Here is a 60948-nt window from a genome sequence, read left to right on the forward strand (position 1 = left end):
CTTTAAAAAAAAATAGGTATTGTGGACCTCCCTGGTGGCACAAGGGGTTAAGACACAACCTTTGAAGCTATCCGCAGCTTCTGCAGCACAAGTTCAATCCCCACTGGCCAGGGAGCTACCCACATGGCGCAGCAGACCACTCCTGTCTCACCCGCTGCTTGCCTTACCAGTGTATTTCAGTAGAGCGTCCTGTTTTTTAAAATTATTTTTTTAAGGTTTATTTATTTATACAGAGCAGGGAGCAGAACAGGCAGACTGACTGAAGACAATGCTGAGGGGAGCAGCGGGTGAGGCAGGAGAGGTCTGCTGCACCATGTGGGTATCTCCCTGGCTGGCCGGGAATCGAACACATGCTGCAGAGGCTATGGACAGCTTCACAGTACAGCACTCAACCTGCTGCGCCACCGGTGAGGCCCTGATCCACCTGTTTTGCTCCCTACTTTGTCTCTGGTGAATCCACTCACCCCCGTACTTCTGGCCTATACCCCAGTTCTTCTTCACAAAAATAAATAAATAATTTTTTAAAAATAAATAAATAAAAAGTTGAGTAATGGCCCATACTTGGCAGGTTACTCTGTTGACAGTGTTGACAATCGGTAAGCACAGTTTGGAAAGCAGTATAATCACATGTTTCAATGGACATGACCTTGTATCCTAGGAATTCAATCTGACCAAAATGTTATTCAAGAAAATATTTCTGTTACTTTCCTATTACTATTGTAACAAATTACCACAAAATCTGTGGCTTAAAACAATACAAATTTGTTATAGACTTCTGGGGGATATGCAGTCTTAGAATCAAGACTGTGCTTCTGGAGACTCTGTGAGAGAATCTGTTTCCTTGCCATTAACAGTCTCTGGAGCCTGCCTGCATCCTTGACTCTCCCTTTCCTCCATTTCCAAAATTTCCAAAGAGTTTCATGGCATCTCCTGGTTCCATGGTTGCACCTCCTTTTTCTGACTGACTGCTTCATCCCTCTGTCTTTTTTAGATTGATTTATTTATGCATAGAAGAGCTGGGGTCCAGGCCAGACGTCGAGAGCGTGAATCCACCAGAGACAGAGTGGGGAGCAGAACAGGCAGATCTACTGAAATACACTGCTGAGGGGAGCAGTGGGCAAGGCAGGAGAGGTCTGCTGCACCATGTGGGTTAGCTGCCTGGACTGGGATGGAACCCATGCTGCAGTGGGTGGTGATAGTTTGATAGTGCTGAGACTTAAACCCTTGCACCACCAGGGAGGCCCTTCTGCATCACTCTTATAAAGACACTGTGATTAGGCCCACTGAGATAATACAGGATATTTCCCCATATCAAGAACCTTAATTTAATCACATCAACAATAACCCTTTTGGGCCTCCCTGGTGGCACAAGGGGTTAAGACGCAATCTATGAAGCTGTCCACAGCCTCTGCAGCACAAGTTCGATCCCCGGCCCGCCAGGAAGCAACCCAAATGGTGCAGCAGACCTCTCCTGACTAGCCTGCTGCTCCCCTCAGCAGTGTACTTTGGTCAATCTGCCTGTTCTGTTCCCCTGTCTGTCTCTGGTGAATCCTCTCATCCCCCACACCTCTGGCCTGTACCCCAGCTCTTGTATACATAAATAAATAAATCTTTAAAAAAAAAAAAAAAACAGGGCCTCCCTGGTGGCGCAAGGGGTTAAGCACTGCACTGTGAAGCAATCCACTGCCTCTGCAGCACGAGTTCAATCCCCAGCTGGCCAGGGAGACTCCCACATGGCCCTGCAGACCTCTCCTGTCTCACCCGCTGCTCCCCTCAGTGGTGTATTTCAGTCAATCTGCCTGTTCTGTTCCCCACTCTCTCTCCGGTGGATTCTCTCACCCCCCGCTCTTGTATGCATAAATAAATAAATCTTTAAAAAAAACAAAAACAATAACCCTTTTGCCATATAAGGTAACAAATTCATAGATATCCAGATATGGACATCTTTGAGTTATTATTAATTTGTCTATCACAGTATCAGTAACAGATTATGTCAATGTAACTATAGTATCATTGTTGTTTTTTTTTAATTAAAGATTTATTTATTTATGCATACAAGAACTAGGATACAGACCAGAGATGCAGGGGTGAGAGGATTCACCAGAGACAGAGTTGTGGAGCAGAACAGGCAGATTGACCGAAATACACTGCTGAGGGGAGCAGCAGGCAAGACAGGAGAGGTCTGCAGCGCCACATGGTTAGTTCCCTGGCTGGGAATCTAACTCATGCTGCAGAGGCAGCTGATAGTTTCACATTGCCGTGCTGAACCCTTTGCACCACCAGGAAGGCCCTACAATATCATTGTTATACCCCAAAAAATTAACATTTAGGTCTTCCCTGCTGGCGCAAGGGGTTAAGACTCAGCACTATGAAGCAATCTGCAGGCTCTACAGCATGAATTCGATCCCCAGCCAGGGTGCAGACCCACACAGCAGAGCAGACCTCGCATGTCTTGCCCGCTGTTCCCCTCAGCAGTGTATTCAATCAATCTGCCTGTTCCTCTTCCCAGCTGTGTCTAGTGAATCCTCTCATGCCCCACATCTCTGGCCTGCACCCCAATTCTTGTATGCATATTTTTTAATTAACATTTCTTTTTTTTTAAGATTTATTTATTATACAAGAGCTGGGGTATAGGTCAGAGGTGTGAGAGGATAAGAAGATTCATCAGAGACAGAACGGGGAGCAGTACAGGCAGACAGACCTAAAGCACTGCTGAGGGGAGCAGCGGGTGAGACAGGAGAGGTCTGCTGCACCATGTGGGTATCTCCCAGGGCAGCCGGGAATCAAACCTGCACTGCAGAGGCTGGGGACAGCTTCACAGCGCTGCATTCAACCCGCTGGGCAACAGGGGAGCCCCGACATTTCTTTTTTTCTTTCTTTTATTTTTCAAAGATTTATTTATCTATTTATACAAGAACTGGGGTACAGGCCAGATGCGCGGGAGAGTGAAAGGATTCACCAGAGGCAGAGTGGGGAACAGAACAGGCAGACAGATGAAATACACTGCTGAGGGTAGCTGCAAGTGAGGTAGGAGAGGTCTGCCTCGCCATGTGTGACCCTCGCCTATGGGCCTGGATCAAACTGGCACTACAGAGGCTGTGGACAGCTTCACAGTGCCGCGCTCAACCGCCTGCGCCACTAGGGGAGGCCCCCAACATTTATTTCTTAATAACATCTAATATCTAGTCCATGTCCAGTTCCTATAATTATCCAATTGGGAGCCTCCCTGGTGGCTCAAGGGGTTAAACACAGCACTGTGAGGCTAGCTACAGCATCTGCAGCACAAGTTCGAACCCAGGCCCAAGTGCTATCTCAGTTCTTGTATGTATAAATAAATAAGGGAAGCAACCGGCAATACAGGACAGGTCTCTGCCATGTGGATTAGCTCCATGGCAGGGGATCAAACTCAGGTCATATTGCTGGCGATAGCTTCATAGTGATGAGATTTAATGCCTTGGGCCACCAGGAAGGCCCTGTTAAACAGCTTTATTTATTTTTTTTAAGACTTATTTATGTGGGCCTCCCCGGTGGCGCAGTGGTTGAGCGCTGGGTTGCGAAGCTGCCCGTGGCCTCTGCGGCGCCGGTTCGATCCCCGGCTGCTCCCTGGCCACCGGCGGAGGATCCCACATGGCGCGCAGACCTCTCCTGCCGCCCGCTGCTCCCCTCAGCAGTGTACTTCGGTCCTTCTGCCTGCTCTGGTCCCTGCTCTGGCTCTGGTGAATTCTCTCACCCTCCCGCGCTTCTGACTGTACCCAGTGCATGTATAAACAAAAACAAACAAACAAACAAAATAAATAAATAAAAAAAAAAAATGCCTCTATTAAAAAAAAAAAAAAAAAAAAATAAAAAAAAATAAAAATAAAAAAAAAAAAAAAAGACTTATTTATGTATACAAGAACTGGGGTACAGGACAGAGGTGTGGGGTGTGAGAGGAGTCACCAGAGACAGAGTGGGGAACAGAACAGGCACTACTGAAATACACTGCTGAGGGGAGCAGTGGGTGAGTCAGGAGAGGTCTGTTATGCCATTTGGGTATCTCCCTGGCGGGGGATCAAACTTGTGCTGCAGTGGCTGCAGATAGCTTCACAGGCTGCTTCTTAATCCCTTGTGCCACCAGGGAAACCCTGATTTCTCACATTAAATCAACATTTTATAATTTTCTGCATGTCAATGTCTAATCATGTTTTGATATCTGTCACATTCACATATTTATATGCACATATATGTACATGCATATATACATCTACATACAATATGAATATTTAGATAAATGTTTGCATTTCTAATTGGAATTTACCTCATTCTGCTCATCCTGATTTCATAGAATTCCACTTTATTACTTTGCCAAATACAAATTTCAAAAGAGAAAGTACCACAGAAGACATTATGGCACTTCATAAACATTGATATAGTCATTGTAAAATTATAAAAAAGCATAGGTCACCAGCAAACTTTTTCCAGCTACCTTGATGTTTGCTATTTTCTGTATGCTAATTTAAATCGTTGTTTTGTTTTCATGTTAACTTACCAGTGATTAATTATGTAATTATGTAATAAAAATATTTTCAAGCATAACTTTAATAATCATATTAAATGTTTTAACTTACACTTGAAATACTTGAGCTTTTCCGCATATAAATTAGTTTTTTGTTAACTTTATTTCTATTTTTATTTTAAGATTTATTTATTTATACAAGCGCTGGGTACAGTCAGAAGGGCGGGAGGGTGAGAGAATTCACCAGAGCCAGAGCGGGGAGCAGAACAGGCAGAAGGACCGAAGTACACTGCTGAGGGGAGCAGCGGGCGGCAGGAGAAGTCTGCGCGCCATGTGGGACCCTCCTCCGGTGGTCGGGGAGCAGCCGGGGATCGAACCGGCGCTGCAGAGGCTGTGGGCAGCTTCACAACCCAGCGCTCAACCGCTGCGCCACCGGGGAGGCCCCCGAGGGTGAGAGGATTCACCAGAGACAGAGCGGGGAACAGAACAGGCAGAAGACGGAATACACTGCTGAGGGGAGCAGCGGGCACGACAGGAGAGGTCTGCAGCGCCATGTGGGACCCTCGCTGGCCAGCCGGGATCAAACCCGCGCTACAGAGGCTACGGATAGCTTCACAGCGTGGTGCTCAACCGCCTGCGCCACCAGGGGAAGCCCATGTTAACTTTAAATTCAAATCGTGGCTTCCATTCAAAACCCTTTATTCTCAAGATTTTTCTCCCAAATAGAAGCATCTTAACATGTTATTACTTTTTCCCTTGCGTCACCAGGGAGGCCCTAAACAGCTTTATTAAGATATAACTTAAAAAAAAGATATGACTCAATATACCATAAAATCCACCCATTTAAGGGCCTCCCCAGTGGCGCAGCGGTTGAGCGCTGGGCTGGGAAGCTGCCCAGCTGCCCGCAGCCTCTGCAGCGCCAGTTCGATCCACGGCCGCCAGCGAGGGTCCCACATGGCGCTCAGACCTCTCCCGCCGCCCGCTGCTCCCCTCAGCAGTGTCCTCCATCCTTCTGCCTGTTCTGCTTCCCGCTCTGGCTCTGGTGAATTCTCTCACCCTCCTGTGCTTCTGACTACCCAGCGCTTGTAAGAATAAATAAATATTTTTTTTTTTAAATAGAGGCATGTTTTATTTATTTATTTGTTTGTTTGTTTGTTTATACATGCACTGGGTACAGTCAGAAGCGCGGGAGGGTGAGAGAATTCACCAGAGGCAGAGCGGGGAGCAGAGCAGGCAGAAGGACCGAAGTACACCGCTGAGGGGAGAAGCGGGCGGCAGGAGAGGTCTGCGCGCCATGTGGGACCCTCCCCTGGTGGCCGGGGAGCAGCCGGGGATCGAACCTGCGTCGCAGAGGGCGCGGGCAGCTTCGCAACCAAGCGCTCAACCGCTGCGCCACCGGGGAGGCCCTAAATAAATACTTTTTAAAATATCCACCCATTGGGGGCCTCCCCGGTGGCGCAGTGGTTGAGCGCTGGGTTGCGAAGCTGCCCGCAGCCTCTGCAACGCCGGTTCGATCCCCGGCTGCTCCCCGGCCACTGGGTGAGGGTCCCGCATGGCGCGCAGACCTCTCCTGCTGCCCGCTGCTCCCCTCAGCAGTGTCCCCCGGCCACTGGGTGAGGGTCCCGCATGGCGCGCAGACCTCTCCTGCTGCCCGCTGCTCCCCTCAGCAGTGTGCCTCGGTCCTCCTGCCTGCTCTGCTCCCCGCTCTGGCTCTGGTGAATTCTCTCACCCTCCCTCGCTTCTGACTGTACCCAGCACTTGTATAAATAAATAAATAAATCTTTAAAATAAAATAAATAAATTTAAAAAAAAATCCACCCATTTACAGCATACAATTCAGTGAATTTTAGTATGCTTGTCATTATACAACTATAGGTACAATTTTTTTGATATTTTGCTTTATTAATTAGTTTACAATACTGTACATGATTTAGAGATATAGGGTCACACCCTTTAAATGTATGTTACCACACTACACCTACCATTGAAGAGATAGAATTTAACTTTAGAACATTACCATCATATTAAAATGAAACCTTTGAGTCTGTTTACAGTCAATTCCTATTCCTACTATGGGTCTTAGGCAACCATTACTCTATTTTCTATCTCTATAGATTTACCTTTTATAGAAACAAATCGTATTTTGTGTGCTTCACTGTTCTGGTCCTTTTGTTAATTCTCAGATAGTCTTTGATTTCAATTCAGACATGTTAACCTAACTGCCTTTGTTTTTTCCTCCCTCTTATTTCTTTCAATCCATCAGTCATTTATCTAGATTCACATATAAGAAGTGTCTCTAGTCTTGTGCTTAATTTTGTTCCTTTGCACATTTTGTACCATGTCGTATTTCTCAGTAACCAGTTTTCTGCTACCTAAGATCCTGTCATTCCATAGAGAACTTTTGTAAGATATAAGCTAAGTGCCCTGGGATTCCTGGTGGCACAAGGAGTTAAGTCTCAGCACCAGAAACTATCTGCAGCCACTGTAACACTAGTTCGATCCCTAGCCAGGGAGCTAACACACATGGCGCAGCAGACCTCTTGCGTCTGGCCCTCTGCTCCCCTTAGCAGTGTATTTCTCTTTTTTTTTTTTTTTTAAAGATTTATTTATTTTTGTACAAGAGCTGGGGTACAGGCCAGAGGCACGGGAGGGTGAGAGGATTCACCAGAAACAGAGCGGAGAGCAGAACAGGCAGAAGCACCAAAGACACTGCAGAGGGCTGCTGTGCCATGTGGGAATCTCCCTGGCCCGCTGGGAATCAAACCTGCGCTGCAAAGGCTGCGGACAGTCCCACAGCTCGGCACTCAACCTGCTGCGCCACCGGGGAGGCCCAGCAATGTATTTCAGTAGAACCACCTGTTCTGCTCCCAACTCTGTCTCTGGTGAATTCTCTCACCCCCCACACTCTGGCCTGTACCCCAGCTCTTGCATGCAAAAATAAATAAGTCTCTTAAAAAATAATAATAAGGTGGGCCTCCCCAGTGGCGCAGCGGTTGAGCGCTGGGTTGCGAAGCTGCCCACGGCCTCTGCAGCGCTGGTTCGATCCCCGGCTGCTCCCCGGCCACCAGAGGAGGGTCCCACATGGCGCGCAGACCTCTCCTGCCGCCCGCTGCTCCCCTCAGCAGTGTACTTCGGTCCTTCTGCCTGCTCTGCTCCCCGCTCTGGCTCTGGTGAATTCTCTCACCCTCCCGCGCTTCTGACTGTACCCAGTGCTTGTATAAACAAAACAAACAAACAAATAAATAAATAAAACATGCCTCTATTAAAAAAAAAAAGTAGTCTTTAAAAAAATGCCGCAGACCAGCACAGCAGTAGACGATGAGGCCGTCTCAGGGTTGAGAGACTGCGCAGGGTGGTCAGGGATTCGGCTAAAGAAATGACAAACAGACACACTTCAAGAGAGAGTGTAAATCTGAGTGCGCTTTATTTTTGTTAGTGGTCAGTATATATATGTTTTTTCTAAAGGCTTAGGATCGGTGAACATCAAAGAAATCAGCTTGCTCATAGGTTTAGCTTATCATTGACAGGGCAGTGATTTATGTCCAAAATACATCTGGACCTAGCTGCATTCCTAAGTAGACAGGCTATTAACTCTTTCTTATATTTTTGTTGTACTAACTACTACTACTAGTACTTACTCATGTTTATTCATAATTAATTGTCATGGGTGAATTTATATTATAATGCAGTTAACATCAAAGGTACTAAAGTCAAGCACATAACAGAAAGATTATTAAACCAACAATTCTATTATAACACAGTGTTTAGTAATGTTTCATTTGCATTAGCCTAATTATTAAATTACGTATGTTTTTTAATTAGCAATCAATGACCAGAAAAAGGAAAGATTTTAGAAAGACAGTTGTAGCAGAATAAAGTTTGTGGGCCTTGAGAAAGCGAGATAAGGTTCCAGGTGGTCAGCATTTCTTTTAATCATCTTTGTGGCGGCGGTCGTTATCTCTTGGCAGGCATTCGGCTTCTCTGCATCTTAGGGAGTTTGCTGTTCTCCCCCTGGGCGCATGGTTCCTTGCCCACTCCGGACCTCAGGGACCATGGCAACAGCCATTAGCCCTGAGGGTCACTGCAGGGGGAGGTGCAGCAAAAAAAAAAATAATAATAATAAGGTAAGTCCCCTTTCACATAGCTATAGCCCTAGGGGCTTGCCGCTTAGGAAACACAAGCAAAATGTGCCTTTATTTGAATTTAGAGCCTTGTCCCCTGCAGACAGGCAGAGCCAGGGACCAGGATTTCAACTCAGCCAAGAGTAGAAGTTGAATTTCAGCTCCACTCTCCAGTGCCCCACTTGTCCTTGGGTCGGGATTAACATGCAAATCCACATGCAGCAGCACTGCTAGTAAAACTAAGCTGTCAATTCTCCTTTATAAACAGTAAAGATTTGTGACTATTCATTCCACAAATGTTGTCTGAGTGTTTTCACCACCTGGGAGGCCCCTGAGATCAACTTCTGGTTGGCCAGGAGTTCGATGGCCCTCAAATGACAGTTTATCTCTGCTTTCATGTGATCACCCATCCTTGAGCAGGGTAGCTTGGACTGGTTCTCATGAGGGAACACGGTCTCTTAAAGGCTTGGCTTACAACTAACACAATGTCAATTTCACTGCATTCTCTTCACCAAAGCAAGTCATAAATTCAGCTAAGATTCCAGGAGTGAGGAAATAAACTCTCTTGATTGAAAAAGCTGTAAAGTCATATTACAAAAGGAGTGTGAATTTAGGGCCTCCCTGGTGGTGCAATTTAGGGCCTCCCTGACTTAACCCTCAGCACTTTGAAGCTATCTGCAGCCACTGTGGTCTGAGTTCGATCCCTGGCCAGGGAGGTGATAGACATGACGCAGCAGACCGCTCTTGTCTCACCAGATGCTCCCTTCAGCAGTGTATTTCAGTGGATCTGCCTGTTCTGCTCCCCACGATCTCTGGTGAATCATCTCATCCCCCCTGCACTTCTGTCCTGAACCCCAGCTTTTGCATACAAATAAATAAAATAATTTTTTTTAAAGAAAAGGAGTGTGAGGGCCTCCCCTGGTGGTGCAGAGGTTGAGCACTGGGCTGCGAAGCTGCCCGCAGCCTCTGCAGTGCCGGTTCGATCCCCGGCCGCCGGCTAAGGTCCCACATGGCACGACAGACCTCTCCTGCCGCCCCCGCTGCTCCCCTCAGCAGTGTATTTCGTCAGTCTTCCTGTTCTGTTCCCCGCTCTGGCTCTGGTGAATTCTCTCACCCTCCTGCGCTTCTGACTGTATTCTGTATGAATAAATAAATCTTTAAAAAAAAAAAAAAGGAGTGTAAATCTAGAAAGAGTGAAAGATTGTGGCTATTTTTCAGATCTATACAGCTACGTCATAATAACCAAAGAAACTATTTGTCTAAAATATGTGAAAAGCACACATTATGAGGCAGCTTCATCACTGGATGAGACAATACCCAAATGTTCATAGTTTTTTTACTTTATTTTGTAGCTTGAAAATTATGCATGTTCAAGCATGATTTTTAGTACCTCCGAATGCAGGTGTTTGGAACTGGGCCATTGGGACTGTTTGAGTAGAAAGGCACATGAGAAAAGGTCACTGAGAATGAAAACTCTCACAGGTTCATAACGGCAGGGGTTGTGTACACTTTATTTATTTATTTTTAATTATTTATTTATTTATTTATTTGTGGGACCTTTGCTGGCGGCTGGGGAACAAACTGGCGCTGCAGAGGCTGCGGGCAGCCTCACAGCCCAGCACTCAACCGCTGCGCCACCAGGGGAGGCCCGGTTGTACACACTTTATTAACATTGATCTGTAGCATCTCACATGATTAACATAAATCTTTTTTTCTTTTTTTTTTTTAAAGGTTTATTTATTTATGCATACAAGAACTGGAGTACAGGCTAGAGGTGTGGGTGGGTGAAAGGATTCACCAGAGACAGAGTGGGGAACAGAACAGGCAGATTGACTGAAATACACTGTTGAGGGGAGCAGTGGGCAAAACAGGAGAGGTCTGCTGTGTCATGTGGGTTAACTCCCTGGCTGGCTAGGGAACTATTGCTGCATCAGCTGCAGATAGTTGCTGTGCTTAACCTGTTGCACCACCAGGAAGGCCCCAATATAGTAACTTTCTTTTTTTTTTTTTTTTTGAGGGCATGTTTTTTTTTTTTTTTTTTTTTTTTTTTTTTTTTTTTAAAGACTTTTTTTTTTTTTTTAATAGAGGCATGTTTTATTTATTTGTTTATACAAGCACTGGGTACAGTCAGAAGCGCGGGAGGGTGAGAGAATTCACCAGAGCCAGAGCGGGGAGCAGAGCAGGCAGAAGGACCGAAGTACACTGCTGAGGGGAGCAGCGGGCGGCAGGAGAGGTCTGCGCGCCATGTGGGACCCTCCTCAGGTGGCCGGGGAGAAGCCGGGGATCGAACCGGTGCCGCAGAGGTTACCGACAGCTTCGCAACCCAGCGCTCAACCGCTGCGCCACCGGGGAGGCCCTGTTTGTTTGTTTTGTTTATACATGCACTGGGTACAGTCAGAAGCACGGGAGGGTGAGAGAATTCACCAGAGCCAGAACGGGGAGCAGAGCAGGCAGAAGGACCGAAGTACACTGCTGAGGGGAGCAGCGGGCAGCAGGAGAGGTCTGCGTGCATGTGGGACCCTCCTCCGGTGGCCGGGGAGCAGCGGGGGATCGAACCTGCGCCGCGGAGGCTGCAGGCAGCTTCGCAACCCAGCGCTCAACCGCTGCACCGCCAGGGAGGCCCAATATAGTTAACTTTGTTAAGCCCCACTTGGCTTTTGGTGACCTCTATACATCTATACTATGTTTTTATTCTATTGTTAAAAATACATACCCCTGGGGCTCCCTGATGGCACAAAGGGTTAAGATGCAACCAATGAAGCTATCTGCAGCCACTGAAGCATGAGTTCAATCCCCGGCCAGGGAGCAACCACATGGTGCAGCAGACCTCTCCTGTTTGGCCCGCTGCTTCCCTTAGCAACGTATTTCAGTCAATCTGCCTGTTCTGTTATCCACTCTGTCTCTGGTGAATACTCTCACCACCCCCACACACACCTCTGGCCTGGACCCCAGTTTTTGTGTGCATAAATAAATAAATCTTTTTAAAAAATACATAACCTGGGTATATGCAGTGGCAAGCAGGGCTGGGTGTTACAAATACAACAATATGTATCTTGGTCTTCTGATGGATGACAGGTAATTTCAGTTTAGTATGTTACAACTGTCCATAAGCACACGTTGCTTAGAGAACATGGGACAGACAGATAACCCAAATTAGGGTCAGATAAACATAGGATTTGAAGATGAGGGAGAAGGTGTTAGCTAGAGGTAAGGTTATACAAAAGCCTGGAGAGGAAAGCAGCCTTAAAAAGGGCAAGAAATGTATGGCTGCTAGTGGGCCTCCCCTGGTGGCACAGGCGGTTGAACACAGCGCTGTGAAGCTGTCCGCAGCCTCTGCAGTGCTGGTTCGATCCCGGCGGGCCCAGGAGGGTCCCACATGGTGCAGCAGACTCCTACTGTCACGCCTGCTGCTCCCCTCAGCAGTGTATTTCAGTTAGTCCACCTGTTCTGTTCCCCACTCTGTCTCTGGTGAATCCTCCCCCAGCACCTCTGGCCTCTACCTCAGTTCTTGTATGCCTAAATAAATAAATCTTAAAAAAAAAAAAAATGGCATCCCTGGTGGTGCAGTGAGTTGAGCATCGCACTGTGAAGCTGTCCGCAGCCTCTGCAGCGCAGATTCGATCCCGGCTGAGAATCCCATGCAGTGCAGCAGACCTCTCCTGTCGCGCCCACTGCTCCCCTCAGCAGTGTAATTTGGTCCTTCTGCCTGCTCTGCTCCCCGCTCTGTCTCTGATGAATCCTCTCACCCTCCCGCAACTCTGACCTGTACCTCAGTTCTTGTATAAAAATAAACCTAAAAATAAAAAAAGGAAGGTGATGAAGGTGAGGCTGGAAAGAAAGAGATGCGAACTAGAACATGAAGATTTGTTTCCGGGCTTCCCCGGTGGCGCAGAGGTTGAGCGCTGGGTTGCGAGGCTGCCCGCAGCCTCGGCAGCGCCGGCTCGATCCCTGGCTGCTCCCCAGCCACGGGAGGAGGATCCCGCATGGCGCGCAGACCTCTCCTGGCGTCCGCTGCTCCCCTCAGCAGTGTTCTTTGGTTCTTCTGCCTGCTCTGTTCCCTGCTCTGGCTCTGGTGAATTCTCTCACCCTCCCGCGCTTCTGACTGTACCCAGTGCTTGTATAAATAAATAAATAAATAAATAAATCTTAAAAAAAAAAAAAAAGATTTGTTTCCTTTTGCAGGGAATTTATTGAGAGATATCTGTCAAAGGAGAATCTAATATAAAAGAAAATGAATTCTAGAGAGCTCACTAGAGCTGAAATGTGACAGAGAAATTGTAGGCAGTTAGGTGCATGTTGAGGTTATCCAGATAAGAGATGTGATTTGAAGTAAGGTAGTAGCAGAGGGATGGAGATAAATGGATTAATTTTAGATGTGCAAGAGTCAGGATTTGGTAAATAGAAATGGGATGGAAGAGGAAATGAGAGAAAGGAATACTGATAGTCCCCAGAATTTTGGCTTGGCTAAAGAATGACAGACACAGTGTTAGTGAGTTGGGATGAAGACCAGAGGGGAATGGGATGATGAGTTCAATTTTTTTTAAAAAAAGATTTATTTTATTTATGCATACAAAGCTGGGGTACAGGCCAGAGATGTGGGGGGTGGTGGTGAGAGGATTCACCAGAGACAGAGTGGGGAGCAGAACAGGCAGACTGACTGAAATACATTGCTGAGGGGAGCAGCGGGCCAATCAGAAGAGGTCTGCTGTGCCATGTGGGTAGCTCCCTGGTTGGCCGGAGAGCGAACTTGTGCTGCAGGGGCTGGGGATTGCTTCACAGTGCTGTGCTTAACCCCTTGCGCCACCAGGGAGGCCCCCTTTTTTTTAAGATTTATTTTTTATTTATACAAGAACTGGGGTACAGGCCAGAATCGCAGGAGAGTGAGAGGATTCACCAGAGACAGAGCTAGGAACAGAACAGGCAGACTGATGAAACACACTGCTGAGGGGAGCAGCAGGAGAGACAGGAGAAGTCTGCTCGCCATGTGGGTTGCTCCAAGACCGGCGGGGATCGAACTGGCACTGCAGAGCCTGTGGACAGCATCACAGTGCTGTGCTCAACTGCTGCGCCACAGGGGAGGCCCTGATTTCAATTTTTTTTAAAGATTTATTTATGCATAGAAGAACTGAGGTACAGGCCAGAGGTGCGGGGTGTGAGAGGATTCAACAGAGACAGAGTGGGGAGTAGAATTGGCAGATCAAGTGAAATACACTGCTGAGGGGAGCAGCAGGAGAGATAAGGAGGTCTGCTGAGCCATGTGGGGGTCACCTCCCTGGCTAGGGATCAAACTCCTGCTGCTGTAGCCGACAGCTTCATAGTGCTGATGCTTAATCCCTTATGCCACGAGGGAGGCCAGATGAATTCAATTTAGAGTATAGACTTTGAGACGCCTCCATGACATTCAAATGGCGGTGTCTAGATATACCTAACACCTGTCGACACTTTATATAATCTGCTTATAACTTGAAAAAAGGAAGGCTAGGTAGGAAGTGACTGATAGTTGAGGAGTTGCAACAGGGTGGTCCCCTGTTGGACCAGGAAAGGGGGAGGTTCCAGGTCTGCTGCCCCACACAAAGGAGGGTGGAGCTGAGCAGGAAGAGAAGAAGCTGCAGAGGAAATGAAGGAAGGAAGGATAATGGAGAGCCAGAAGGAGACATGGAGGAGGCACATGGAGCCAAGAGACACATGAAGAAACTGCACTTGCCTTTTGGTCGTGAACTGGTTGACACAGATGTGGGTGAGAGACCCGTGGGGAAGTAACAATGGCAGTTTTTGTCGATTTTGATTTTGCTCTTTTCCTTCCAGACTTGTCTGGTTGTTTCTGATCCCTTTCTGTGGGTCCCCACTGGAGGATGTTTTAGACTTGTGGCAGGCTTTGAGGCCTAACTCTGGGCCAATCCCATTTGGATGGACATTTACCAACTAGGGGACTGGTTACTTGGGGTGCTTGATTTAGACACTATATTCTTTGCCTTTCCTGTATTGTTCACTAATTATATTAAAGTTCCTTCTCATTAAAGTCTCATGTTTTGTGTTGATGTGGCGGATGGCAGAACCTATTTAGAGCAGGCAGGTTTGTGGGTTCTGGGGTGCCCCTCTCCCTGCCCTGTAACAGATTCTAAGGACTAGAAGGCGTCTCAAGATGGAAGAATAAGGGCTTTGGGGAAAAGTGAGACAACTGGAATGCTTGAAGAAGTGGGAAGAAAATAAGATGTTTAGGATTCCAGGGATGTAACAAATTTAAGATGGTCAAAAAAGTGAGAGGCCAAAGTGATAGGTATGTCACTCTTAATGATAACAGATTTTGCTGTAAAGATACACTGGGGCCTCCCAGGTGGCACAGTGGGTTAAGCGCAGCGCATTGAAGCTGTCCCCAGCCTCTGCAGTGCCAGTTCAATTCCCGGCCAGCCAGGGAGATACCCACATGGCGTGGCAGACCTCTCCTGTCTTGCCCGCTGCTCCCCTCAGTAGTGTATTTCGTCAGTCTGCCTGTTCTGTACATTCCAGGGATGTAACAAATTTAAGATGATCAAAAAAGTGAGAGGCCAAAGTGATAGGTATGTCACTCTTAATGATAACAGATTTTGCTGTAAAGATACACTGGGGCCTCCCAGGTGGCACAGCGGGTTAAGCGCAGCGCATTGAAGCTGTCCCCAGCCTCTGCAGTGCCAGTTCAATTCCCGGCCAGCCAGGGAGATACCCACATGGCGTGGCAGACCTCTCCTGTCTTGCCCGCTGCTCCCCTCAGTAGTGTATTTCGTCAGTCTGCCTGTTCTGTTCTCCGTTCTGTCTCTGGTGAGTCCTCTCACATTCCTGCGCCTCTGGCCTGTACCCCAGTTCTTGTATAAAAATAAATAAATCTTAAAAAAAAAAAACCCACAAAACACTAAGCAGGACCGCCCTGGTGGCGCAGGGATTAAGTTAAAGTCTCAAAGCTAAATTACTAAAATTTTAGTCTAAGGGTTTATTGTTGTGAAGTGGAGAGGATAAGGTGCAGTGGAGGGGGTAAGGTAACTGAATTTGTTAAATTCAGTTACAAAGATGGAATAAAATGGAGGTATGTATAGTCAGAGAAAGCCCAGAACTACTTGAGAATGCCAGTAACAAAATGAGATGCAATTAGCAAAGATGAAAGGAATGTGAGGTATGGAATGAACTGGTTGGGTCCAGCTGTTGTGGTAAGAAGGAATTCACTTCCCCTGGAGGAAAAAGCAACAATCATGTAGCAGTGTTTTTCTAAAGGGCAAGCCAGCAATAAAGTTGCCAGATTTAGCAAATAAAAATACAGGATGCAGCCAGTGGTTGTGCAGGGGTTAAAGTCTCAGCACTATCAAGCTATCAACAGCTACTGCCCAAGTTTTTGACTCCTGGCCAGGAAGCTAACTCACATGGCGAAGCAGACCTCTCCTGTCTCCAAGACTGTTTTCCTCAGCAGCGTATCTCAATCTGCCTGTTCTGCCTCCCCCTCTGTCTCTGGTGAATCCTTTCACCACCACCCCCCCCCACCCCGCACCTCTGGGCTATACCCCAGTTCTTGTATGCATAAAATAAAAATAAATCTTAAACAGGGCCTCCCCTGGTGGTGCAGGCGGTTGAGCACTGTGCTGTGAAGCTGTCCGCGGCCTCTGCAGTGCTGGCTCGATCCCGGCCGGCCGGCGAGGGTCCCACATGGCGCAGCAGACCTCTCATGTTGCGCCCGCTGCTTCTCTCAGCAGTATATTTCATCAGTCTGACTGTTCTGTTCCCTGCTCTGTCTCTGGTGAATCCTCTCACCCTCCTGCGCATCTGGCCTGTACCCTGGTTCTTGTATAAATAAATAAATAAAATCTTTAGAAAACAAAAACAAACAGAAACATAGGGCCTCCCTGGTGGCACAAGGGGTTAAGTTGCAGTACTATGAAGCTATCTGCAGCCCCTGCAACACAAGTTTGATCCCCGGCCAGGGAGGTAGCCCGTAAGGCACAGCCCCCCCTCAGTAGTGTATGTTCACTGCCCCCTTCAGCAGTGTATGTCAGATCTGTCTGTTCTGCTCCCCGCTGTTTCTAGTGAATCCTCACACCTCCCCACACCTCTGGCCTATATGCCAGTTCTTGTATGCATAAATAAATTTTTTTAAAAAACTAGGATGCTAGGGCCTCCCTGGTGGCACAAGGGGTTAAGCACCGCACTATGAAGCAATCCGCAGCCTCAGCAGCATTAGTTCTATCCCCCATCGGCCAGGGAGGGAGCATCCCACATGGTGCAGCAGACCTCTCCTGATTAGCCCGCTGCTCCCCTCAGCAGTGTATTTCAGTCAGTCTGCCTGTTCTGTTCCCCACTCTGTCTCTGGTGAATCTTCTCACCTCCCCGTATCTCTGTACCCCAGCTTTTGTATGAATAAATAAATCTTTAAAAACAAAAAAACTAGGATGCTGAGTTAAATTTCAGGTATTACAGGGGCATACTTATGTTTTTTTGTTTTTTTAAAGATTTTTATTTATTTATTTATACAAGCACTGGGTACAGTCAGAAGCACGGGAAGGTGAGGGAATTCACCAGAGCCAGAGTGGGGAGCAGAACAGGCAGACTAATGAAGTACACTGCTGAGGGGAGCAGAGGCTTGCGCGCCATGTGGGACCCTCGCCCAGCGGCTGGGGATCAAACCGGCACTGCAGAGGCTGCGGGCAGGTTTGCAGCCCAGTGCTCAACCACTGCGCCACGGGGGAGGCCCAGGGGCATACTTACGTTACAAGGCAACCCCAATGTGAAATGGGTTGGCCTGACTGTGGGTCCTCACCGGTGGGCCTAAAATGGACATATGAAACTCAACTGCAGGCACACACAAAAAGATTAATAACGGGTTTATTTACAAAAAGGGAAAATGAGTAACTCAGGGAGAAAGCCAATGAAAAACCAAGCACCCCCAAGGGTACTTACATCCCAAGCCTGGCTGCTTAACTCCACCCTCAGTTCCTAGCAGTCCTTCCTTCGGTGGTGATGACATTATGGGATTTGTCTTCCTTGGTGTCTTGGATCTCTTTGGTCTGGGGTAAGGGTGGGGTACATAAAATTTATTTGTGGAGTTTGTTCAGGACATCCTTTCTTCCCAACAATTATACCAAAAAATTATTTATCTGAGATGCCTGAAGCATCTTATTGAATTTTACTATTCATTCAATTCTATTGAAGAATTGTTATCATGTGGGCATAACTTGCCAGTTGATTAATCTTTCACCTATCCAATTAAACACCTTGTATTAATCAGAGTAGGTGAACTGCTATAACTACTAGACATTAAAACATAATAGGCATAAGTAAAATTTTTTTAAAGGTTTATTTATGCATACAAGAACTGGGGTGCAGGCCAGAGGTGCAGGGGGCTGAGAGGATTCACCAGAGACAGACACAGGTAGATTGACTGAAATACACTGCTGAGGAGAGCAACGGGCAAGACAGGAGAGGTCTGCAGCACCATGTGCATCAGTTCCCTGGCTGGGGATAGCTTCATAGCTGATGCCTAACCCCTTGTGCCACCAGGGAAGCCCCAAATATATTTCAGGCCACAGTGGCAATAACTTGACAATGCTGTGACTTATTCCCTGTGCCACCAGGGAGACACTTTTATTTCTGTAACATTTTATTTTATTTTATTTTATTTTTTTAATAGGGGCATGTATTATTTATTTGTTTGTTTGTTTATACATACAAGCACTGGGTACAGTCAGAAGCGCGGGAGGGTGAGAGAATTCACCAGAGCCAGAGCGGGGAGCAGAGCAGGCAGAAGGACCGAAGTACACTGCTGAGGGGAGCAGCGGGCAGGACAGGAGAGGTCTGTGCGCCATGTGGGACCCTCCTCCGGTGGCCAGGGAGCAGCTGGGGATCGAACTGGCGCCGCAGAGGCCGCGGGCAGCTTCGCAACCCAGCGCTCAACCCAGCGCTCAACCGCTGCGCCACCGGGGAGGCCCTATTTCTGTAACATTTTAAAAGAACAGGCTTAGGGTCGATCTGGTGGCACAAGGGGTTAAGTCTCAGCATTATCAAGCAATCACCAGCTACTGCAACATGAATTCCATCCCCTGCCAGGAAGGTGACCCACATGGCACAGCAGACCTCTCCTGTCTCACCAGCTACTCCCCTCAGCAGTGCATTTCAGTAATCTGCCTGTTCTCCTCCCCACTTTGTCGCTGGTGAACCCTCTCACCCACCACCACCTCTGGCCTGTACCCCAGTTCTTGTATGTATAAAAAGGACAGGCTTATTGGGAAAAGAAGACAGGAAGCTGTATAGTCACAGGTGGACAGAAGAGCTGCCTGATTTTTCAAATTCTATCCAGTAGTCCATCAAGTTGTTGCTTTGTCTTTCCATTACAATGAAATTTATCACAAATCATTCCAAGTAATAAGTATTTTCCCCCAGTTCTTGCTTATGTAAATGTCAGTTGCCATGACAGCAAAATACTGCCCTTGATTATATGGCAGAGCTTGCTAAGGAACAAGAAACAACTAGCTGGTTCAGACATAAGCCTAATCCCACAGGCATGTCTATCTAACAAGGGAAAGGAGAAACTGGGGCAATTTTTTATTCAAAAGAAAAAGTGAAAGTAGAGACTGATTCTAGTGGAGAAAAGATGTAGCTGAAGAATTTAAATAAACCACTTCCTCTTGTTAAATTCTTTTTTTGCCGATGATGTGGTTGTTTTTCATTATATCACAAGGTTCTTAAAGGGTATGGGGCACAATTTCAGGTCAATTTTTTCTTTACTTCCAACCCTCCTTGACATTAAAATGGGGTCATGCCCTTTACCTTAATACACAGAATTCACAAGGATCCTGCCCCTACTATTTGCTTGCTCCAGTTGCTGCCTCTGAGGTGTACACTACTGAAAAATCTAAGTAACAGGCTAAGAATTACTTTGAATTGTGTTTAGGATACATTATACCATTCCCATTATAGTTGGCTTTTTTGTCCTTCCCTCCTTTCCTACACAGTGGCATTTTATTTTTTAAAGATAGATTTATGCATACAAGAACTGTGGCGTAGGCCAGAGATGCAGAGAGAAAGAGGACTCACCAGAGACAGAGTGGGGAGCAGAACAGGCAGATCCACTGAAATACACTTCTTGGAGGAGCAGTGGGTGAGACAGGAGCGGTCTGCTGCACCATGTCGGTTAGCTCCCTGGGTGGGATAAAACTCATGCTGCAGTGGCTGGTGATACCTTGATAGCGTTGAGATTTACTTTAACCTCTGTGCCACCAGGGAGGCCCTACAGTGGCTTTTTAATCATTATTATTTTTTAAAGATTCATTTATTTATGCATACAAGAGCTGGGGTATAGGCCAGAGGTGCAGGGGGATGGTGAGAGGATTCAACAGAAAGAGAGTGAGGATTGGAACAGGTGGATTGACTGAAATACACTGCTAAGTGGAGTAGCTGGTGAGAAAGGAGAGGTCTGCTGAGCCATGTGGATCACCTCCATGGCTGGGGATGAAACTCATGCTGCAGTGGCTGCAGACTGCTTCATAGTGCTGCCACTTAACCCCTTTTGCCACCAGGGAGGCCCTACAATGGCATTTGTTTTATTATGCATATAATAACTGGGGTACAGGCCAGAGGTGCGGGGGTGAGGGGATTCACCAGAGACAGAATGGGAAACAGAAAAGGCAGATGTACTGAAATACACTGCTGAAGGGAGCAGTGGGCAAGGCAGGAGAGATTTGATGCACCACATGGGTCAGCAATCTGGCCAGGGATCAAACGCGCTGCAGTGGCTGCGGATAGCTTTCATAGTGCTGAGTTGTAACCCCTTGTGCCATCAGGGAGGCCCGACAGTAGCATTTTAAACAAAACAATTTGGACATAATCTTGACATTTCAGATAAGTATGGCTCACTAGAAATTAAAAATAAGATATAACCAGGGCCTCCCCTGGTGGCGCAGTGGTTGAGCGCTGGGTTGAGAGGCTGCCTGCAGCCTTTGCAGCACCAGTTCAATCCCAGCCACTGGCGAGGGTCCCACACACACACAAAAAAGATATAACCAGCAAAGAATCTTCATTGTATTCCCTCTAAGTGATGAAGTTACCTCCCCTTCTAGGGAGTCTTGGTGACAAGCAGCATCCAAACCGGAGACAGGACTTTGAATGCATTTCATGTTTCTGAGACAGAACTTTCCTAAATGGATTTTACTCTGACCTTTATCAAAATGAACCTGCAGTTTTTCCATATACACAGGACCAAATATGGTGGGGACAGCATCTCAGAGGCAAACAACTAGGTCCCTGTTCCCCAGCACCCAAACCCTGCTGAAGAAAATGTTTTTCTTTCAACAAATATGTATTTGTCTGCTTTAAGGCAGGCTCTATGCTGGGCTCTGGGGATATGATGAACAAATCTGATGTGGTTCCAGCTCTGCTGGGGTTGATTTGGATATGGAATTAAAGCATTTCAGAAATATGTAATTACAATCTGAGAGGAGTGCTGTGAAAGCTAAGGATGTGATAATCAACATGATTTGGGGGTTCAGGGACGGCATTTCTGAGAAAGTGGTATTTAAACTGAAACTAAGAGAGAAAGTCAGAGGTGGGGGAGCGAGCTTCAGAATGAAAAGAGCTTGCCCATTTAAAAAGCTGAAAGTCAAGTCTGCTAAAAGCTTAGAAAGAGATCTAAGTGGAAGGAAAGGTCACACAACTATGTAGGTTACTTTATGGAATATGAAGGTTATATTTTCTAATCAAGAGGAAGTGATTAGGGGCTTCCCAGGTGGCGCAGCGAGTTGAACACAGTGCTGAGCTGTCTGTAGCCTATCGGGTTCTATCCCCACCGGCTAGCAAGAATCCCACATGGCACAGCAGACCTCTCCTGATTGGCCCGCTGCTCCCCTCAGCAGTGTATTTCAGTCAGTCCACCTGCTCTGTTCCCCACTCTGTCTCTGGTGGGTCCTCTCACCCTCCTGCGCCTCTGGCCTGTACCCCAGCTCTTGTATTTAAAAAAAAAAAAAAAGAGATCTCAGCAAAATAAGCCAGAAAGAAAAAGAAAAATACCACGTGATCTCACTCATAACAGAAATATATAAAACCTAAATAAGGGACCAGGAAAAAGAATAACTATACAAAAGGAAAAAAATCGAAATCAACAAACAACTATGAACCAGAGACACACTTTGGGGGGGGGGCAGGGAAAGGAGGGATGGGGGTCAAAATCAGGGGGTTGCAATTGTATGGGGAATATAAAAATTAAAAAAAAAAAGAGGAAGTCATTTAAGTTTTAAACAAGGGAATGTCATAATCAAGTTTGCCTTGTGAGATCATTCTCGTTGCTTTATACTGAACAGATTGGGTAAAGTGCACTAGTTAGGATGTGGTCTCTATAGTTCAGAAGATGGCTGTTGGGAGTGGTGAAAACACACATGAGTGCTAGTGGAAGTACTTTGGGGGTAGAACTAATGGGAGTTGGCGCTAAGCTGGATGTGAGAAGAGGAATACCTATCAGTGGGCAGCCAATGGTACAATAAACAGAATAAACACAGCTAGTTTACTGAGTGACATGTTTAGTTGTGCCCCAAACAAGGGCACTCAGTTGAGACAAGAGGGGCTGAATACAAACCATTTAGCTTTAACAACTAGCCAACAAAATATAGTCACATACTCTTTTGGTGATGATCGATGAGTTTGGGACAGAAAAGGCACCCTTGGGTCAATGTGATACTCTAGCAAAATAATTAGAAAACGGGTGAGGTTAAGGTTACTATTATCCCATTGCAATAACTTCTAGACTCTGGCAACAGATGCCAAGACTTTGTTAGTTCCCTGCGCCATGTAGAGTTCATGAGAACCCATGGAGTCAGGCTGGAGGCCTGGGAAGGCAAGGCAACACTGAGTCAATGTACGAACCTACAAAAATGGCAGACACTCCAGGAAGCTCACTCCTGCATCACACCAAATGGAAGGGAAGCCTAAAGGTACTGAACAAGCAGTATTACTATACTCACATAGTACCAAACTCATTTTACTCCCAGCATAAAGGAGAAAGGAGGAGCCCATTTTAGTGCTACAGAGCTCCATTTTCTCATGTTTCCTTGCTGATACTCAAAACCTTGGGAAAGTCCCCCTGCTCTACCAGGTTGAAGTCAAGGCCAGAAACTCCATGAAGTTCTCCCAAAATGAACAGATGGGGCTTTGATCAAGTCTATTTGCACATACCTGATCATTTTCCTTCCTATTCCCGGAAGGCTACATTATCAAAAAACTTCTCTATCTTAAGTGGGAGGGTAAAAAAGTCTGTCCAAACTGGTTTACCTTTGACCATTTGGTTAAAACTTGAGTGCCCAATCTGCTAGAATTCAAAGTGCGTCGAAAAATCTAAGTATCATGCTGGGCATAAAACACTGTAAGCATGCCCTGGAGCAAAAGTCAGCATTGGTATACATTTACTTCTGCTTGCCTTCATCCTATCCTTAACAGGATTTTCAAGCACTGCTCTCTTCTTGATGGATAGTTTTCCCTCAACCCTCTCTCTCCACTTCTATCTCTTCAGGATATGTATGGCAGCAGAGCTCAAAATTCTTTGCCTCCTCCTGCCAAACTTAGCACTGTTTTCACATTTTCTTCTATGGTGGGGGCTTCTTCTCTCTTCTTATCTGAAAGAGGAATAGAATTTCATCTGAAGATAAGGGTCACAAAATTAAGAGTTGGTATGAGCACACTATATAAAGGAACCCAACACTAAACATATTAAACAAGGTTTTGGCAGTTTATTTTTTTATTGATATAAAGTAGAAACATATGTAAATCATCTTGCTGTTAAGTTTTTGCATGCCAAAGTTGGCATCCTTCGGAATAATTTCCTTTATTACTCTGGATGGACACACTGCTATGTCTATAGCAGTAACTAGATATATTTTGGGTGTAAGGCAAAACGCTGTATAGTTGCTGAAGACTTTTTTATTTTAAAACTTCATCACCCATAGAACACAAAACTATAATAGAGTATAATATCAATCTTTTAGGTATATATATCCACACACTGTTTGTATGTGTCTACATATACATGTGCTCCGAGGTGGGAAGAACATGCTTATTAGCTTTTCTTCTTTTTGTATTTCTTAAATTATCTACCTTGAAACATGCTAATTACCTAAAAAGGGCTTATCCATACTAACATTCCAAAAACATACTGTATTACATCCAAACTTCTCATTTGCTTTACAAAGACCCCTATTGCACATAACCATTTCTGGACAAGTTTGAAGCTGTCTGTCTATATCATTCAAGCCTTCCAACTATATCATTCTTGTGTTCCCTCAAATAATTCATGAATTCCCAAGACTCTTCAAAATATTACCAATTAATTCTATTTTTAATGAATACTCAGAGGGTGTATAATTTTTTCTTTATCTGATTATGATTGTAGGCTATTGACATCACACACCTCTTACTACCTACACATAAAAGATCTATCTCATGTGAAAAATATTCAAAGATTACTTTCTTCAAAAGATCACCAAGCCAAACATTTGGCCATATTTTTATTTACTACATATACTATAAACATATACAATACATGCTACAAAAAAACCCATTTTTTAAAATTTAACTGTCAAGAAACAGAATAGTGTTATAATACAATGGCACATGTTCATACTTTATTTCAAATTGGTTTGCTTATCACCCATTTCAAACCATTAAGTGAAATGTTATTAAGGATAATTAAAAATTATGTATTTGCATTATTAACAATAAACAATTCCAACAAATTAATAATTAACCATGTCAAATATTAGTATCCAAAAAATGGGCTTTTGCAGAAATGATTATATAAAATATAGCAGCCAATTTCAGTTTACTTTGCTCTGTGACATATGCACATACACACTTGAATAGGATTCTAGAATTTGCTTTTGGAAGATACTGGTAAGTCCTTTCTTAAGGTCCAACAACTGTCACATCAGCAAACTCCAATCCAACAGTCTTGTAATGGCTTCAGACAATAGATCACTGAGAAATTCTTATGATTTACATAGAGCCGCATGTCCCATTGATATTACATTATGATTAAAAGAGACATTACAAGCCAAAAGTCAAAGGCAAAAGAAAATACAGTCAAATCAGTTGTGACAAAGTTTCTCTACACATATTTTAGATGTCATATTTTCAGGAAAACAATAATAGCACACATTTGGATTTTACAGTATTTATGCTCTAACTGAAAATTTAAGAGTAGTCAGATGGAATTAGGTCTAGTATTACAAATTTGTTCATTCAACATGTCTAAGCACCCACAGCACTGTGCTAACATTTTAAAAGTAGAGTATTAATATCTTTATCAAGCATTACTTTAGTGTGAGGTAAAAATACATTAAATTAGCATCAACTCATTAGTTTGCTTGTGATAATATCCTGTGCCAGCTGGCCTCCCTGTGCCATATGAGCTTCTGCCATGTCACCACTCACTGACAGAAACACCCGCATACAATTATGCCAGGCATTCTGCTAATCACTGGGATACCATGATCTGGGATATTGCAAATCATTAACCTATGCAAAAAAATTAGGAAGATACATTACTTTTCTAAAATGAGGCCTAAAGCAAAATAAAATGTGTTTCTATTGGTCATACCACACCATGGACCAGTAGTGCCTTTCTAGACTGGGAACTAACTGAACATTTCATGTGAAGTCTAAATAGCCTAGATCATTTTTGGTCTCAGAAGACTATTCTTTGGAGGACCTGACCCTATTAAAACCATTCCACGCTTAAAAGGGTTTGTAAACTAAACCTGAACATAAAGAGCCAAAAATGAAGGCAGTTTATAATGTAATGTACTTTAAACACTATTCTGGTCATGTATAATGAATAATACGTAATTCATGATTGGTTCAAACATTTTTCAAAGCACTAACTCCAAACTGATGTAATTTTAACTTGACTCTTATGCTGTACATAAAGCAAAGGACAGACTTTGGCCCTACAACCTTTTATGGAATATTCTAAGCGATTGGTCCTTCCACTCCAAAGAGAGTGCCCTAATAGGATACTGGCATTCAGGACAAAAGGCCCTGCTGGATTCCATGAGCCAGGAGTCTCTGTAGCTGTTGTAGCAGTGTGAACCTACTATGACTCCTTGGGGGAAGGCAGAGAGCTGGGAGTTTGTTTGGCTGTCTACTCAGTGAATCCAATACTGGCTTAAAGCTATGCACTGAATAAAGTGCTTTGCATATCCTGCTCATCAGCTGAACAAAAACATTTATTTTAAGAATTACACCTATTTGTAGATTATGGGAAAATAATAGGGTTGAAAGACTTCTAAGAAATAAAGTATGAAGCACTGACTAGGAAGGAAGACAAATGCCTTAGTGTTTTCAGAATTCTCAGGATTTGAACTGTTCTATAAATGAAAAAGCAGTCCCACTGGGTACTATTCACATGGTGCATGATTATTTCACGGGGTTGGAAGCAAACAGTCTACTTGCCATTTGGTAGTATGATTTCAGAATGAAACAAAGCCAATAAGTAAATCAGGGCAAGCAGTATGATGTCCTGTCCATCAGTTCTTCACAGGTTGCTTCACATTGCCCCAGAGGAAGGAGGAGACCTTACCTGTCCCTTCTGACATCAAGGCATGGCTGCTATTACCTACACTTGACAATTGAGTTAACACACAAGCCCTCCAGTTTCGTACCCTGAATACTTTAAATGAGACTAGGGATGGAATAGTTGAGTCTGAAAAAGATCACAGGTAACAGTATGCTTATATAAACTAGACTGCTTTGACTTCTGTAAGAAAACTTCTGTATAGATGGCATTCGGGAGGGGGGGGGGAGATTGTTCCCATCTGTCATCAAAACTGTTGAGCTATACTCAGCTGAAGTCCTCATCAGGATTCTGTTGATCCAGCAGACGGACATGTGTGAATGGGAAGTGACCTCGTTTGCCATTACACTCCCCTTCCCACTGACCACTCACATTAATCTTCGTAACCTTTACCAGCTCACCGACCTGCAGGAGGAGAATAAGGACAGCACTTTATTTCCAGTTTTGAATGCAAGCTGAAAAACTCCATTCTCTCCTTAGGCATACCCTGCTCACCTGATTGCTCTAGGGCTGTTACAGAAATAAATATTTGATGGCCCCCGAGCCCAAGCCCCCAGGCTGATTACTTGTGGTTAATGCAGGCAGAAGGAAGAAGTGATTTAAGCAGTGCAGAAAAGAGAGTACAAAACATAGAAAGGGTCCTGGAAAATGGTACTTTTTTATTTTTTTAAAGAAATTTCAGTGTCTAATTGAGATGAGCAATCCCAACAACAGAAAGCTAGTGTTCCTTTTTTTCCACCCCCCTTTGGTAGCTATTAAACTTAACTTCCTGCCTCAAAGGCCCTGGCCTATGGGAAAAAGCAAGCACATGTTCTCCTCACTGAAATAAAGCAGCAGCACAATCCCCCAGTCCACTCTCCTTCCTATTAGGAGAAGGCTTCTACTTAGGCAGATAAAGGCCAAAACTCCTAATTTCATCATATCCCTATTAAGTCTACCTTCCTCAGCAAGGTCTATTGGGCAGGTCACTTTCTGTCAGCTCACAATCCTCTTCAAGTACTGACAGCCATTGTTCCCTCAATGCTACTGGTACCTATTCATTAATAATAAGGAGGCATCATATTTTTTTTTTTTTAAAGATTTATTTATTTATTTATTTATACAAGCACTGGGTACAGTCAGAAGCTCGGGGTGAGAGAATTCACCAGAGCCAGAGCGGGAGCAGAGCAGGCAGAAGGACCGAAGTACACTGCTGAGGGGAGCAGCGGGCGGCAGGAGAGGTCTGCGCGCCATGTGGAACTCTCCTCCGGTGGCCGGGAGCAGCCGGGGATTGAACCAGCGCTGCAGAGGCTGCGGGCAGCTTCATAACTGCTGTGCCACCAGGGAGGCCCAGGAGGCATCATATTTTTACTTCTGTTCTAAAAAGCTTACTGTTGCAATGTAAAGTATATATAGTTTTGACAATGTAGATAGATCTCTATCCTGCCATGAAACTTAAGACAAGGTCAATCTAATCAATGCATTCATCCTGTACCCAAACAGTGAACTATGGTGAGATAAGGTTCCAAATACCAATGAACTTAAAAACTTTGACTATCTTAATTATTAACATCTGAATTCTAAACATATAGAGGTTTCTAAGCATAACTGTTTATTAACTATTTATTAAATTTCCATCAATATTGTAGAGGGTATTTGATATTATTTTCTAATTATAGTAACCTTATAAGGGCCTCCTGATGGCGTAAGGGGTTAAGATGCAACCTCTGCAGTTAGCCACTGCAGCACAAGTTTGATCGTCAGCCAGGGAGCTTACCCATATGGTGCAGCGGACCTCTCCTGACTTGCCCCGTTGCTCCCCTCAGCACAGTATTTCAGTCAACCTGCCTGTTGTTTCCCACTCTGTCTCTGGTGAATCCTTTCACCCCCGCACCTCTGGCCTGTACCCCAGTTCTTTTACGCATAATTTTTTTTTAAATAACCTTGTAAGACTAATTATTTCATTTTACAGATGAGAAAACTGAGGTTCAGAACAAATACACGATATGCCTAAGAACACAGCCAGGGACAGGGCTAGGATTTGAACCCAGGACTATCTGGTTCCAAAGCCCATTTACAACCTTTCTACTATTCCAGGAACATTCTGATTTTGCTCCTAGGGCCCTAGGAGATGACTAAGAGTCTATAGGACAACTACTGGCTAAAGACAACTCAAGTAGACCCAGAGCTTTCTAAAAACTAGCTTGATTTCACTCATAGAGGACACACCTTGGCTACTCAACTATTTGCAATTTCCTAAAGACCTACCTGAAAGTCACAGAGGCCTAAAGCAGTTGTGTGAAGTCATAGAAAGGCTGAGAAAAGCAGGATAGAAACCAGAAAATATTAGCAAGACAAGGGATTAAGATTCAAGGGTAAGAAAAAGCAGCAGCTCAGTCTGCCAATATTTATTGATTAAGGTCAACAGTGTAAAGAAGAAGAGAGGAAAGGATAATATTGCATGCCCTTCCTTGCAAACAGTTACAGTACCTAGGCTACTAGCACCAGGGTTCTGTTTCTTCCCAAAAACCTTCCAAATCAAAGTTCTTGATATCTGAGCAGGCCAACCATGACAAGATTTCCATAGTCTATGGGGTAAGGAAGACCAGGTCATGAAGTGAAAAAGTCCTCACTAGTACTGACAGTCTAAAAGAGTTCTTCCTATATTCCCAATTCTAGTTCTCAGACTATCTCAATTGTTTTATACACTTTTCAATGTTGCAAGAAGTTAGCTCATTAACTCCGAAACATTTGACTATTCCTTAGTCAGTGTTCCTATTTCTCACCTGTGCAGCACTTTTTCCCCTCTATTTTTAGCATTTATTTCTACTATCTGTTACAACATTCAGTCATACTAAGTGTTATTCTCGTGGATCAGAGTTAAATGTCCAACCGTAAAAAAGGAAAACGTTTGAGGGCCTCCCTGGTGGTGCAAGGGGTTAAGACGCAACCTATGAAGCTATCTGCAGCCACCGAAGCATGAGTTTGATCCCCGGCCAGGGAGCAACCCACATAGCAAAGCAGACCTGTCCTGACTCATCTGCTGCTCCCCTCAGCAGTGTATTTTGGTCAATCTGCCTGTTCTGTTCCCCACTCTGTCTCTGGTGAATCCTCTCAGCCCCCCATACCTCTGGCCTGTACCCCAGCTCTTGTATGCATAAATATATCTTTAAAAAAAAATGTCTTAGAGCCTGTATATGCTCATGTCAAAATTCTAAATTGCCACTCATGTTTAGGTCTCCTTCAAAGGAGAAAGCTTCTTTTCTGAAGTTGGTCTACAATATCCCAGCTAACATACCCAGTAGCCATCACATTTAAACCCATCATTTAGGGCCTCCCCGGTGGCGCAGCGGTTGAGCGCTGGGTTGTGAGGCTGCCCGCAGCCTCTGCAGCTCCAGTTCGATCCCCGGCTGCTCCCCGGACACCAGAGGAGGGTCCCACATGGCGCGCGGACCTCTCCTGCCGCCCGCTGCTCCCCTCAGCAGTGTACTTCGGTCCTTCTGCCTGCTCTGCTCCCCGCTCTGGCTCTGGTGAATTCTCTCACCCTCCCGCGCTTCTGACTGTACCCAGTGCTTGCATAAATAAATAAATAAATCTTAAAAAAAAAAAAAAATAAAAAATAAACCCATCATTTAACTGATGTTAAAAATAGACACAGGAGGGCCTCCCCGGTGGCACAGCGGTTGAGCGCTGGGCTGCGAAGCTGCCCGCGGCCTCTGTGGCGCCGGTTTGATCCCCGGCTGCTCCCCGGCCACCGGAGGAGGGTCCCACATGGCGCGCAGACCTCTCCTGCCGCCCGCTGCTCCCCTCAGCAGTGTACTTCGGTCCTTCTGCCTGCTCTGCTCCCCGCTCTGGCTCTGGTGAATTCTCTCACCCTCCCATGCTTCTGACTGTACCCAGTGCATGTATAAACAAACAAACAAACAAACAAGTAAATAAATTACATGCCTCTTTAAAAAAAAAAAAAGACACAGGAGCCATGCAGACCTCTCCTGCCGCACCCGCTGCTCCCCTCAGCAGTGTATTTTGTCAATCTGCCTGTTCTGTTCCCCGCTCTGGCACTGATGAATTCTCTCACCCTCCCACACTTCTGACTATACCCGGTGCTTGCATAAATAAATAAATCTTAAAAAAAAAAAAAAAAGACACAGGAGCCTCCCTGGTGGCGCAAGGGGTTAAGAACCTATGAAGCTATCTGAGGCCACTGCAGCATGAGTTCAATCTCCAGCCAAGTAGCTACCCACATGGTGCAGCAGACCTCTCCTGACTCGCCCCCCTCGGCAGTATACTTCAGTGAATTTGCCTGTTTTGTTCCCCACTCTGCCTCTGGTGAATCCTCTCAACCCCCCACACCTCCGGCCTGTACCCCAGTTCTTGTATGCATAAATAAATAAAAAAATCTTAAAAAAAAAAACATAGGAGCCCCCCTGGTGGCGCAAGGGGTTAAGCACAGCACTGTGAGGCTATCTATAGCCTCTGCAGCATAGTTCGAGCCCTGGCCAGCCAGGGAGCTACTCACATGGTGCACCAGACCTCTCCTGTCTCGCCCGCTGCTCCCCTCAATAGTGTATTTCAGTCAGTGTGCCTGTTCTGCTCCCCACTCTGTCCCTGGTGAATCCTCTAACACCCCCCACATCGCTGGCCTGCACCCCAGTTTTTGTATGCATAAATATTTAAAAAATTTTTAAAAATGGACGCAAGGGGGCCTCCCTGGTGGCAGAGGGGTTAAAGTTGGCACTATCAAGCTATTGGCAGCCACTGCAGCATGAGTACAATCCCCAGCCAGGAAGCTAACTGACAGAGCACAGCAGACCTCTCCTATCTCTCCCGCTACTCCCCTCAGCAGTATATTTCAGTAGATCCACCAATTCTGCTCCCCACTCAGTCTCTGGTAAATCCTCTCACCCCCCGCCCCTCACCTCTGGCCTACACCCCAGTTCTTGTATGCGTAAATAAAAATAAATTTTTGCAAAAAATTGCACACAAGGGACAGAGAGAGCATTCTGGAAGGCAAAAATGTTCCATACTTTCCTCTGGGTGACATAGTAAACTCTTCAAACTATTCCTAGAATTAGTACATTTTAGCAAATGATTTGATATCTAGATAAAAAGGTAAAAAGAAAAGAATGTTGGTGTTTTATATATATATATATATATATATTTTTTTTAAAGATTTATTTATTTGTTTGTTTGTTTGTTTATACATACAAGCACTGGGTACAGTCAGAAGCGCAGGAGGGTGAGAGAATTCACCAGAGCCAGAGCAGGGAGCAGAGCAGGCAGAAGGACCGAAGTACACTGCTGAGGGGAGCAGCGGGCGGCAGGAGAGGTCTGCGCACCATGCAGGACCCTCCTCCGGTGGCTGGGGAGCAGCTGGGGATTGAACCGGCGCTGAAGAGGCTGCGGGCAGCTTCGCAACCCAGCGCTCAACCGCTGTGCCACCGGGGAGGCCCAATGTTGGTTATATTTTATCCAACTACATGTTTTGTAGAATATGGTTCTTCAAGATATAGTAACCATTCTACTTGATACTAAAATCTAGGTTAAAATACCTCTCTTGGGACCTCCCTGGTGGCACAAGAGATAATCTCAGCACTATCAAGCTATCAGCAGCCACTGCAACACTAATTCGAGTTCAATCCCCTGACAGGGAGCTAACCCACAAGGCGCAGTAGACCTCCTGTCTCGCCCGCTACTCCTCTCAGCAGTGTATTTCAGTAGATCTGCCTGTTCTGCTCCCCACTCTGTCTCTGGTGAATCTTCTCATCCCCCATACCGCTGGCCTACACCCCAGCTCTTATATGCATAAATAAAATAAATCTTAAAAGAAAAATCTCTCATTTCTCTTAAAAAGCATTCCAAAAAGCATTTCTCTTAAGCGGTCAAAGTATATTTTCAAATCACATCCAAAAGGGCTCTAACTGAAAGTTGAAATGTGGATGAATTCAGTCCCTCGCTATTATCAGTACCACAGAACTAGCTTCTCCTTGAGAAGGGCAAAACCTGATCTGCCTTCAGACATTTCTTTTTTTAGAGCTTGAAGGGAGACATGAAGTTCCAATAAGGCAAGATGTCACTGGGAGGAGGAATTATGTGCAAATTAGACCTTTGTACAACATCAGAGGAATCACTAATGTACAAACTCTCTTGGGTCTACCCTACAGAGAAAAGCTCAGGAAAACCATACCGTATTCTGGAACCCAAAATCTTTTTTTACAGTTGATTAGATTTTGGCAGAAAGGTTCAAACATCAGAGGGTGAAAGAAAGGTTATGCCATGACTCAGAAACAACTCTGATTTTTATTTTTTAATTTTTTTTAAATTTTTTATTTATTTATTATTCATGCAAGCACTGGGTACAGTCAGAAGCACTGGAAGGTGAACGAATTCACCAGAGCCAGAGCGGGGAGCAGAGCAGACAGAAGGACCGAAGTACACTGCTGAGGGGAGCAGCGGGTGGCAGGAGAGGTCTGCGCACCATGTGGGACCCTCCTCCTGTGGCCGGGGAGCAGCCGGGGATTGAACTGGCGCTGCAGAGACGGCGGGCAGCTTCGCAACCCAGCACTCAACCGCTGCGCCACCGGGGAGGCCCACAACTCTGATTTTTAAATGGATAAATGAGAACAGCTGTAAGCAGTCAATTGGGCTTATTAATCTGTCCAAAATGGCCTTGAAATACAAATATTTCAAGGAAGACTTTATTAAAATTAAATAACCCTTTGTACACTATTGAATCTGTCTCCTGAAATACTCACAGCACATGGGGAATCCTAATAAAAAGCAGTCTGGGGCCTCTCTGGTGGCACAGGTGTTAAAGTCTCTGCGCTATCAACCTATCACCAGCCACTGAGGCATGAATTTGATCCCCAGTCAGGAAGCTGACCTACATGGTGGTGCTGCAGACCTCTTCCGTCTCACCTGCTGCTCCCCTCAGCAGTATATTTCAGTAGATCCACCTGTTCTGCTCAATCCTCTTACACCCCTCCCCAACCTCTGGCCTAGACCCCAGTTTTTGTATGCATAAATAAAAATAAATCTTAAAAAAAAAAAAAAAAAAAAGAGAGAAGACAAGTCCCAAAGGCAGTATGACTATCCTTGGAAACCACAACAGTTCCTAGACCTTTAACAACTTCGTGGAAAGGGCAACTGTCAAATCTGGGGCCTGTGGGGGTAAGAGGAATGCAAGAGGGGATAGGGCAGTATAGGAACATGGTGCTCCAATAAGCATAGTTCTTTCTCGAAGTCAGAAACACCACCAGCATTCATACTCCTTTCTTCCTGTCATGCAACAGCTCACTAAAGCTTAGTTTCCCAAAGGACCAGGAGGGTGAGGGGGATGTATATGGTTGAAGCATACTACTTCAAAGACAAAGAAAGCAAAACCTATACCTGCCCCCAGAAATGTTACAACTTTAAGATACAAAGGAATGTACCAATCAGTGAGCAGAGTAGTAACAACAGCTCTTATACCTCGGATTTCAAAATTCAAGCTGAGGGGGAAATCTTAACTTGCGATGCAATGAATGAGAAAAACATAAAGAACTTGAAGCATTGTAAGGCAGTTAACCATTCTTTTTATGAAGTAGAGGTCATTAACACCTTGTATGGTGAAATGATGATGATTCTTTCACTACAGAGGTATTGTTTTAGTGTCAGTTCCACACCTTCGATCCTATACCCATGCTTAGGAGCAAGCCTGCAAGTAAATCAAGGTGTCATCTGGAAAGGGGAATGAATGTGGCTACTTTAGTTTCTTCACTCAAGGAACTCAATGAACACTGGTTTCTTCCCTAGTTCTGTGTAATGCTCAAGGTCAATCACAATCCTCAGAGATGTAATCAAATCTTTTTTTTTTTTTAAGATTTATTTATGCATACAAGAACTGGGGTACAGGCCAGAGGTGTGGAAGGTGAGAGGATTCACCAGAGACAGAGTGGGGAACAGAACAGGCAGATGGACTGAAACACACTGCAGAGGGGAGCAGTAGGTGAGACAGGAGAGGTCTGGTGTGCCATGTGGTTGCTCCCTGGCCGGGGATTGAAATCGTGCTACAGTGGCTTCCAACAGCTTCATAGGTTGCTTCTTAACTCCTTGCGCCACCGGGGGGCCAAAATCAAATCTTTATTCATCAGTCCCAGATTATCTAGTTGACTTTTACCAATGAGTTCCAGTGATGAGAAAAATATTGGAACTCAAATGGGATTAATTTTTGTTATTCCCTAAACAGGAGACATAGGGGCTTTAGGGGGTTTAAACTCCTTTGCTGGTCTAACCCAGGTCACTGCTTTTCTAGTTTCTGCTATTGAACAGGAAAGGCATCAGCATGCCAGTGTTCCTTTGATCCAGACTTGCTAGAGGATTCCAGTGAGCTCAAGGCAAAGAACATAGGCAAATTCATACTAATAAAGACACAGAAAAGCAAATAAGGAGATGAGAGTACAGAAACCTTGTCTTCAAACTTTTTCAAACACCCCAACAACACATTTAGGAAATATTTCAATTTGGCTGAAAGAGAAAAAAATTAAAATACAGTAATCTAAGATATGGGTCAGCAAACTATAGCCTATGAACTGAATCTAGCTTGCTGCCTGCTTTTGTAAATATTTTACTGGAAAACAGCAAGTTCAATTGTTGTTCTGTCTATAATTGCTTTCTTGCTACATATGGCTCATAAAGCCCTTTAAAGTAAAAGAGGGAGGGCCTCCCTGGTGGCACAGCGGTTAAGCGCTGGGTTGCGAAGCTGCCCGCAGCCTCTGCGGCGCCAGTTCGATCCCGGCTGCTCCCCGGCCACCGGAGGAGGGTCCCACATGGCGTGCAGACCTCTCCTGCCGCCCGCTGCTCCCCTCAGCAGTGTGCTTCGGTCCTTCTGCCTGCTCTGCTCCCCGCTCCGGCTCTGGTAAATTCTCTTACCCTCCCGCGCTTCTGACTGTGCCCAGTGCTTGTATGGCTAAATAAATAAACCTTAAAATAAATAAATAAATAAATAAAGTAAAAGAGGGAATAAGTAATATCTAGGAGCCATCTATACCATTTCAACTCAAGTGAAACAGTGAGTATAATTACCCTCAACAATTCACTTAACTCAGGGATGGACTGTACTGGAAAGGGTCGTTATTAGTGGATTGAGATTTAACTGTAGGCTTCCAGGTGAAAAGAAAAAGCATCCTGGTTGAGGTGAGAAAAGATCTTCTAGAAAGATATATATTGTATGAGTTCATTCATTTGTGGAATATAAAGAAAAGAATGAAATGAAACAAAACTCTAGACTCTGAAAACAGACTCTTACAAGAGAAGAAGAGGGTACGGGAAAGAACAGATAGAGACGATTGGTTGGTGGTAGATGTGGAGTGATAGAAACAGCTGTTGAGGTAATGAGCTATACATGTGAAAACTAGGGTTGTAAACAAATTACCTCAATTAAAAAAAGTTCTTCTCCAGCTCAACAACTGCTAATTCCTGAAATTTAGCTCCCAATCCTCTTGTTGAGAGGTGGAGAGGTGACCCCATATAGTAGGTACATTTTAGCTCAACAAAGATTTCCAAAGACTTATAGACTAAACTAGTTCTGAGTGTCAGAGGTATAGCAGCAAACTCAGTTGTGTGATAAAATATTTTAAAATCTGAGGGGGAACACAGCAATACATCACATCTGTTATGTCATGCAAACTACTCGCTCACGGCAGCTGAGAATTTTTTTTTTTTTAAAGATTTCTTTATTTATGAATACAAGAGCTGGGGTACAGGCCAGAGGTGTGGGGTAGTGAAAGGATTCACCAGAGACAGAGTGGGGAACAGAACAGGCAGATTGACCGAAGTACACTGCTGAGGGGAGCAGCAGGAGAGACAGGAGAGGTCTGCTGTGCCATGTGGGTTGCTCCCTGGCTAGCTGGGGATTGAACTCATGCTGCAGTGGCTATGGATTGCTTCATAGCGCTGTTAACCCCTTGCACCACTAGGGAGGCCCCAGCTGAAAATTTCAACATTAGATCACACCACATTCCCTTTAAAGATAGACATCTTGGGCCTCCCTGGTGGTGCAGTGATTGAGCACTGGGCTGCGAAGCTGCCAGCAGCCTCTGCAGCGCTGGTTCGATCCCCGGCCATCAGCGAGGGTCCCACATGGCGCACAGACCTCTCCTGCCGCCCGCTGCTCCCCTCAGCAGTGTACTTTGGTCCTTCTGCCTGCTCTGCTCCCCGTTCTGGCTCTGGTGAATCCTCTCACCCTCCCGCGCGTCTGACTGTACCCAGTGCTTGTATAAATAAATAAATAGACCTTTAAAAAAAAACAAAGACATTTTATCTTCGCAAAGCTGTATCTTGGCAGTTACTATGATAAAACAAACATCTCACAAAAATAAGTGCAGAATAAGATGAAGGTGGCAGTGTTCAAGATGATTCCGAGGTCTGAGAAACTCTGTGGTCTCTAATAACAGGGGTATTCACGCACCTCACTAGTTAAGGAACTACAATTACTTAAGGTATTCTTTCAATTGTTTTTTTTCCCCAAATGGATTCTGAGTTATTGTAACATAGATATAAATTGTTTGAACCTATCTACTTAATAAAAGGAATTATTAGCCTCCCTGGTGGCACAAGGGGTTAAGCACTATGCTGTGAAGCTCTCTGCAGCCTCTGCAGCCCAAGTTCGATCCCGGAGTGGCCAGGGAGATACCCACATGGCAAGCAGATCTCTCCTGTCTCACCTGCTGCTTCCCTCAGCAGTGTACTATAGCCTACCTACCTGTTCTTTTCCCCGCTCTGTATCTAGTGAATCCTCTCACCTCCCACACCTCTGACCTGTACCTCAGTTTTTGTATGCATAAATAAGCAAATCTTTAAAAAAATAAAATAAAATTATCAGGGGCCTCCCTGATGGCCTAGAGGTTAAATCTCAGCGGTAACACCCCTGTATCCTGAGTTTGATCCCTGGACAGGGAGCTAATAATAAGGGGTCTCCCTGGTGGTGCAAGGGGTTAAGTCTCAGCAGTATGAAGCTATTCACAGATACTGCAGCATGAATTTGATCCCTGGCCAGGGATCTAAACCACATGGCACAGCAAACCCCTCCTTGTCTTGCCCACTGCTCCCCTCAGCAGTTTATTTCAGTCAATCTGCCTGTTCTATTCCCCACTCTGTCTTTGGTGAATCCTCTAATCCCCCGCACCTCTGGCCTGTACCCCAGTTCTTCCATGCATAAATGAATCTCTTAAATAATTAAATCTTTTTTTAAAGATTTATTTATTTTTATACAAGAGCTGGGGTACAGGCCAGAGGCGTGGGAGAGTGAGAGGATTCACCAGAGAAACAGCAGGGAGCAGAACAGGCAGACGACAGAAATATACTGCTCTGAGGGGAACAGCGGGCATGGGCATGACAGGAAAGGTCTAAGGCATCATGTGGGATTCTTGCTGGCCAGCCGGGATCCAATCGGCACTGCCAAGGCTGCGGACAGCTTCACAGCACGGCGCTCAACCTGCTGAGCCATCGGGGAGGTTCTAAATAATTAAATCTTAAAAAGTTATTATCAGACTATTCTTTTGGCTGGGAGAGCTATGAAATATATTACTGAGGCACTCTGGGTATGGTGAACCAAGAAAGTTTGGGGGCCTCCCCGGTGGCGCAGCGGTTGAGCGCTGGGTTGCGAGGCTGCCCGCAGCCTCTGCAGCGCCGGTTCGATTCCCGGCTGCTCCCCGGCCACCGGAGGAGGGTCCCACATGGCGTGCAGACCTCTCCTGCCGCCCGCTGCTCCCCTCAGCAGTGTACTTCGGTCCTTCTGCCTGCTCTGCTCCCCGCTCTGGCTCTGGTGAATTCTCTCACCCTCCCGTGCTTCTGACTGTGCCCAGTGCATGTATAAACAAAAGACAAACAAATAAATAAATAAAAAAAAACAAAATAAATCAAAAAAAAAAAAAAAAAAAAAAAAAAAAAGAAAGTTTGGGATCTCTGGACTATACTGTTATAAATAAGTTTTCCCAAAAGTAGATATTCAAACAGATGTTTAAAAATCAACAGTGTTGGGGCCTCCCTGTTGGCGCAGGGCTTCAAGTCTCAGCACTATCACCAGTCACTGAGGCATGAGTTCAATCCACAGTCAGGGCGATAACTCCACATGGCTTGGCAGACCTCTCCTGTCTCGCCCGCTGCTCCTCTCAGCAGTGTATTTCAGTGGATCTGCCTGTTCTACTCCCCAATGTCTCTGGTGAATCCTCACCTCTGGCCTGGGTCCCAGTTCTTGTGTGTACATAAATACTTTTTTTTTTAAAAAAAAGTATTTATTTATGCAAGAACTGGGATACAGGTCAGAAGCGAGGTAGGGTGAGAGAATTCACGAGATACAGAGCGGGTAGCAGAACAGGTAGACGGATGGAAGACACTGCTGAGGGGTGCAGCAGGCAAGACAGGAGAGGTCTGCCCTGCCATGTGGGTTTCTCCCTGGCCTGCGGGGAATACAACCGGCACTGCACAGGCTGCAGACAGCTTCGCAGCACAGCGCTCAACTGCTATGCCACCAGGGAGGCCCAATAATAGATACATTTAAAAAATAATAATAATAAATCATCTGTGAAGATACTAAAGGGCTTGCTTTCCATGTCTCTGAGGTTGGTGTAGTTATTTGCAAATTCTCTTCCCACTGAGATTCTGTGATTTGCAATAAAGGGGATATCCAAACTAGATGGCAGAAGAGGGAAAGTAGATAGCTGTATCTTAATGAAATCTACAGCCACAATTCCAGAAGAAAAACTAGACATGGCAAGGATTTGTAAGTCATCTTCTGCCTTCCAGTTTGTTTTTCTTTTCTCAGTTTTCGTCAGGGAAAACTGCGAGTTTTACTTCAATTTTCCATAAACAGGTCAAAAGGCCTTATAGCTTAGGTTTCACAGTGTACCACATAGGGAGAAATAGAGTCGATGTAGTCATTGCTGCAGGAATCCAAAGCACTTAATTCCTTTCCTATCAGTGCTCTGGAGAACAGGTTCAAGCCAAGAAAACCCCAGATGTTACTTGGTTGCTCTGTAGTCTCATCATTATCAAAGTATGCATAATACCCAGTTGAATCAGAGAATGGAAGCTACATGATCCGCAGTTTTAGAGATAATTTGGTGGCCTAGGGGTTAAGTCTCATTGCTACCACCTCTATGGCCTAAGTTCAATCCCGGGGCAGGGAGCTAACCCGCTGCTACCCTTAGCAGTGTATTTCAGTAAATCTACCTGTTCTGCTCTCCACTCTGTCTCTGGTGAATCCTCTCATTCCTCACACCACTGGCCCATACCCCAGTTCTTATATACCAAAAAATAAATAATAATTTGATTGCTCTGCATATCAATTTGATTGCTCTAGATATGCATTTACAGAGGCATAAAATAAACTTTAACACCTGAAATTTGTAAGATATGATTTAATCATTATTTCAGTTCCCACAGAACCAAGAAACAAAAATCTAAGATTAAATAATCAAAAATCAAAAATTGAAAGGCACTGCTAAATTGTTCTCATATTGTTTCCAATATTTCTCCTGCAAAACACTCAGCACACCTGCATTTGTTTAAAATCTTGTCTTTACCAGGGCTTCAGGGTGAAACAGATGGTGTCTTTTTCAGTTATATCCCAGAATAGGTAGACTGGCCCATAAAACTATAGTGGGCAGTGAAATATTCCTACTTTGGTTGTTATCTAGAATTAATTCCTTCCTTCCACAGCCTTATCTCTACTAGAGAAATATGATAGGTGGGAAAGAGAAAATATCTAATAGCTTATGTTCTAGTGGGTGACTCTGGTCACAGCAAATATACCACATAAAGTATGGACAGGTGGTTCTTAAATATTTTTTTTAAAGATTTATTTATTTATGCATATAAGAGCGGGGTACAGGCCAGAGATGTGGGGGGTGAGAGGACTCACCAGAGACAGAGTGGGGACCAGAATAGGCAGATGGACTGAAATACATTGCTGAGGGGAGCAGCGGGCGAGACAGCACAAGGTCTGCTGCACCATGTGGGTTGCTCCCTGCCGGGGATCAAACTCATGCTGCAGAGGCTGTGGATTGCCTCATAGTGCGGTGCTTAACCCCTTGCGCCACCAGGGAGGCCCTGGTTCTTAAATATTTTAAGAATATTTTTAGGTGGGCCTCCCTGGTTGTGTAAGGGGTTAAAGCTCAGCACGATCAAGCCATGCGCAGCCACTGCAATACGAGTTCGATTCCTGGCCAGAGAGCTAATCCACATGGTGCAGCAGACCTCTCCTATTTTGCTTGCTTCTCCCCTTACTATATCTGCCTGTTCTGTTCCCTACTCTGTCTCTGGTGAATCCTTTCATCCCCTGGGCCCCACAACTGTGGCCTACACCCCAGTTCTTGTATGCATAAATAAAAATAAAATCTTAAAAAATATAAATTTTTAGGCACTGAAAATCTTTCTTCAAAGAGAATCTTAAAGAGACCCCAACATATAACAGTTAAAAACAGAATTGCTTTGAGCCTCCCTGGTGGCGCAGCGGTTGAGCGCTGGGTTGCGAAGATGCCTGCAGCCTCTGCAGCACCGGTTCGATCCCCGGCCACCGGGCGAGGGTCCCACATGGCGCGCAAACCTCTCCTGCCGCCTGCTGCTCCTCTAAGTAGTGTATTTCATCCGTCTGCCTGTTCTGGTCCCCGCTCTGACTCTGGTGAATTCTCTCACCCTCCCGCACTTCTGACCTTACCCAGTGCTTTTATAAATAAATAAATTAATTAATTAAAAAACAAAAAACAGAATTGCTTTGGGACCTCCCTGGTGGCTTAAGGGGTTAAGTCTCACCACTTTGAAGCTATTGGCAGCCTTTGCAGGACGAGTTTGATCCAGGGAACTGACCCACATTGCACAGCAGACCTCCCGTCTCTCCCGCTTCTTCCCTCAGCAGTGTATTTCAATCAATCTGCCTGTTCTGCTCCCCACAGTGTCTCTGGTGAATCCTCTCACCTTCCCCCACCCCCACTACACTTCTGGCCTGAACCACAGCTCTTGCATGCAGAAATAAAATAAATCTTTAAAAACAAAAAAAACCAGGGCCTCCCCTGGTGGCGCAGCAGTTGAGCGCTGGGCTGCGAAGCTGCCTGCAGCCTCTGCAGTGCTGGTTCAATCCCCGGCTGCCAGCGAGGGTCCCACATGGTACGGCAGACCTCTTCTGCTTGTATAAATAAATAAATCTTTAAAAAAAAAACAACAACCAGAATTGCTTTGTTGAAGCAAAAGGGAAACCCAAAGCTTTATATCCTCAGCTTCCCTACTCCCTAGGAACCTCCTAGGAACTGAGGACAGAGAAGCAGTTTGAAGATGGCTAATCTACTATATTATGTCCAAGTTCCTACCCAATCTGAAATGAAATGATTCTAATTGATCAATTTAAAATTAAATGTAGGGCCTCCCCGGTGGCGCAGCGGTTGAGCGCTGGGTTGCGAAGCTGCCCGCGGCCTCTGCAGTGCCGGTTCGATCCCCGGCTGCTCCCCGGCCACCGGAGGAGGGTCCCACATGGCGCGCAGACCTCTCCTGCCGCCCGCTGCTCCCCTCAGCAGTGTGCTTCGGTCCTTCTGCCTGCTCTGCTCTCTGCTCTGGCTCTGGTGGATTCTCTCACCCTCCCGTGCTTCTGACTGTACCCAGTGCTTGTATAAATAAATAAATAAATAAATAAATAAAATCTTTTTTAAAAAATTTAAATAAATAAATAAATAAATAAAATTAAATGTAAATAAATAAATAAATAAATTTTAAAAATGTAAAACTACACTAAAATGTAACCACCTGATCTACAGATCTAGATTTACAGTGGGTCAAACAGGGCAATGAGTGTTTTTCTAACCAGAAAGTCAGCATCTCCTAATCTTATCTCCCAGCCTCATCTCAATGGGGACTAGGCATCACCTCCTATGAAATCCATAGGTAAGAGGGGCCTACCTGGTGGCACAAGGGTTAAAGTCTCAGCACTATCAAGCTATCACCACCCACTGCTGCCTGAGTTCAATCCCCAGCCAGGGAGCTAACCCACATGGCATGGCAGACCTCTCCTGTCTCCCCTTCTGCTCCCCTCAGCATTGTATTTCAGTGGGTCCACCTGTTCTGCTCCCTGCTCCCTGCTGTTTCTGGTGAATGCTCTCACCCCGCAGATCCCAGTTCCTGTTATGTATAAAAAATAAACAGACATAAATCTCAAAAAAAAAAAAAAAAAAAAAGGTAAGAGAGACCTCCCTGGTGGCGCTGGGGTTAAAGTCTCACAATCAAGCTACCACCAGCCACCACAACACAAGTTCAATTACTGGCCAGGGAGCTGACCCACAAGACGCAGACCTTTTCTATCACACCCATGGCTCCCCTCAGCTGTGTATTTCAGTCAGTCTACCTGTTTTGCTTCCCATTCTGTCTCTGGTGAATCCTCTCATCTACAGCACCTCTGGTCTACCCCCCAGTTCTTGTATTCATAAATAAATAAATCTTTAAAAAAAGAGAGAGAAAAAAGAAGAACTGTGCTTCCTGCATAGAGTCAACTGAGGACATGCTATTAATGAAACCACACAAAATCTGCATTAAGGAGGGTAGGGGCACTGTTGTAAAACAAAAAATCATAGAGTAAATTTGGGTGTGGCAGAAAGGTCACCAAGGTGCATTGGCTTTGTCATATTGACACCTCCACCTAGTTTAAACAACCTATTCAATCTAGCTAAACATCAGCTTAATTCACTAACAATTAAGGATGGTTAGGAGTCCTTCCCAGCTCTAGAATTCTATGATTCCTTTAAATGCACACCATTTTTAAACATATGTTAGGTATTTTAAAGCTACTACTGCTTGAGGATTTGTTCTCACTTGTAAGAGGCCATCTTCAGCAATAAATCTGGCTCAAAACCAGATATAGTCAACCAAAAAAAAACAACTTACTGAAATCATAAACTAGTTTTCTACTTCAATCTTTATTTCACAAAATTTATGTTTCACAGCCAAGAGAGCAGCATTATAGCCTCTAAACAAGGCAGACATCATCAAAAACAACTCTGAGAAAAGAAATGCAAATAGAAACAAAATTAATGTGGTAACTATTCTCTCCTATGTGTTAGCTGGCTTCTTCCTTGAATGCCCACTGCTAACAAGGTCTGCAATGAATGTGGAGTCACATCTATAATGTGCACAGCACCACGCCGGATACAACCATCATTTGAACTTTAATACACCTGGCTAGAAACCTGCTTTTTTTATCCTCCAAACTCTAAGTGGGAAAAAGCAATATGACCTAGACAGCAAACTTTTCTCATCAAAGCAGAAAGATACTTTCAAGTAACAACATATCAAGAAAATATACACTTTAAAACACATTTCTCAAATCTATCAGATTAAACTGACCTTCCCTTGTATTCATTATCCAGAATGTAAAAGAGAAATTTCTAATCTAGTACTATCAGAGAATAGTTCAGATGAATACTAGCTCAATCTGTGGGCTAACAATCCTACTTATACAGAAGGTAACTTCTATTCCTCAGTGGTATAAATAAGGTCCAAAGAAACAAAAATTTGGAGATTTCAGTTTGTAAGTATATGCTTTGTCCCTTCTCTGCTAATATGAACTCACATAACTTTAGCCTGTGCTTATGAAAGTTAGCTACTTGCTTACATTCAAGTTACAGTATTGGCAGGCTCTACTTCATTATTAGCTTTTATGCTCAATCTCCTGCTGTGTATAACTTGAGAAGAGAGGGAAGGAGAGAAGAAGTAAGCAAAGCTGAGAGTTCTAAAGAGAGAAATGAAGGAAGAAATTCAATGCAATAGTAGACCAGAAGAGACGGGTTACCATTAAAAGGCAAATAAATAAATAAATAAATAAATAAATAAATCCAAATTTCTCAGCAAGAACTTGTTTTTTGCTATAAAATGCATTAAACAGGGCCTCCCCGGTGGCGCAGCGGTTGAGCGCTGGGTTGCGAAGCTGCCCGCGGCCTCTGCGGCGCCGGTTCGATCCCCGGCTGCTCCCCGGCCACCAGAGGAGGGTCCCACATGGCGCGCAGACCTCTCCTGCCGCCCGCTGCTCCCCTCAGCAGTGTACTTCGGTCCTTCTGCCTGCTCTGCACCCCGCTCTGGCTCTGGTGAATTCTCTCACCCTCCCGTGCTTCTGACTGTACCCAGTGCATGTATAAACAAAACAAACAAACAAATAAAGAAAGAAAGAAATAAAACATGCCTCTATTAAAAAAAAAAAAATCTTTAAAAAAAAAAAATTATTAAAATGCATTAAACAACAAAGCCCAAGTAAACCTGTCACTCCTTGGATTTAATACTTTTGGATGTGTTCCTTTACATCTATCTGCAATACAATTTACTGTTCCTCCTGAATTCTTCTTGATGACACAATATGTCAGTGATAAGGAAATCCATGCCCCCTAAAGTAAAAACACTATGTCTTGTGGGAAAATTCCATTTAAGCGCTTTTACAGAGACCACTTCTTATACTCAAATCTGTGTAAGCCCATCTTATTCCACATCTTAGACAATGACAAATAGAAAGAAACAGATTAGAATGTAGATGAGAAAAATATTTTAGGTTAATTCCTGTGAATTCAGGTATTATTTAGTAGTCAGAGTGTGTTTAGTAAATCAATCAGAATATTCAGTTACACAGTTTTAAGCGTACTCATTTCTATATAAAAGAGAAAACCTCATATAAAATGCCAAAATCAGTAATTAATGTTTTGACATCTATAACATCATCACAATGCTGGTGCTTGTATTCAGCATTCCTACAAAGCTCTAAGAGGTCTGAAAGGGAGACCCTGTAGCAGATCTCTTCTTTCTACATTTTGCACATTATGTACCTCCAAAGCCAAGGCTGTCTTGTCGTAGGCATTAGGGACTCGCTTCTGGATTACCCTGGCATAAATGGGCCCATTCTGGAGGTTAGGGAGCGGAGTGTTGACGCTGGGTTGGGCATAGGGCCCAGGCTCCGGCCCACCCAGTGGCTGTGGGTGGGAACCCTCCTGGTTACCTCCAATCAGAGCCGATACTGTGGCAGAGGCAGGTCTATACTTCTCCACGTAAGGGACTGGAATCATCCCCCTCTTGCCTTCGCTGTCCTCCGCATTCCACCATTGCTCTTCAGGCTTATCCCGGATTCTCAGGATGTCTCCTTTCTTAAAGGGAAGATCTTCTTCATCATTCCCATTAAAGTCAAAGAGGGCTCGCACATACTCTGCCTCCTCTTGCCTGAGAATCACTCCACTACCCTGCCTGGATCTGGAAACTGGTTCTATCAACGTTGTAGTGTCCAAATAGTGTATTTTGTAGAATTCCAGTAAAGCAGGTAATGAATCAAACTCTTGATCTCCTATTCGGAGTCTGGAGGGGCTCACCCCTGGAAAAAAACAGAGCAGGGTGTCACTTAGAAATGTATTATACAGGAGACAAAAATGCAAATTTTTTAAGCATTTCCCACACATCTAGTCAATATTCCACCAGGGAAAAAAAACTATCTAGAAAAAAACTACCCCTTCTTCTCATATTAACTGAAATCAAACTTTGTAGCTGAAACATTCCCTTGAAGGAACCATGATTGGCCATGACACACCGGGCCAGTCAGGATGTGCTTTCATACTAGATCAAGACAGAGCAACATGGAGTCTTTTCATCCCCAAATGTACTGCTGCTATCCCATTTACAGAGTAGCTCAAGTTGAAGTTGCAATCTTCAACCTCAGGAAATGCAGCAACTTTTCATAGCTCCCAGCAGTTTTACCAGGAGGGAGAATTTTGTATCTACACTAAACTCTCACAATCCTTCTAAGAATAAAAACACTTTTAAGACTAACTTTTAAGGCCTCCCTGGTGGCGCAAGGAGTTAAGCACCGCACTATGAAGCGATCTGCAGCCTCTACAGTACAAATTCGATCCCCGGCCAGCCAGAGAGAAACCACATGGTGAAGCAGAACTCTCCTGTCTCGCCCGCTGCTCCCCTCAGGGGTGTATTTCAGTCAGTCTGCCTGTTCTGTTCCCCACCGTGTCTCTGGTGAATCCTCTCAACCCTCCCGCCCCCTCCGCCCCCCACATGTCTGGCCTGTATTCCAGCTCTTGTATGCATAAAAAAATCTTAAAAAAAAAAAAAAAAGACTATCTTTTAATGGGGCCTCCCTGGTGGTGCAAGGGGTTAGGACACAACCTATGAAGCTAACCACAGCCACTGCAGCACGAATTTGATCCTTAGCAAGGGAGCTACCCACATGGCGCAGCAGACCTCACCTGATTTGCCCGCTGTTCCCCTCAGCAGTGTATTTCAGTTGATCTTCCTGTTCTGTTCCCCACTCTGTCTCTGGTGAATCCTCTCACCCCGCCCCCCACCTCTGGCCTGTAACCCCATTCTTGTATGCATAAATAAATCTCTAGGGGCCTCCCTGGTGGTGCAAGGGGTTAAGATGCAACCTGTGGGGCCTCCCCGGTGGTGCAGCGGTTTAGCACTGGGTTGCAAAGCTGCCCAGAGCCTCTGAAGCGCTGGTTCGATCCCCGGCTGCTGGGCGAGAGTCCCACATGGCGCACAGACCTCTCCTGCGGCCTGCTGCTCCCCTCAGCAGTGTACTTCATCAGTCTGCCTGTCCTGCTCCCCGCTCTGGGTGTGGTGAATTCTCTCACCCTCCCGCACTTCTGACTGTACCCAGTGACTGTATAAATAAATAAATCAATCTTAAAAAAAAAAAAAAAAAGACGCAACCTATGAAGCAATCCGCAGCCTCTGCAGCACAAGTTCGATCCCTGACTGGCCAGAGAATGACCCACATGGTGCAACAGTGTACTTCAGTCAATCTGCCTGTTCTGTTTCCCCACTGTCTCTGGTGAATCCTCTCACCCCCTGTACCTCTGGCCTGTACCCCAGCTCTTGTCTGCATAAATAAATCTTTAAAATAAATAAATCTCTAGGGCCTTCCTTGTGGCGCAAGGGTTAAGACATAACCTATGAAGCAATCCGCAGACACTGCAGCACAATTTTGATTCCTGGCCAGCCAGGGAGCAACCTACATGGTGCAGCAGACCTCTCCTGACTCGCCCGCTGCTCCCCTCAGCAGTGTACTTCAGTCAATCTGCCTAGTCTGTTCCCCACTCTGTCTCTGGTGAATCCTCTCACCCCTCCCCCACACCTCTGGCCTGTACTCCAGTTCTTGCATGCATAAATAAATACATCTTTAAAAAATAAATAAATCTCTAAGAAAAATAAAAACTATCTTTCAAATCTTATTTGCTGATCTCAATTTCATTTGATAGTCATTAAATGGTTAATTAGCAGGCCTCCCTGGTGGTGGGAGGAGTTAAGCACAGCATTGTGAAGCTATCCATAGCCTCTGCAGCAGTTCAATCCCCAGCCAGGGAGCTACCCACATGGCACAGCAGACCTCTCCTGTCTTGCCACTGCTCCCCTCAGTGGTGTATTTCAGTCCATCTGCCTGTTCTGTTCCCCGCTCTGTCTCTGGTGAATCCTCTCACCAACCCCCAACACCCACACCTCTGGTCTGTACCCTTATTCTGGTATGTATAAATAAATCTTAATGTATTCCCTCTCTATTCTGAGATTCTAGAATTCAAGGATAAGTAACCATATATCAGATCAAGTAAGAAATAAAATGTCTAATGAAAAATACAAACCTTTAACTTGCACTCTGCTAGGCACCCAAAATATCACCTTATTGGATTTTTTTATCTTTTGAGTACCTGGTAAAGTTTTTTAATCAGTCATAACCTTTTCACAGGATACTCTAAGCATTTTAAGTTATAACTTCTCAGATTAAAAACAACCCCCCAACTATTTTTATATGTGTACGTACATAGTAAGTACGTATACACACACACACACACACACACACAACTTATGTAATAAAAACTTCCTCATACTCTTCAAGGACATGGCTTTTTTTGGTAAGATTTATTTATTTATGCATACAAGAGCTGGGGTGCAGGTCAGAGGTGCGCGGGGTGAGAGGATTCATGAGAGACAGAGTGGGGAACAGAATAGACAGATCTACTGAAATACACTGCTGAGGGGAGCAGCAGGTGAGACAGGAGAGTCTGCTGTGCCATGTGGGTCACCTCCCCGGTTGGGGATCGAACTCATGCTGCACTGTCTGCGGATAGCTTCATAGGTTGTGTCTTAACCCCTTGCACCACCAGGGAGGCCCACGGACATGACTTTTAATGGTTATAAAATAGTCCCAACTTCCTACTAGAGCAAACGATGTTACGAGTGTTTCTGTTCCTATTTGTTAATGAGCATTTTTTTTATTACTTCCTTGGATAAACCTCTTGAAGTGCAACTACTGGACCAAATGGTAGTAACATTAAGGTTTATGTTGCCAAATTGCCTTGCAAAAAGTTTGTTCAATTTTATACTCCCAACAGTTTATGAGTTTCCACTTCCCCCATCCATGCCAAAACAGCATTTAAAAAATCATTTCCAACTTAATAAGATCTCTCTCTTTTTTAAGATTTATTTATACATACAAGAATTGGGGTACAGGCCAGAGTTGTGAGGGGTGAGAGGATTCACCAGAGAGAGTAGGGAAGAGAACAGGTGGATCGACCAAAATACATCGTTGAGGGGAGCAGTGGGCAAGACAGGAGGTCTGCTGCATCATGTGGGTCATCTCCCTGGCCGGGGACTGAACTCGTGCTGCAGTCACTGCAGACAGCCTCAAAGGTTGCATCTCAACCCCTTGCACCACCAGGGAGGCCCTGAGAACTGCTATCTCTTTTTAAAGATTGTTCTATGCTTTTCATGTTTATTACGGACAGCCCCATAGATTACATCTCAACCCTTTGAGCCATCAGGGAGGCCCCACGAACTGCTCTCTTTTTAAAGATTGTCCTATGCTTTTCATGTTTATTAACTATTTGTACTTCTATTTATTTTACTTATTTATTTATTTATACATACATACATACATACATATGAGCACTGGGTACAGTCAGAAGCGCGGGAGGGTGAGAGAATTCACCAGTCAGAGCAGGGAGCAGAGCAGGCAGAAGGACAGAAGTACACTGCTGAGGGAAGCTGGGGGGGGGGCGCAGGAGAGGTCTGCACGCCATGTAGAACCCCCGCCCGGTGGCCGGGGATCGAATTGGCACTGCAGAGGCTGTGGGCAGCTTCGCGACCCAGCGCTCAACCAGTGCGCCACCAGGGAGGCCCAGAATTACACAAACTTCAATGAGTCTTTTTGGAAGACATGCTTATCAGAACAAGCTCTCTTTAATCGTTTGAGCAATTCTCTACTTAGAAGAGTTAAACTGCTACCAATTTTTCTATTTTCATAAAATTATTTTCACTGGGGTCAGACCCATCCTCTAGTAATTTCATAAAGGAAACTTGATTCATTTATCAGGCTTTGTTTAAGTCTCTTTTTCTTGCTTTCTGTTACTTGGAGTACCCATTTGTGGTATGATTTTGACTGCATACAGTTTTCCTGGGTCAAAATTTGCAGGAGAGGTCTGCACGCCATGTGGGACCCTCCTCTGGGGCCGGGGAGCAGCTGGGGATCAAACCAGTTGCTGCAGAGGCTGCAGGCAGCTTCGCAACCCAGCACTCAACTGCTGTGCCGCTCAACCACTGCACCACCGGGGAGGCCCTATTTGTACTTCTTTTGTGAAAGTCATTTGTTCAATTCTTTAAATCTATCTTCTCCACTCCTACCAACATTGGCCCATCCACCAAAAAGTTATAGTGATTAATGCTGCCCAACAGTAACATTATGGAAGCCCATTTGTCTAAACTAATTTGGCATTCTAAAAAATAAGACCTAATTATTTTATTCAATGTTAGAAAACAGTTCTTGCAGGCCTGTTGGTGGCGCAGGCGGTTGAGCACAGCGCTGAGAAGCTGTCCTCAGCTTCTGCAGTGCAGGTTTGATCCCAGCCGGCTGCAGAGATACCCACATGGCGTGGCAGACCGACCCTGTCTCGCCCACTGCTCCCCTCAGGAGTGCATTTCAGTCAGTCTACTGTTCTGTTCCCTGCTGTCTCTGGTGAATTCTCTTACCCTCCCGCACATCTGGCCTGTACCCCATTCTTGTATGCATGAATAAAATAAATCTTTTTAAAAAAAAAAGAAAGAAAACACTTCTTGCAAAATGAGTAGGAAAAATTCACTGGGGAGAGTTGAAAAGATAAACTTTGGAAATTAACTGAAAGTCCTCAATACAGAATGAATACTGATGAGTGCCTTCTCTTTTCACCCAAATGAATGAAACCAATAACAATTCAAAGAACAGTTGCAAACTTCTTACATTACAAAAAGTCTACCTTTGAAATTCATGGCTATACATTAAAACAAGTTGAGCCTGCCTGGTGGCGCAAGGGGTTAAGTCTCAGCACTATGAAGCTATTCCCAGCCACTGCAGCACAGTGTTTGAGTTCAATCCTGGCCAGGGAGCTAACCCATATGGAGCAGCAGACCTCACCTGTCTCACCCACTGCTTCCCTCAGCAGTTTATTTCAGTGGGTCCATCTGTTTTGCTCCCCACTCTGTCTCTGGTGAATCCTCTCACCCCCATACCTTTGGCCTACACCCCAGCTCTTGTATACATAAATTTTACAAAAAAGTTAATAGCTCACACTCAGTAATTCTGGCTCAGTAATGCTCTCCAACACACGATGCTTAAATAGATGCCCAGGCCCAGGACTGTCCATTTATGGCAAACATTCATCAGGCACCAGCAGAACATGATCTGGATAGTTCTTACTGCAGGACTGAGCACAATGGTGCTATAATTCTGGAGTTTCTCTTCACTAAAGTGGATCACATATAGGGAATTATTTTTGTAGGCAAGAAAGTGTATGGCTTGCCTATCAATGCTAGGTTATTTCAGTGATCTCTCAGGTCTGCTGAACTATGTGAAGGACAAGGTCAAATGTGAACTCTGAGAAAACCTGCTTAATACTGTCTAGTCAGGGCCTCCCCTGGTGGCGCAGCGGTTGAGCGCTGGGCTGCAAAGCTGGCACACAGCCTCTGCAGCGCTGGTTCGATCCCTGATCCCTGGTGAGGGGCCCACATGGTGTGCAGACCTTACCTGCCGCGCCTGCTGCTCCCCTCAGCACTGTATTTCGTCAGTCTGCCTGTTCTGTTCCCAGCTCTGGCTCTGGTGAATTCTCTCGCCCTCCTGCGCTTCTGACTGTACCCAGTGCTTGTATAAATAAATAAATAAATCTTAAAAAAAAAAAAATACTGTCTAGTCAGGGGCCTCCCTGGTGGCCTACAGGTTAAATCTCAGCACTATCACCGCTATGGCCTGAGTTCAATGCCAGCCAGGAAGCTAACCTCCACAGCACAGCAAACCTCTCCTGTCTCACCTTCTGTTCTACTTAGCAGTGTATTTCAGTTGATCAGCCTGTTCTGCTCCCCACTCTGTCTCTGGTGAATCCTCTCACACCCTGCACCTCTGGCCTGCACCCCAATTCTTTTACACACACAAGAAAATAAATAAGTAAAAATAAAAATACTGTCTAGTCAAAAAAGCCTTTGGAGCAGGGTGGTAGGTAGAACTCTCATACTAGCAAAGCAACTATGGAAATAGTCCTGATGACAGAGTGAGGCGAAAAGCTCCTTTCTTTTTTTTAAATATAGATTTATTTGGGCCTCCACGGTGGCCCAAGGGGTTGAGACGCAACCTATGAAGCAATCCACAGCCTCTGTAGCACGAGTTCGATCCCTAGTCGGCCAGGGAGCAACCCACATGTGAAGCAGACCTCTCCTGTCTCACCTGCCGCTCCCCTCAGCAGTGTATTTCAATCAGTCTGCCTGTTCTGTTCTCTCCTGTCTCTGGTGAATCCTCCCCCCCCCACATCTCTGGCCTGCACCCCAGCTCTTGTATGCATAAATATATCTTTAAAAAAAAGATTTATTTATACATAGAAGAACTGGGGTGCAGAGGTGCAGGGGGTGAGAGGATTCACCAGAGACAGAGTGGGGAACAGAACAGGTGGATTGACTGAAATACACTGCTGAGGGGAGCAGTGGGTGAGACAGGAGAGGTCTGCTGCCCAAGGTGGCCTAGCTCCCTGGCAGCGGAATGAAACTCAGGAGAGGTCTGCTGCCCCATGTGGCCTAGGTCCCTGGCAGGGGATCAAACTAAGGCCAGTGCTAGTGCTGAGTCTTAATCCCCACACCACCGGGGAAGCCTGGAAGAAAAGTTCCTTTGCTAGAGTTTTCTAAAGTTTACCAATCTTCATACTAAGATGCTGCAAGTTTAAATGGGTTTCACTACTGGACCTATTTTGAGACAATGGTTGGCATAAGTGCTCAATAAAAATGAATTTAACTCTGAAATGAAGGGGAAAGTAAAATGAAAATCTGTTCCAGCTCACAGAAAAGTTGGGGATATAAAGGCATGCACAGGGTGGTTGGTAAGCAAGGAGCAAAAGCAGCATGTCTTAGGAAGACATATTTTCCCCTCTGGCTTTCAACTGGAGATACATTCTTTTTTTTTTTTTTTTAAGATTTATTTATTTATGTATACAAGAGCTGGGGTACAGGCCAGAGGTCTGAGGGTGACAGAATTCACCAGAGACAGAGTGGGGAACAGAACAGGAAGATCAACTGAAATAAAGTGCTGAGGGGAGCAGCAGGCGAGACAGGAGAGGTCTGCTGCACCATATGGGCAGCTCCCTCGCCGGGGATCGAACTCATGCTGCAGTGGCTGCAGGTAGCTTCATAGGTTCTGTCTTAACCCCTTGCACCACCAGGGAGGCCCCTGAAGATATAGTCTAACAAAAAATAGTAGTAGTAACAACAAACTGTTCTGACATACAAGTTCACAATGAAAGAGCAGCTCGGACCATTTCTGAACATTTGCATGATACTCTTCCCATTTAAAGAAGGCAACCACCCCTGTCATCCATTATGGTTTATCCATTATTGTACTAGTCCAAGTGAAATGTTTTTCTTTTTTTCTTCTGCGGGGAGGGGATGAGGGGACAGGGCTTAAAGAACAAATAGGCCTTCCCTTCACTAGTACTAGGAACTAAGCAAAGTCCTTTAGAAAGATCAGTGTGAGAATCTGAAAAGAAAAACTGGCAGTTCACTACCATGAAGGTAGGAAATTAGTTCAGTTATTTTTCAAATGCTGCATAGTATGAACTGGTTCTACTTTTTTGGCGGGGAGGAGGGGATTGAGTCCCAACAGACACCGAAATACAAGCAAAACACCAAGGGAAATCTTCACCATTACTTACTATAAATTATTTTTCTATTCTAACGATACTACAATCATTCCACAGAAGACCACCTATTTTTATGTATATACCAGAGCATGCGGGGCAATCGAGTTTCATTGACCCAAACTCTAGAAGAGGGGAACAGAACATACTGAAGTCCAAGATAAGCCCAACCTTACTAGAGCTATGTGTTCTGGCTCCTTTTCCCTAGTTCATCTCCTTCCAACCATGAAAAGCCAAAAGCAGGAAATAGAAGGGCGTGAAAGGAAGGAGACAGAGTCAGTCAGTCTGTCTAGAGAATAGAACCAACTGGATTCTCACAGCTGGAACTTGGGAAAACCTCACTCACTGGTTCGACATCAAATCTGTAGTGGATTTTGAACATGCAGTTATGAAGTAACAGGCAAATCAAAATCCATGCAAGAAGTTAGATATTCTCTGAGTTTCTGGACATACTCATTATGTCTAAGCATCTCAGTCGCCAGGTTACATCAGTCTTTGTAATATCATTTATAACATAAAAACCATAGGTTTTACGAAGAACATTCATGAGTTCTGTGGGCTAAACAGGTCAGGTCACCTCTAGTGTGGGAACCACCACCATGGTCCCATCACTGGCTTCTTTTCTTTTTGATCTCACCAGCACTTCCTCTCTTACCCTTCCCTTTTAACTCCCACTCCCTCTCTTCCTTTTCTGCCTGAGATTTATAAAGGTTCCTTAGATGGCCACTCCCTACCACCTGCCCAATACAAAGGGGCAAAAGATCAGACTTTCAACTAAGATATTATCCTAAAGAGGTTTCAAAATGATCTTACAAACAGAACTTTCTAAAAATGGTGATTATTATCAACACAGTACTTGGCAAATTCAGACCGATAGGGTTTGATGAATTTTGACTCTACCTTTTACTAGCTTTATGAGCTGTCATTTAACTTCTCATGGGGCCAAATACCTATCTAAGAAAATTCCTAACAGCTGTTGGTACATTACAGGTGCTCAAAAAGTAAATTCAGTTTAATAACCCCTTAAACCTCTATATTCCTTTAGAAATTTTCACTTTATTTCCAAATCCAGAGCCACTACACTGTTCCCCAGAGAAGACCCCATGAACTCTCAGGATGCTGCTCAAAAAGTTCTGTGGTCAAACAGGTTTGAAAACCCAGTACCCTGTATCAGTTTCTCTGACATGTTGAAAATTTCACAAGCCTTCACAAGTAAAGGTTTAAAGAAGCCCTGCAATAAGAAACCTACTGCCTTTGACTATGAAATTTTTTTGGGGGGTGTAAAATTGATTATGTAACTTAATGAAGTATTTCTCTACAACTACTGCCTTGAGAGATATTGGTTTTCCCCACTAACCGAAAGTAAAACATTCCTTTTTGGCTAGCTTCTTTTCAGGTCTGAGAATACTCAATAATTTTTTTCCATAAAATTTAATGGTAACAGCATTCTCAGACCTCAAAAATAACCTATCAAACTATACCAACTATGAATGTTCTGCTTTTAGACAGTAGGGAAAACCTCTAATATGCTACTGAAAAGGAAAACATGAGGACCAAGTGTGAGTACTGCAACAATGTGGAGTGAACAAAACACAGAAGCCTGAAATCACAAAAAGGCAGCAGTAGATAACCAGCAGTCCCACAGGATCTCCAGATAGGTTGTTTGGTCCAGTATCACCCTGAAGAGGAAGGAGAATTACCACCCTTGCTTCTGCCCCTCCCTCTACCCCCAAAGAGATGAGCTTTTGCTTCCATCACTCATTAGTGCAATAGGTAGAACAGTCTGGGCAGAGCAGCTAACAGCAGGCACCACCCTGTTTCCATGTACTAGATCTGAGGTGAGGTCCTGTCACACTTCTTGATGCACCCCACTTCCTGTGCCCAACACTTACTCCTTAAGATATGGTGCTCACCAACCCACACCAGGTATGCCTGTGAGCCTCTCAAGGCTGTTAATCTATTTTGCTTCAACTCCTCCCCTATCCTGTTATGTTCATAAGATTAATACATTTAATACTTATCAAGTACTTACTATAAGCTAAATCCATTCCTAAGCATTTAATACACTAAAACTCATTTAATCCTTACAACAATCCTATAAGAGCAGCATTACTACTATTTCCCCTTATTCATGGATGAGAAACTAAGGCACAGAGAAGTAAAAGAACTTGCTCAGGGCCTCCCCGGTGGCGCAGCGGTTGAGCGCTGGGTTGCGAAGCTGCCCACAGCCTCCGTGGCGCCGGTTCGACCCCCGGCTGCTCCCCGGCCCCGGAGGAGGATCCCACATGGTGTGCAGACCTCTCCTGCCGCCCGCTGCTCCCCTCAGCAGTGTACTTCGGTCCTTCTGCCTGCTCTGCTCCCCGCTCTGGCTCTGGTGAATTCTCTCACCCTCCCGCGCTTCTGACTGTACCCAGTGCATGTATAAACAAAACAAACAAACAAATATAATAAATAAATAAAAACATGCCTCTATTAAAAAAAAAAAAGAACTTGCTCAAAGTTATGTAAGTACGAGGTACAGGTGAGATTCAGGCCCAAACTCCAGCGCTCCAGTCTGTAACTGTTCTCCCAACTCACAGTTTTGTCATCTACTAGTAAAGGTCCAGTAAGAGCCCACTGTTCCAAGGGGAAGACACTAAGGAATCAGTGATTGTACAGCATCCTCAAGAGGTCTAACCTGACAGAGTACAACTAGCAGAATGGGGCACAGCTAAGGCATTTTCAGACTATGGTAACATCAGGAGCCTGCAGAAGCTGAAATTTTCACTGGAAAAGGTTATGAATACCTGGCCTATTCTACCCCTATGTCTCTAAAAACTGTACCTAAGCCATTCCACATAAATTTCATATTATGTTCACAAAATATACTATACAATAAAAAAAAAACCCACTCAATTTCCATATTTAGCCTGCTAAACAAGGTTTTTTAAAGTCTCTTCAGCATTTATTTTTTTAAAGATTTATTTATTTATGCATATAAGAACAGGGATGTAGGCCAGAGGTGCAGGGGGTGAGAGGATTCACCAGAGACAGAGCGGGAAACCGGACAGGCAAACTGACTGAAATACACTGCTGAGGGGAGCAGGGGGCTAGACAGGAGAGGTCTGCTGAGCCATGTGGGCAGCTCCCTAGCAGGCCTGCTGAGGCTGGGGATAGCTTCACAGTGCTGTGCTTAACCCCTTGTGCCACCAGGGAGGCCCCATCATTAACTTTTTTTTTTAAAAGATTTATTTATTTATTATATTTATTTATACAAGCTCTGGGTACAGTCAGAAGCGCGGAGGGTGAGAGAATTCACCAGAGCCAGAGCGGAGAGCAGAACAGGCAGACTGACGAAGTACACTGCTGAGGGGAGCAGCAGGCGGCAGGAGAGGTCTGCGCACCATGTGGGACCCTCCTCCGGTGGCCGGGGAGCAGCCGGGGATCCCCCGGGGATCGAACCGGCGCTGCATAGGCTGCGGGCAGCTTCGCAAACCCAGCGCTCAAAACGCTGTGCCACGGGGAGGCCCCCCATCATTAACTTTAAATAGCAGGTATGTATTGTCTAAATGCTAAAGTGAGTTTTTTTCTTGTCATCCTGTCCATTTAGTCTTTAAACAGAACCTGTGCCCCTAGGACAAAGACAAAAATGTTGAGTCTTTGTGCCGGCCTGAGCTCTCAAAAGGAAACTGGCTTTGAAAGAGTGTAATAGTGTAAGCTCTCAGATCAGAGTTCCTAGATTCAGATTCTGACTCAGTATTCACTTGCTGTGTGACCTTGGGAAAGTTACTGAATGTTTCCTCATCTGTAAAATGGAAATATTTTATTTAATGAAGATGACTGTACTTATTTCGCTAGGTTGTTATAGCCAGGGAATGAGATAAAACACATAAAATACTCATTAAATACCTGGCATAGAATAACTGGTAGACAAATGTTAGTTATTAATATTGTATATGCCTTTCTACAACTCAAGAAAGGCCTCTGTGCAGTTTCAAAAGAAAAATGTTTGAAGAGGGAGCGAGAAACAAAGATCAAGTAATCTTTATAAAGACAACAGCTGAATCAACTGCCCTAAATGGAGAATAGGGTGCATAGCAGAAAACTTCAATACCCATGAACTTTCCACACCCCATCCACAAACTCTGGCAATCTTTACCTTGTCTCATTGGCTGAGGATCTGAACTCTTTTATCTGTTATGAAAAGGTGGAGCTCAGTATCAAGGTAAGCACTGACATAAGGTCATAATGCCGAAGATGTGGAGAAAGCTCAAACTAACAAAACTGCTTGCTTCCATTTCCAAAATTTGCTACCAATACACAAGCAAAAAACTGAGAACTGAATTTCAATGCTATTTTGCCATCATGTCACTGCAATGAAATACAAAACCAGTAAAAGCAGAATATTATTTGGTCTAGGGCATACATGTTACATCAGAATTCCTGCCTCATGCTATAAAACCAACCAAACTGAGAAAGACCTAGAGTAACCTATGACTTAAAGATCCCACGCTTTTAAAAATCGCTATGTGTTAACAAAGAAACTTGTCTTGTCTCCCCATTTCTGTTCAGATGGATAAATCTAAATTAGGACTATCCTAAAAGTCAAGTCTGCAAAGGCTAGCTCAGGGGTTTCTTAAATTACACCAGACTGACTCTGGCCTCAGCTGGTCACTATTACCTTGGGAATAGTGAGAAGGCATCAGGACCTCTTGATGCTGTTGTTACACAGATAATGGTAACATCAGAATTACTCTGTATCTCCCAAGTCTCAAGAACTAAGTGCATAAATCTCCTTAACATTTCCCAAACAACACCATTGGCATGGCTAAAACAGTCATATCTCAATGATCCTGGTCAAAGAAGACCCAGGGCAGATAATTTAAATTCTCAGAAAATTTTGCCAGCAGGATCTGTTCCCCATATCTAGGAGTACCCAGGCACAGAGCAACTTACTGAGCAAAAGAGGCCCTGAAGCACAAGACTGGCAATGGTTAAGACCAAGGAAAAAAGAAGTTCCATTCACTACTAGCAAAGGGGTTGTTTCCATCAGTTTATTTCCTGAAAAAAAAAAATCTTTCCTCCACTGAACACTTTGAAAACTAGAACCCCCTAATTGTGGGGGGCAGTCTCTGCACAGTAAGATCTCTTGGCCACAGCTGGACATCAATTTATTCTGAGCAGGCCATAGAGGGCTTTCTTCTATCTCGAAGGCACTTAGCTCATCACCTTCATTCTCCGCAGGGGAAGAGAACGGTAAAGTATTTTGGAAAAATGCCCAAGAAAGGAAAAGGCTGACCGGTTTCCTGAGGGTGTCTCCATCCCTCCCAGTCAGTATGTGGTGACTTCCTACCAAAGGCCACCAGGGGAGTATAGCCAAAACCCGGCTCTCCAACGCTGCAGGAAATGTTTCAAGTCTGAAAGCCACTTGTAGGATTATCGGATTCATTCTGGGTACCGCTGCCAAGTGATGCCCCCGCAGTGCCAACATCCCCCTCAGTTCTTTGTCCCCACGTTGCCTAGCCCTGCCCTCGTGCCCGGCCGGGACGCTAGCCCCACCCTGGGGCCGAAGCAGTTCCCCTTCCCCTGGGCTGTCCTCCCAAGTCACACCCAGAAGCCTCGGTCAAGGGCTCCTCCTCCCCCACATGCTCCCGCTGGACGGTGGGAATGGGTCCTGGCAACAGGCTACCCCCTGCCACGGTCACTCCAACCTTCTGCCCACGTCCCTCGTGGGAGTCAGCTTGCAGGGAGCAGCGGCCAGCAAGGGAGTTCCGAGGCCCTCACCCCCGCCCGTGGCCTCCCGTCCCGTCCGTCCCTCACCCGGCGGAGGCTGGGCGGGCGACGGTGGCACCGGTGGGCGCGGGCCGCTGCTGTTGATGATGTAGTGGGAGACCCGCGAGTTCTCGGAGACGCTGAGCACATAGTCCCCGGGGCTGGTGCTCGAGTCCCGCACCAGGAACACCCCGTGCCGCTGGCCCTGCAACAGCGCCACCGCCTCCTGCCGGCTCAACCGCCCCCAGTACCAGCTACTCCGCTCCTCCGAGTCGAAGTTGCCCGCCATGGCCGCCTCGGCGCCTACACGCTGGGCCGCCGCCGCGCGCGCCCCTCCAGCCCCGGCGCCCGCCGCCCAGCGGACCGGCTCGGGTCACAGTCTCACAGCAGCGCCCGAAATGGCGGCGGCGGCCGCGGGCCTTCCCCACCGGAAATGACGCGCCCCCTGCCCCAGGGAGGATGCCGGGAAGGGGACTGACGCCCGCCATTGGGAGAAGGGCAGGGGACCCTCTCGTGGGCGCACTGCGCATGCGGACTCATGGGCGTCGCCGCCTGGCGAAGGCCGGAACTGCAGAGGTTGGGGTAGAGGCGAGAGCCATGGAGTGGGGCCTCAGCCCCAGGTCCCCAGGGGTTTGTATTTGCGCTGTTGATCTGGGGCTTCTTTGCCCCAAAGGGCTTCAAGTTCCTGGAAGACCCAGGACTTTTAGGCAATGACTCCGAAACAGAATTGGAGTAGGAAGGATGATGTGACCCCAGGGCCTGGGCTCACTGAGATGTTGGTCTTTTTCCTATGGTTTCTCCAGATGCTTCCCAGGTGGGCTGACTTTTTTGTTTTCATTGATTCACTCTTATTGACAGCACATTTGTCTGGCAGGTGCAAAGGTAATCAAGGGCCTTGCCTCATCGAATTCGCAGACATGTGGGAGGAACCAGGAAACTGTAGATAACAAAGGAATGCCAAGTGCTGTAATGGAGGAAGGCACAGGGGTTGTTAGGAACACAGAACAGGGCCCCCTCATCCAATCCGTGGTGGGATCAAAACGAGGTGGCTGAATATTGACTGTCCAGGTGGAGAAGGGCAGTCAAGACAAAGAGAATAGAGTGTGCCAAAACTGGTACAAGTATTGCTTTCAAGTCTTCGACCCAGATTCTTCTAAACTCATTGTCGTGTGCTGTCTCTCCCTGCCATCAATATCATTTCTACCTGTGTTCTATATTCCATAGTTATATAGGTATTCCTGCTGGCAACTCCTTTATGGAGACGCTGTCCCTATTTACATTGCACAGATCTGCCAGTGTGCTTTTCTAAATGACAACTCTGAATCTGTTGCTACTTTGTGTGAAGTTTTAACAGTCTCCGGGTGTTAAAAAATGCCAAGTAGAGCTCACAGCATAAAACAGGACTGCAGTATCATCTTACCTGTGCATATTGAGCCTTGTATTCCTGGAATGCTCTTCAATTCTTTTCAGGATCTCAGACTTAAAATGTGTCCCCTTGGGGGCCTCGCTGGTGGCACAGGGGTTAAGTCTCAGCACTGCAGTTATCCTCAACCATTGTAATACTAGTTCCATCCCTGGCCAGGGAGATGACCCACATGGCACAGCAGACTTCTCCTGTCTCACCTGATGCTCCCCTCAGCAGTGGATTTCAGTAGATCCACCTGTTCTGCTCCCCACTCTGTCTCTCGTGAGTCCTCTCACTCCCCGCATCTCTAGCCTGCACCCCAGCTCTTGTATACATAAATAAATCTTTAAAAAAAATAAAATGTGTCCTCTTTTCTGACCACCACGTTTCCTGTCTTCATCTACAGTACTGTCCTTTATTAATCTCCATAGCAGTTCTTA

General features: G+C 45.2%; 1 protein-coding gene across 3 annotated transcripts; it reads right to left on the reverse strand.

The window, feature by feature from the left end:
- Positions 1 to 21903: 21903 nt before the first annotated feature.
- Positions 21904 to 59521, reverse strand: CRK (CRK proto-oncogene, adaptor protein). Of its 3 annotated transcripts, none has more exons than XM_054688836.1 (3): positions 59152 to 59431; positions 45156 to 45521; positions 21904 to 23228 (listed from the first exon to the last, which is right to left on the reverse strand). In XM_054688836.1, exons 1-3 carry the CDS (start codon positions 59390 to 59392, stop codon positions 23146 to 23148), a joined length of 690 nt encoding a protein of 229 aa, XP_054544811.1. In that variant the 5' UTR covers positions 59393 to 59431; the 3' UTR covers positions 21904 to 23145. The 3 variants fall into 3 exon arrangements, with proteins under 3 accessions (XP_054544811.1, XP_037348231.1, XP_037348232.1); XM_037492334.2 differs by lacking the exon at positions 21904 to 23228 and adding an exon at positions 23263 to 26587 and having other exon boundaries at positions 44986 to 45521; positions 59152 to 59521; XM_037492335.2 differs by lacking the exon at positions 21904 to 23228 and adding an exon at positions 23263 to 26587 and having other exon boundaries at positions 59152 to 59494.
- Positions 59522 to 60948: the final 1427 nt, after the last annotated feature.

The sequence above is a fragment of the Talpa occidentalis genome, unplaced genomic scaffold (genome assembly GCF_014898055.3).
Source record: "Talpa occidentalis isolate TD23 unplaced genomic scaffold, MPIMG_talOcc4v2.1 talOcc4.7, whole genome shotgun sequence".
NCBI lineage: Eukaryota > Metazoa > Chordata > Mammalia > Eulipotyphla > Talpidae > Talpa > Talpa occidentalis.

Coding starts and splice junctions, on each gene's coding strand:
- CRK (XM_037492334.2), bottom strand. CDS start 59,392: ATGGCGGGCAACTTCGACTCGGAGGAGCGGAGTAGCTGGTACTGGGGG. Junction 45,522..59,151: donor GCCCGCCCAGCCTCCGCCGG/GTGAGGGACGGA, acceptor GTTTTTTTCCAG/GGGTGAGCCCCTCCAGACTC. Junction 26,588..44,985: donor AGACAGCCTTGGCTTTGGAG/GTACATAATGTG, acceptor CTCCTCCTGCAG/GTCGGTGAGCTGGTAAAGGT.